The 72,089-nt window shown below is 42.9% G+C and overlaps 1 protein-coding gene across 1 annotated transcript; it reads right to left on the reverse strand.

Annotated features, from left to right (window-relative positions):
- Positions 1 to 24,872: 24,872 nt before the first annotated feature.
- Positions 24,873 to 25,458, reverse strand: LOC147422415 (uncharacterized). The gene is made up of 2 exons (XM_086503703.1): positions 25,296 to 25,458; positions 24,873 to 25,176 (listed from the first exon to the last, which is right to left on the reverse strand). The coding sequence occupies exons 1-2, from the start codon at positions 25,383 to 25,385 to the stop codon at positions 24,934 to 24,936; spliced, it is 333 nt and encodes a 110-aa protein (XP_086359829.1). The 5' UTR covers positions 25,386 to 25,458; the 3' UTR covers positions 24,873 to 24,933.
- Between the last annotated feature and the right edge of the window lie 46,631 nt (positions 25,459 to 72,089).

The raw sequence follows: 72,089 nt of genomic DNA on the forward strand, positions 1-72,089 counted from the left end.
TGTGGCTGTGTCCATCTTTTCACTGGGCACAGGCCAGGCTGCCTGTCCTCTACCCAAGAATTTTTTTTTCTGATTTGGTCGTTGAAATACGTGTCGATACAGGCATTGAAATACGCATCGAAAACAGGTTCGTTCGACGTAGATATCGACGCGTATTTCGATAGTTTCATAGGGATGAAATTTCGATGCAGTTTTCAACGGTTCGCTTAGAAATCTGCGTCGAAAGCACCTGTTTTTGTTGTAGTGCATCGCTCCCAAGCTTCCCCCCCCCCCCCCCCCCCCCCCCCCCCCCCTCTCTCTTCCCTCTCTCTCCTTCTCCAAGCTTCCCAAGTTCCGTCGAAGGGGCCGCCATCGTCTTTGGAAGCACAACATCGAAGGGGGTTTCGTCGAAGGGGGTTTTCCGCCATTGTCTTTGGAAGCTCAATCGCGCTACAAGGAAAGAGGTAAACACAAAACAAATCACCTCCCCCCTCTTTCCCTTTTGTTTTCTACTACACACACACATGCGCGCGAGCGTGTAAATTTAAAAAAAATGAAAAAAATTAGAGAATCCATAACATACCTCGTTCATTTGTAAATGGTTGCTTTGCTTGACTTGTTTGGAAATGGTTGCTTTGCTTGCTTGGAAATGATTTCTTTGCTCGGCTTGTTTGGATAGAATGTTAAATATAAATGTTAAGTTTGTTAGATAAAAATAGAGAGAGAGAGAGAGAGAGAGAGAGAGAGAGAGAGAGAGAGAGAGAGAGATAGATGGAGAAGGGAAATAGATAAAGAGGGAGATAGATAAAGAGAGTGAGAGAGAAAGAGAGAGATAATTAATGAGAGGGAGACAAATGGAGAGAGAGAGAGAGAGAGAGAGAGAGAGAGAGAGAGAGAGAGAGAGAGAGAGAGAGAGAGAGAGAGAGAGAGAGAGAGAGAGAATGAGGGATAGAGAGAGAGAGGGATAGAAGAGAGAGAGAGAGAGAGAGAGAGAGAGAGAGAGAGAGAGAGAGAGGGAGGGAGAGGGATAGATAGAGAGAGAAAGAGAAATAGAAAGAGAGAGAGAGAGAGAGGGAAAGAGGGAGAGAAATAGATAGAGAGGGATAGAAAGAGGGAGAGATAGATAGGGGTAGAAAAAGAGAGAGATAGGGAAAGATAGAAGAAGAGAGAGATAGGGATAGACAGAGAAAGAGAAAGAGAGAGAGAGAGAGAGAGAGAGAGAGAGAGAGAGAGAGAGAGAGAGAGGGAAAGAGGGGAAGAGGTAGAGAGAGAGAGAGAGAGTAAATAGAGGGAAAGAGAAAGAGAGAGATAGAAAGAGGGGGAGAGAGAGAGAGAGAGAGAGAGAGAGAGAGAGAGAGATAGATAGATAGTTCTATTATCGTCCTGGGAGGTCAAATATGACCTATGGGACCAAATGAACATGTCACGTGGTGTGAGTGGAGTTCATAAGTGACTCTCGATGCTCAAAAATGGCTGAAATGAGCGTCGCAATAGAGAGTCCACATCGTGGTTGGGAGAGGAAGGTATGTAGGGAGAGCTCATGGCTGAATATATGGGGAAAAGAGGACCTAATGTGGTCAAAAGCTGAGCACTCAAGTAGTGTGTGGTACTCACTCTCTCACACTTGACGAGGGCATAAGGTGCAAAGTCGATGACACTCCTCGCCAGTGCCCCAACGTCCTGTCTCGCAGCGTAGAGAATGGGAGCTAAGACGAATGGAGGCAATGGTGCGGATCGCACTCAACGGGATGGGCTCAAGGATGTAGGAATGGGTTCGGTTACCTCGTTCCGAGAAGAAGAGAGATTTGTAGTTTGGGAGAGAGAGAGAGAGAGAGAGAGATAGATAGATAGATTTTATTATTGTCCTCGAGTTCAAATATGACCTATGGGACCAAAGTTACCTGTGATGTAGTATGTGTATGGATGATGAGTGACTCTCGATGCTCCAAAATTGTGGTGATGAGAGTCGCAATGGAGAGCCCACACTTTGGCTGGGAGAGGAAAGTGTGTAGGTCTAAGTAATGGCTGAAAATGTGAGAGATGCAAGTTCGGATGTGACCAAAAGCTGAGCATTCTAGTAGTGTGTGGTACTCAGACTCTCGAACTTGCAGTGAGCATACTGTGCACAGTCAATTTGACTCTTCTCCATTGCCCCAATGCCCTATCTCGCATCGAAGGAAATGGGCGCTAAGCCAAATGGCTACGATAGTGTGTATCGCCGACAAGGGGATAGACTCAAGCATGTAGCTGTGAGTACGGTTTCCTCTTTCAATGAAGAACATGGTTTTGTAGTTGGGGGAAATATGGGTGGTGTAATGTATGAGGTGTGACCCACCAGATTTCTCTCAAGCCGTAATACATTGGCGTTGTAGAAAAGCTTCATTCACTTGGGAGTCAATTGAAGCATCATGGACCAAGTGTAATGCATCCCATCTCCCAAACCACTTCTTTATGTCTTGCACCATCCCATGCTCTAGATCTTGCTTTTATGCGTCTTTTGAAATTTTTTGCTTGCTTCCCATGCAATTGTAGGAAGTCGATGTGAGGGATTTTGACGCATCTTTATCATGTACATTACAACCCTTCCCATGCCCATAACCTCAATTGGAAGACATCCCGACTCAAGAAGTAGGAGCATATATGGTGTTTGTGTCTTCACTTCGAGAAAGATTGTGAGAAAACGCTTTTGGACATTCTCAAACTCTTTCCAAGTAGACTTTGAGATGCTCCCGCCCCACACTTCAACTCCATAAAGAAGAACCGGTGTCACCGATGCATCAAAAAAATACTTCTTGAGAACCCAACACTTGGTGTTTCCCGCATTACACATGTTCTCAAATGCATAATATGCTCTCTTTCTCACTTCCAAACGACGCATAGCACATTCATGTGACTTGTGACTAGACGGAACCTCAAGGCCAGGGTACTTAAAGCTCTCAACAACTCCAAGTGTCTCATATGTTGTACACAATGCATGGCTTCTCCTTATGGTTGGTTTTCACAAGCATAACCTTTGTCTTGGTTTTCACAAGCATAACCTTTGTCTTGGATTCATTCACAATCAGCTCACTATGCAAGCAAAAGTTCTCAAGGACAACCATAAGCTTTGTGCATCTTCTAAAATGTGTGCTAGAAGCACTACGTCATTTGCATACAACAAAAGCATGATTACCGCAATGCAAATAGTGACCTCTTCAATGCCTTCTTCTTGCATAAAGTCAAGTACCATTTATTCCAATTGCTCGATGCATAGACCAAAGCGAGTTGGTGACAACGGACATCCTTGTTTAACCCCAATAGTGCTTGCAAAAAATTCTAAAAATTTCTCTTTCCATGCGCAATTGACAAATCACCTTCTCATAGATTCGACAAACAGCAAGCATAAACTCCCTTGGCATTTGGAGTTCTTCATCCTTCTCCACAAATTGTTACGTGGAATTATATCAAAGGCTTTCTTAAAGTCCACAAAACAACAATACAATCGCTTGCCTTTCAACCGGCTTTCCTGCATGAGAACACGAAGAGCGACAAGATGATCAATAGTGCTATGGTTATGACAAAAATCCGCTTGTCCCTTTGCACGCTTGTCATTATCTTCAGCCCAATCACTCAATTTCATCTCCATTATGCACCCAAACAACTTTCCCATAAGAGACCCAATCATTATAGTCTAGTAGTTGTTTACATTCTTTACATCCCCTGCTTTATACAAAGGCTTAATCCAATTAGTACTCCAATCATAAGGAATACCATGTTGAAGTGCAAGGTTGAACATATCACACATCCACTCATGGGTAAAATCTCCCGTCCATTTGATCATCTCCGGCTTGATACCTTGAAGATCTCCCGCTTTGCGAGTGGCCAACTTTTCAAGCCCACCGCATACATCCTCAATAGTAAAAAAAGAATGGGAGTGAACCATAAAATTGCATTTTTTCAGCATTTGCTTGCTCATATAATTGCCTACAATGTGTGTACATATCCACAAGACTCAAGTTACCAAAATTCTGAACCCGCTTGCCCCTAAAGTTTTTCCAAAATCTTCCACATGCATGTGCCTTTTCTTGGATTTGAAAAAGTTGTTGCCTTACTTCCCATCTTCTTCTCTTCTTTTGAATCAATGCCTTGTATGTATGCAAATGATTTTGATAGTTGTCTTTGTCCATAGTTGCATCAAACTTTATCAAGGAATTTCGAGCATCTTGACATTCTTTATCAAACTACCTTTTGCATGATCTATCTTTGTTGATACCATGGAGATGCTTTATAGCAAAGCATTCTTCGGCACAAGAACAAATAACTTTCTTGAAAGCTTACCATTTAGTTTCCAATGGTGCATCATATTGAAGCTTCTTCATCCATAAATTTTGCTCAACCATTTCAATGTACATTGGTGCCCATTTGAAATCCATATATAGTGATAATTTCTCTTTCCTTTGGCTGAGATTATCATACTTAGTTGCTTCTCCACATGAAAGTTCAATACATAAGGTGCAATGATTGGATTCCGTGGTCCATTGGCCAAACATAAAACTCTTTATGTGATACATGATGGCTTTGGATGTCTCCTACATGTAAATCCATTGGTTCCACTCCACAAAGATACACCATTGGCAATGAACATACTTGTGCTATTACACATATGTAAAAGTAACTTTCAATAATGATACGGCTCTTTCTCATCCATTGAAGAACGATCATACAAGTGAACTTCCTCCAACTCTACAGAGAGAGAGAGAGAGAGAGAGAGAGAGAGAGGGGGGGGAGAGAGAAAGTAGATAGAGAGGGAGAGAAATAGAGAAAGAGAGAGATAGAAAGAGGGGGGGAGAGAGAGAGAGAGATTGGGAAAGAGGTAAAGAGGGAGAGAGAAATTAGATAGAGAGGGAGAGAAATAGAGAGAGAGAGAGAGAGAGAGAGAGAGAGAGAGTAAATAGAGAGAGAGAGAGAGAGAGAGAGAGAGGGAAAGAGGAAAAGAGGGAGAGAGAAAGTAGATAGAGAGAGAGAAAATAGAAATAGAGAAAGAGAGAGAGAGAGAGAGAGAGAGAGAGAGAGTAAATAGAGAGAGGAAAAGAGAGGAATAGAGAGAGATAGATAGATAGATAGGATTATCGTCCACGGAGGTCATATATGACCTATGGGACCAAAAACACAGACATTACAACGATTCATTCTCAGTGTGAGCTGATACATATCAGTTAAGGACTGAGGGTCCATCAAGAGCGTAGGGTAGGAAACAAGGAGAAAACAAACAAAAACCTAAGGGTTGGCTGTGGGGAGAGCTGGTTTGGGATTTCGGAATTCTTGGATGATCGCTTTCACACCTCGATAGACTGCCCATTTGCCTTGGTTATGCGCTTCATGCACCTTCTTAAGCTCACTCGCTTTACTCTTGAGTTGATTCATGGTCAATTCTTCTGCAATCCAAAGCTTGGTTTTTTTTAGAAGACGGGATTGACGTAGAAACTTTACCCGCTCCTCTTTGTCCTTGAAGGTAAGGACACAATGCTCGGGATGTACATAATGATGTGTGTCATTGATCCAAGCAACATTCTGTGACTTGATGTTGACTGGCTCAATAATATTGTTGAGTTTGATGATTGCCTCTTCAAGGGTGTCCTCGACAGTGCACCACTGCAAGGGGAGCCCACCGATGCGTACCTTGAGGACATTATCTTCTTGAGATTTTTGTTCGGAGATTTCCTTTGTTACACACGTCTTTACTTGGGCGATGGTTGTTGAGTGAACTTGGTTAACCTTTGCCTCTACCTCCTTTACCTTGTCGGTAGTGAGGTCAGCCATAGAGTTGAATTGTTCTTCTAATTTGCTCAGGCGAGATTTGAGTTCAAAGTTTTCCTCCAAGACTCGATCATTGCTTGCAACTGCGTGATGCGATCAAGTTTGCTAGGGGCTGCCAGCACTGTTGCAAAGCTCGGTCTTGCTTTGGCGGGGGTCTTTGGAGTAGCCATCCCTCTGCTTGAGGAGATCGAAGGGAACCGACCACTGACTCGCAAATTCTAGAGGGAAAAGCCTTTGAGAAAGCTCAAGGCTTTACCCTTTGAAGAATTTTTGAACTCCTGTCCCCGGCCGGCCGAGAGGGAAAGAGAGAGAGAGAGAGAGAGAGAGAGAGAGAGAGAGAGAGAGAGAGAGAGAGAGAGAGAGAGAGAGAGAGAGAGAGAGAGAGAGTTCTATTATCGTCCTGGGAGGTCAAATATGACCTATGGGACCAAATGAACATGTCACGTGGTGTGAGTGGAGTTCATAAGTGACTCTCGATGCTCAAAAATGGCTGAAATGAGCGTCGCAATAGAGAGTCCACATCGTGGTTGGGAGAGGAAGGTATGTAGGGAGAGATCATGGCTGAATATATGGGGAAAAGAGGACCTAATGTGGTCAAAAGCTGAGCACTCAAGTAGTGTGTGGTACTCACTCTCTCGACTTGACGAGGGCATAAGGTGCAAAGTCGATGACACTCCTCGCCAGTGCCCCAACGTCCTGTCTCGCAGCGTAGAGAATGGGAGCTAAGATGAATGGAGGCAATGGTGCGGATCGCACTCAACGGGATGGGCTCAAGCATGTAGGAATGGGTTCGGTTACCTCGTTCCGAGAAGAAGAGAGATTTGTAGTTTGGGGCAACGTGTGTGGTGTAATGGCTGAAGCGAGACCCTCTGGATTTCTCCCAAGCCGTGATACATTGGCGTTGTAAGAAGGCCTCATTAACTTGGGAGTCGATCGATGCATCCTTGACCAAGTGACATGCATCCCATCTTCCAAACCATTTCTTGATATCAAGCATCCACCCCGAACTTAGTATTTTGCTCTTGCATGTCTTTTGAACCATTTGACTTGCTTCATATGCGATTCTAGGAAGTCGATGCAAAGGGCTACGTTGTGTCTTACGCATGTACTCCACAACCCTTTGCATGCCCAAGACCTCAATGGGAAGCAATCCGGACTCAAGAAGTAAGAGCATGTAGGGTGTTTGTGTCTTGACTTGGAGAAAGTTGGTGAGAAAACGCTTTTGGACATTCTCAAACTCTTTCCAAGTAGACTTCCCGATGCTTCCACCCCACACCTCCACTCCATAAAGAAGCACCGGCGTCACCAATGTGTCAAAGAGGTACTTTTTGAGAGCCCAACACTTGATCTCTCCTGCATTGCACATGTTCTCAAATGCATAATAGGCCCTCTTTTCGGCTTCCAAGCGACGCATTGCACAATCCTTCCATTTATGATTGGATGGAACCTCAAGGCCAAGGTACTTGAAGTGATCTACCACTTCAAGTTTCTCATTGTTATATACAATGCATGGATTTTCATCATTGAGGGTCTTTACAAGCATAACCTTGGTTTTGGATCCATTCACGATCAGCCCGCTATGTAGGCAAAAGCGTTCCAAGACACTCATAAGCTTTTGTGCATCTTCTAAGGTATGTGCCAAGAGCACTACATCATCGGCATAAAGCAAAAGCATGATCACGGCATTTCCAATCTTAACCTCTTCTATGCCTTCTTGCTGCATAAAGTCAAGAACCATGCATTCCAATTCATCAATGAGTAGCCCAAAGAGGGTTGGGGAAAGTGGGCATCCTTGTTTGACACCAATAGTGCTTGCAAAAAATTCTGAAATTCCATCTCCCATAAGTAATCGACATATCACTTTTTGGTAGATGCGAAAGACTGCATGCATAAATTCTCTCGGCACTTGAAGACTTTGCATACGTCTCCAAAGATTTCCTCGCGGTACCATGTCAAAAGCTTTCTTGAAATCCACAAAGCAACAATACAACTTTTTTCCTTTCAATCGAGACGCTTCTATAAGAACTCGAAGAGTGACAAGGTGATCAATAGTGCTATGATGCTTTTGAAAACCTGCTTGGCCAAGTGCACGTTTGCCATTCTTTTCAGTCCATTCACTTATCTTCATCTCCATGATACATCCAAATAACTTTGCCATTAAAGAACCAACCATTATAGTGCGATATTTGTTCACATTGTTTACATCTCCTCCTTTGTGCAAAGGTTTGATCCAATTTGCACTCCAATCATGAGGCATGTCATACTGAAGTGCAAGGTTAAACATATCGCATATCCAATATCGTGTTTTCTTGCTTGTCCTTTTGATCATTTCAGCCTTGACACCTTGAAGGTCACCTGCCTTGCGAGTAGCAAGTTTCTCAAGCGCGCGGCATACATCTTCAATGGTAAAGAAGGGAGACATAAACGGAAGGGAGCTACAACACTCCATCTTATCAACATTGGGTTGCTCATAGAGGTTCTTACAATGCATATACATATCCTCAAGAGTCAAGTCACCAAAGCTCTCAACGCGCTTGCCTTTTAGATTTTGCCAAAACTTTCCACATGCATGTGCTTTCTCTTGTGCTAAAAGAAGTTGTTTTTCGACTTCCCACCTTCTCCTCTTCTTTTGAACAAGTGCTTTGTATGTGTGTGAACATTCCAAGTAAACTTCCTTGTCTTTGATTGCATCCAATCTTAGCAAGTGTTTTCGGGCTTGACTATATTCCATGTCAAACCATTTCTTCTTGGTGCTACCCTTCTTAGACCTTTTTCAAGACATGTGTTTCACCGAAAAGCATTCCTTCGCACAAGAGAAAATTACTTCTTTGAAAACTTTCCACTTGCATTCTAATGTTGGGCTCTCTTGATTCTCTATCATGCTTAACATTTGGTCCACCATATCAGCATATATAAGTGCTTGTTTGAAGTCTAGACGTAGGTACAAATGATTCACATCATGATTGGAGGCTACATACTCGGGCCGTTTACCACACTTGAGGTCAATACATAACATCCTATGATCCGATTCCGGATTCCATTCACCAAGTGTAAAGCTTTGTATGCATTCTAGAGTGGCTTCTGAGAACAACATATAGTCAATCACGCTAGCACCGTTGTGCTTTCTACATGTAAAGTCATTGGTGCCTTTCCATAGAGATACACCATTTGCAATGAGCATTCCGGTACTATTGCACATATGTAGAAGTGACTTTCCATAGTGATCCACTTCTTTTGCATCATTAGAACTATTAGGAAATAAGACGTAGCTAAATAGATTTTTGAGTAGATTACTTAATGGAGAGAGATAGATTTCACACACAAGAGATTATAGAGTAGAGAGAGAGAGAGTACACACGATATACGTGGTTCACCCAATGTGGGCTACGTCCACGGGAAAGCAGCCACTCAATGGCTTTAGTACTTCAAAACAAGAAGTAGTTTACAAAGGGATTATACCCTTAATGGAGCTCCCGCCTTGCTTCACTCTCACCACCTCACACTCACCTTGTTGCATCAACTTCACACTCTGAAATGTGTGTAGAAATGGCCTCCTTTTATAGGCCAAAAGGGCTACCCTCTCTTATGGGAGACAGCCGTGTGTAGCCGCCCTTGTGCGAATAAGTCCAAATCGGACCCTCCAATCCGCCCATGTGTGGCCGCCCTTGAGAAGACAAGTCCGCTTTTGAATTCGGCCACCGGCCACTGACTTCCGACCACCGGCCATCGGCCATTGAGTACCGGCCACCGGCCAACTGACCGGTTGTTTTCCGACCACTTTTCGGCCACCGTCCGGCCATAATATATCGGCGAAAAAGAATATTCCGGCGAAAAAAAAAGTCTCGGGGGCCTCCACCCCCAAGGCCTCTAAAGTTACCCCTGATTCTTGTCCGTGAAAATTTTTGGTTTCCGGTGAGTGATTTTCCTTTACGCACGATGGCTTCTCCTCATAATGGGGGCCTTACAAATGTGCGCTTTTACCACAGAAAATTACAAGGGTAAATAAGGCTCCATACTTAACAATCTCCCACTTGGAGACTGATCTCCAAACCAAACCTGTGACTGCTTTCCATTCTGGCTTCTTATCCTTGAATGCCGATTGAAGATGAGCAAAAGCTCAACTTCTCCTTGTTGACCACCTTTGTAAACATGTCTGCAGGATTTTCACTTGTATGCACCTTTCCTAGCTTTAGTTGTCCCTCTTCCAAAAGAGTGCGTATGAAGTGATATCTCACCTCAATGTGCTTTGTCCTTGAATGAAAGGTTGAGTTCTTCACAAGATGGATAGCGCTTTGGCTATCACTATACAAGACACAATTGTCTTGTTTGAATCCAAGCTCTTCTAAGAATCAGTGAAGCCACATAATTTCTTTGCTTGCCTCCGTCATTGCTACATACTCTGCTTTCGTGGTAGAAAGTGAAACCACTTTCTGCAGCTTTGAAGCCCAGCTTACTGCTGTGCCTCCAACCGTGAACACATAGCCAGTAGTGCTCCTTCGAGTATCTTTGTCACCTGCCATATCTGCATCAGTATACCCTTCTAGCAAAATATCAGTTCCTCCAAAATACAAAGCATTTGTTGTTGTCCCTTTTAGATACTTAAGTATCCACTTCACAGCTTACCAATGCTCTTTACCTGGGTTGTCCATGAACCTACTCACAACTCCCACTGCATGTGCAATGTCTGGCCTTGTCCAGACCATAGCATACATTAGAGAACCTACCGCTGCAGCATATGGAACTTTAGACATATAGGCTATCTCCTCTTGTGTCTTTGGACACATATCCTTCGTTAGTTTAAAATGACCAGCCAAAGGTGTAGAAACTGGTTTTGCATTTTGCATTGCAAACCTTTTTAGTACCTTCTTGATGTAATCTTCTTGAGATAAATTTATTGTCTTCTTCGTCCTGTCCCTTGATATTTTCATACCAAGTATCCTCTTTGCAGCACCTAAATCTTTCATTGAAAAAGATTTGGACAGCTCCTCTTTTAGATCTTTGATGTCCTGCATGTTAGCACTTGCAATCAACATGTCATCAACATACAACATTAAGATGATGAATTTCCCATCTCCCAAATTCTTCGTGTAGACGCAGTGATCCGAGTTGCATCTTGTGAATCCATGATCCAACATCCATCGATCAAAATTCAAGTACCATTGTCTTGATGCTTGCTTTAAACCATACAAGCTCTTCTTTAATCTGCAAACCATTTTCTCCTTACCTTTTACTTCATACCCCTTTGGTTGAAGCATGTAGATTTCCTCCTCTAAGTCACCGTGAGGGAATGCCGTATTTACATCCATTTGCTCGATATTTAAATCATGAGAAGCCACAAGGCTTAAGACAAGCTTAATTGAGTTCATTTTTACAACTGGAGAAAATATTTCATTGAAGTCAATACCTTTCTTTTGAGAAAACCCTTTTACCACAAGCCTAGACTTGTACCTTTTCTTCCCACCTTCTTCTTCCTTTAGCTTGTACACCCATTTGTTTTGAAGTGCCCGCTTACCTTTAGGCAACTCAACCAACTCCCATGTTTGGTTGCGATGTAGTGAGTCCATCTCCACTTGCATGGTCTTCGTCCCAACAATCCGGTAGAGATGATAGTATAAGGAGAGCTCGCACTTCGTCATCGAAATTAATTTTCACTGATTGAAGTTGACTTATATTTGTGTTAAAGTCATTTAGGTGTTCTGCAACGGAACCATTCTCTTCCATCTTTAGATTGAACAAGCGCTTCATAAGAAATACCTTATTGGATGCCGATGGTTTCTCGTAGAAGTCCTCAAGTGACTTCATCAATTCCTCCGTGGTCTTCATCTCCGAAACATTGAAGGCCTCTGTTGACGCCAAGCTTAACCGGATTGTTCCCAGTGCCTTTCGATCAAGGACAATCCATGCTTCATCTGCCATTGTTGCGGGCTTCTTCGCAAGACCGCCTAGTGGCAAATAGAGGTCCTTCTGGTAGAGATAGTCTTCAATCTGCATCTTCCAATGTTGGTATTTTTTGCCGTTGAACTTCTCAATCTTGAGCTTCCCTTCCTCTGCCATAACTCCCACTCAATTCAAAGATTCCTTTCCTTGAGATAATTTAGCTACGAGCAAACCTTGCTCTGATACCAGTTGTTAGGAAATAAGACATAGCTAAATAGATTTTTGAGTAGATTAGTTAATGGAGAGAGATAGATTTCACACACAAGAGATTATAGAGTAGAGAGAGAGAGAGAGTACACACGATATACGTGGTTCACCCAATGTGGGCTACGTCCACGAGAAAGCAGCCACTCAATGGCTTTAGTACTTCAAAACAAGAAGTAGTTTACAAAGGGATTATACCCTAAATGGAGCTCCCGCCTTGCTTCACTCTCACCACCTCACACTCACCTTGTTGCATCAACTTCACACTCTGAAATGTGTGTAGAAATGGCCTCCTTTTATAGGCCAAAAGGGCTGCCCTCTCTTATGAGAGACAGCCATGTGTAGCCGCCCTTGTGCGAATAAGTCCAAATCGGACCCTCCAATCTGCCCATGTGTGGCCGCCCTTGAGAAGACAAGTCCGCTTTTGAATTCGGTCACCGGCCATTGAATTCGGCCACCGGCCACCGGCCATTGACTTCCGACCACCGGCCATCGGCCATTGACTACCGGCCACTGGCCAACTGACCGGTTGTTTTCCGACCACTTTCCGATCGCCGTCCGGCCATAATATTCCGGCGAAAAGGAATATTCCGGCAAAAATAAAAGTCTCGGAGGCCTCTGCCCCCGAGGCCTCTAAAGTTGCCCCTGATTCTTGTCCGTGAAAATTTTTGGTTTCCAGTGAGATATTTTCCTTCACGCACGATGGCTTCTCCTCATAATGGGGGCCTTACAAATGTGCGCTTTTACCACAGAAAATTACAAGGGTAAATCAGGCTCCATACTTAACAAGAACTTCGATTATACATGTATGAGTCATCCATTCTTCTTGAGACATGCGGCATGTCTACTTGTGGTGTGTCGTGTTGTAACATATTTGTGCGAGCATTCATGTCTCCAAAAACAATGACTTCACCTTGATCCTTGTAATGAGCAATGTCTTCCTCTAGTTCAACAAAGGGCTGATCTCTATCCATATTCAAGCAAGCATAAAAGTTGGAGTCATAGTGAGGAATGTAGCAACCGGCCACAAACATGACTTGACCATTTGGTGGGCTGATTTTCAGCCATAAGTAGCGTTTATACTTATCTTCTTTGACAATGGAAACATCTTTCAAACCCTTTTTGGTCATACATGCTACGCCTCCTTGGCCTCTTCGTTGCTTTGCATTTTTGGCCCACATCAAAGAATGCACATCGTATTTGTCAAATCCAAGAATTCGTTGCGCATCATGCTCCCATGTTTCGACAAGAAGTATCACATGGGAGTCATTGGTAAGCTCATCAATGCCAATTCCCGCATTCCATGGATACCCGTTACAATTCCAAAAGCTTATTCGCAAGCGTGAGTTGGTCTCATAGATCATGTGTCCCTATTTGTTGGGTGGACTTGCATCCTCCTTAAGTGGCTTTTCTTCTTGAGGTGATACCTTAACCTTCTTGCTTCTTTCCTCATATGCTTTGCGACGTACATTTTGTTGCATAAGAGTGCGATCCTCATATACATTACAACCTGTTCCTTTGAGGTAGATCCAACCATTGTCAAGGATGATCTTTCTCTTTACCTCATCAGCCATGGTACATACAATAGGTCTTTCTCCCGAGCGAGGGACTCCTTGTTTTCCAACTCGATGTGCACCATAAGCCATGATTCCTGACATGCCAAAGTGTGTAGCAAAAAACTCTTCAATAGCAACTGCAAGAGATTGGGGTGTTTCCATGCTTTCCTCCTTGATTCCACGAATGACGATGTTCTTTGAGCGAGAGAGAGAGAGAGAGAGAGAGAGAGAGAGAGAGAGAGAGAGAGAGAGAGAGAGAAAACTAGAGAGAGAGAGAGAGAGAGAGAGTAAGAGAGGGAGAGAATGAAAGAGAGAGAAATAGAGAAAGATAGGGGGGAGAGAGAGAGAGAGAGAGAGAGAGAGAGAGAGAGAGAGAGAGGGATAGAAGAGGAAGAGAGAGAGAGCGAGAGAGAGAGAGAGAGAGAGAGAGAGTAAATAGAAATAGAGAGAGAGAAAGAGAGTAAATAGAGAGAGGGAAAGAGGAAAAGAGAGAGAGATAGGGAAAGCGGGAGAAAGAGAGGGAGAGAAATAGAGAGAGAAAGAGAGAAAGATAGGGAGACAGAAAGAGAAAGAGAGAGAGAGAGAGAGAGAGAGAGAGAAATAGGGATAGAGAGAGAGAGAGAGAGAGAAAGAGGGAGGGAGAGGAGAGAGAGAGAGAGAGAGAGAGAGAGAGAGAGAGAGAGATACGGAAAGAGGGAGGGAGAGGAAGAGAGAGAGAGAGAGAGAAATACAGATATCCATGGGGAGAAAGAGGGAGAGAGAGAGAAATAGAGATATCCATCGGCATAAAGAGATAGGTAGAGAGAGGAAGATAAACAAATAGGGAGATAAAGAGCAATGGTTGTAAGCAGAGCAACCATTTTGTGGTGTACATAGTGCGGGTATGCTCGTGCTTTTGTAGGGTGCTATGAAAAAGACCTTCTTTACGTGACGTCGACGGACCCTTGGAAATTACGTTCTATACTCTTCTCCTTAACTTCTCTATCTCTCTTCCTATCTCTTTCTCTCCACCAAATAGGCATTAGATTGGACATAACAATATCGTACCTCAGAATGGAGGCAAAGTAATCCCTTGAACACGGAGCTGCTGTGAAGAGATGTTGCGCAAGAAGAAAAAATAAAGAAGCTCTTTTTTATAGCACTCTACAGAAGCAAGAGCACTCTCGCACTGCACACAACACGAAACGATGGCTACATTTACAACCATAACTCTTTATCTCTACTCAAAACGATGGCTACATTACGTATATGTATATATATTTGTGTATACATATATATATTTGTTTATGCATGTATGTAGGCACTAAGTACGGGAGCATAGCACCCAAAGGGTAGACGCTTCCTCTTGGGTATAGTCCTTTTTTAATCGTCGCGCTGCGGTCATTGATCCACTCATGCATGGATTACCACAATATACCTTTGGTTTTACCACGGTTGAGACTGTGATGATATCTAAAGTGGTGCACTTGAACTTTGGCACTACTAGCCTCTACTTAGGTCTACTAGTATGTATATATATCTACGTGTTTGTGTGCTAATATACTTGTCTGTGTATTTATAGATGAGTGAGTAGGGTGAAAAGCTTAATCTTATATTGTTCTTTGTAATGTAGATGTCAGACGAGAGACCAACTGGTGGGGAGCAACCAGCTGGCTCTTCTTTTGGTTGGTTCACATCCCTTGGTGGGCTCCCACTAGGGGTAGACATCGCCTCCAATGGACCCGAGTCTTGAGTTAGTGAGAACAAGCAAAGAAATAAGGAATGTTTCTAGCTAGTTGACCCTAAACCATGAGTGTCATAGATTTATTTTTTTTATTTGCAGGCATGGCCATCCTACACTTACCCTTCTCAGGTTCCTCCACCATGCGTAGATCCAGACCCACAGTGGGATCTCTCTTTATGAGACTAGTACCTCCGAGAGACAGAAAATATGTTTGGTCGCTACACTCCACAACAGCTTGCGACCTACGGTATTTCTCCACAGACTACACCATGGGGGAGTCAGGGAGGGACTCCGTACCTACAGAGCCCCGCACCGGCGGCACCTCAGTCTACATCCCCTTCTTATTGTCCTACTCACATTCCATCGCAGGGTCCTACTCCCCTTGCATCGCAAGGTCCCACTCTTATGGCATCATAGGGTCCTACACCACTCCATTCCACTCCTGCTTTGTCAGAACACCATCGACGAACTTCCTCGCATCGACGCTCGTCTCAAGGCAGCGAGAGCGCTGTGAGAGACAAAGCGGTGGCGGATCTTGTGGTTTTGCATGTTTTGGTAGTGGCGAGGGAATGGAGTCCCCACTTTCAGAGCGTGCCCCCCCTAACGCAGAGAACAAGGATACTGACGCACCCATGCCAGACACGCATGGGTGCTACTACAGGGTTAAATATGGCGGGGAGGTGGACGTCAACACAGCATAGGACAGGGCATTTCAACGCCATCTACACTCTATTAACTAGATTTCTAAATGTCCCCGATCAACGTTTTTCACAACAGTGGTTGGAGGGCTACATAAAGACATTTTTGAAAAACAAGCAGTCTAGTGTGCGGCGTGCAGCAGTCAACCAGGTCAGAGATCCAGACAGGAGTTACCACGGTGGCAACATGACATACGCGGAGTGGGAGTGGACAATTCAAGAAAAGAGCAATCAAGCTGCAACGGGCTCATCATACATACAACAACGCGAGGCTCACGCAAGACAAACTCTCACACACTATGGTTCAAGAGACAAGGGAGCTTGGAAGGATAAATATGTAAGATTAACTAAATTATAACATTGATCGGTGATTATAAAGATTGTAGTTGATGATTTGGTATTGTTATTGCTAACTTAGAAAAATATCACTCTCTCTTGACCAACCAGAGAGATGGTCAAGTATCAAGAACCACATACAGAATTTGATACTTGGCGATGGTTGTTCTAAAACAACCACATCTCTCGCAAGCAATTCGACGCGGTGGTTGGATCACTACAAGCGGTAAGTTTAAACAAGTAATTTTATATCAATTGTTTTGAGTTGTTGATTATTGTTTAATTTGATTTGGGTTTATGTAGAGTCAAAGTGATCAAACATACGTGCCTCTGAACGACGACGAGATAGAGGAGGATTAGATAGAAAAATATTTTGTCCAAACTTTTGTAAGGTCCCAATGTGACACATGTATATACAACTATTTACTTTTTAATGTAACTTTTTTAAATAATTGATCTTTTGCATATTAAATTATCAAGGTAAAGTAAACTCAATTTCAATTCTTTGGTATTTTTTATACTCTTCCAAAAAACAATTAATGTTTCATTGTTTTATGCAGGTCAAAAATAAAGGTGCTCATTTGGGCCACCCAATTTATGAGCACCTTTATTTTTGAATTGGCGTGTAGCGGCAATAAGCGCGGTAATAGATGCGGTACCAGATGCGATAATAGTAGCGGATACATTGTCGTGACTATTACTGCGCTTATTGCTGAGAAACCACTACCGCGTCCATAGCCTCGGTTATTGCCACTCCCACAAATTTTTCTCTCTCCTTTTTTCTTTGTTTTTTCGCGGCAATGTTAGCGGTTATAGACAACTCCTCTTATAGTGTTTGTCTAGTCGTACGCTTTCAGGTTCTCGCCATGCATCTTATGCATCAGATTGTTATGCTTTGGTTGTGTCTAGATTACATGATGGCTTCCATGCAAACAAAATATGATGCACTTATCAAAAAATATCACATGGACTTTATGTGATTTGCCTCCTAGAAAAAAGGCCATTGGTACGAAGTGGGTTTATAAGTTGAAATGCAAGCCGGATGGTGAGATTGATCGCTATAAGGCTCGACTTGTTGCAAAGGGTTATGCATGAAAAATATGAACCCCAAAAGGGCCTTGTAAGAGCAACCAATTAGATTTAAGTCAACAATAGGACATAAAAGGAGGGGCATGGATAGACCATAACTACATACCTCAATACTTTATCATGTAACATATCTATGGAAAAGCTCGGCAATGCAATCCAAATGCACTATTGTACAAAAATTTTGAAGTTAAAATGCTCAAGTTTGTTGGAATTAGGGTTGTAGGAGAACACACACAGCTTGGAGAAGACGAAGGAACTCAAGGCACACAACCGAGAGTATATTACTTAGTGTGCAATGGAAAGATAAGTTAGCCCTAGAGTGATGGACGAATATACAATGCACGGGGGAAAAAACCTCCTAGTGAGGGGAAAAATGACCCGACAGTCCTAAGTGTGCTCACACACATCACTACCACATATATATGGTAACAAATACCCACTGGAGTGATGCGGTGAATGAGAGCTGGAACATAGATTAAAGGGAAGTGCCATGCCCTGAGGACATGATCAGTCCACAAAGGGGAGTAAGCCCAAAGATTTGCGGAAAGCTTCGAACTTCTCCATGAGACAATGCCTTTGTGAAAAGATCTGCAAGGTTGTCCCGTGTTGGTACATAAGCCAAGTTGATCTCTTCTGTTGAGAGCCTCTCCCTGAAATAGTGGTAATGCACCTCAATGTGTTCTGTGCGAGCATGGAAAACTCGGTTCCTCACAACTGCCAGTGCACTCTAAGTGTCAGTATAGATAGTATTGGCAGTGTTTTGTCCAACACCCAAATCAGCCATGAGGCATCTGAGCCATACACACTCAACCGTAGCTGTGAAGACTGCCCTGTACTCAGTCTCACAACTGGAAGTAGCCACAATAGGTTGCTTCTTGCTCAACCATGATATGCATGATCTGTTAAGCATGAAACAAAAACCACTTGTGGACACTCATGTGTCAAAACAACCAGCCCAATCTAAGTCCGAAAAAGCATGTAAATCTGGAGGCAATGATCCCCCCTTGGGATAAAACAAGCCAAGATGTAAAGTTCCACTCAAGTAGCAAAAATCCTCTTGACATCCTGCCAATGCTTAGACCTTGGGCTATGCATAAATTTGCTGACCTATGAGACTGCAAACTGAATATATGGCCTCCTGTTGCATATATAAATGAGGCATCCAACAACAATTTGGTAAAGAGTGACATCTGCAGAATCACCAACATCATGCAGACTCAATTTCAAACTCATTTCTATGGGAGTGACAATAGGTTTGCAATCCTCAAGTCCAAACTTACATAGCAATGTCTCTGTGTAACTTTTCTGACACAAGGCAGTACCACCATCACACTGCTTAAACTGCGTACCCAAGTAATGATGCAACAATTCCAAATCTTTCATCTTGAAAGTACCATTCAAATCAGCTCTAAATTCAGTAATATGTGTCTCATTTGGTCCAGTGATTAGCAAATCATCTACATAAAGTACCACAATGAGAAGTACATCACCCTCACACTTTACATACAATGTGCTTTCTGTTGGAGTGTTTACGAAAGCCTTGTTTGACCAAATGAGTGTCAGCCTTCTCATACCAAGCACAAAGAGATTGCTTCAACCCATACAAAGCTTTGTTACATTTGCACACTTTATCCTCTTGTCCTTTCTTGACAAAACCGTGAGGCTGGGTTACATAAACTTTGTCAAATATGTCACCATTCAAGAAAGCATTAACAATGTATGATTGATGTACATCCCAACCAAAATGAGTTTCCAATGCACATAGAAAATGCACAACAGTCATATGACTAGTGGGAGCAAAAGTCTCTTCATAATCTATGCCTGTACCAAAATGGATAGTATGTGCATAGCAATCATTCCATACATTACCAAGAGAACAAAAAAAGTCCTAGGGTATTCCCCTTTATAGTATGCGACCCCATGTGGAGTTCCGAATTTGGTAGTCTTCTATATGGGAGAGGGTTCTCTACATATGTTTTCTAGTCCCTATTGATACCCTGTATAGTACCCAAGCATGCAACTGAGCACCAAATTTGAAGCTCAATTGAATAGCAAGAGTCGCATACATTACCAAAAGTGCAAAAACTTGTACCAAAGTCTCTATGCAATCCCAAATTTGACATTGTTTTTCCTAGCAAGGATTCTATACATTACTAAAAGAATGAAGGACTAGTGGTCAATCAAATGTATGATGCCATTTTTGATACTTTCCAACATGAAAATGGAACTTTAGGGTACCAAAATGTTTTGCAAAGAGTACATATTGAAAACCCTGTATGGTACCAATTCTGAAATATTGCAACAAGTTTGGTGCTTTATTGTACGAGCTATAGTACCCAAGACTATGATTAACATTTTGACAGATAGATGTGCATCATGTGTGCGAGAATGTTGGGTGCGTAAGAGAGTTATAATATACTTTTCTTCCCACAAAGGGGGTGAACAATTTTATGATTTTCCAAATTCCATAACTCCTACATATGATCTTCAATTTGAGCGGACATTATAGATTTGTGATCTATGTGCTGATCTCTTTCCATAGATATGCTACATGATATGGTTTTACCTGCTAGATTTTAAATTTTATTTTTGAGAAAAATTTGAATTCAAATAAACTAGCCATTTTGCATGTTTTAATTCAAAAGCTATCCTTTTGATTGCTTTCTTAATATTAACGGTTTGACTCCTTTAAACTTCCAAATAAAGAGGCCCTCCTAGACCCCATTCTCTTTCTAATGTCTAGTACTCTCTACCACCGATTTTGGTACTGTCCTGAATGCATGATTTTTAAATCAAAAAGTTAGGAATGTTTTAATGTGAAAGGTTGAGCTCTAACTTGGACTATTTTGATGTGATAGGTTGAGCTCTACAAAAGATGCAAGAGTACTCATCCTTCAGTGCTGCTATCACTAAGATACTTTAAGGCACTAAAAGCATACTTTGTTCGGAAGTTGAAAGAACGTTATCCTCCATACTGTTGATATTATGTCCAGATGATATATTTCAAAGAGGCCTTCAATCAAATGTGCCAAATCAAGTTTGGGCATCATGAAAAAGGTAATCAGTGCACATGCTCCATTTGTTGTGATTCAGGTCATTGTCTTACAAACCAAGAAGTATGTAAGCACATCAATAATATGTGGAAATCCATTGTGCCCAAAGCCTTTCGATAGTGAGTACCATGCAAATAAATGATTGTTTGAATATTTTCTCGGAATGTGGTGTAGCCAAGATGACATTTTTTTTGGATGAGATTTCAATGGATAGTAGAGAGGTGATTGTGAAGTTTTTTGAGGATGTTGGATTTGGATAGATTGATTGTCACTAGCAGTGAGAAGAAGAGAAAGGGTTTGATTGCAGAAAGAATGTAAAGTGATGCTTTTCTGCACCTCTTTCAGATCATCTCAAAAGCTTCATCAAGCATTACTTTGTCTTTAGATAGTAGACACAATAGTTCAAAGATTGCTTTCTTCCCTAGTGATGTTGTTGTCTCGGATGCTAATGTTGTAGAGAATTATTCATTTTAAAATGAAAATTGAAACTCAATCCATGCATTGGTGGTCAACCCAAGTAACCATATTGGTGCACATCACTTATATGAGAACTCAGTAGGTGTTGTTAAGAAGACACTACATTTTTACATTTTAGACAACAAGCTCCATGACACATTGTTTCTTCATCATTGTTTTTGGCTTCATGATAAGTGGTTCAAACAAGAGGGACATCACTTGTGATGTCATTGGGTGTGGTCAGATGGTGCTGCTTCAAAAATTTAAGGTACTATCAATTGGTAGGCTTACATATGATGCACGATTTCTTTGCTTTGAGACATGGAAAAGAAAAGTATGATGGTGGAAGTGTTGTCATCAAGAAAACCCTCACTCAAGAGGTGTTGAAACCAAATGGTGGACCTATGAAGTGTGCATCTCACGTGGTTAATTTTCTTGGTGCAACTTTTGAGCCCATAAGAGAAGCCCAATAGGTGGAGGACTCGGAGAGTTTTCTATATGGTTTCAAAGGATGATGTGCAACACAATCTTATGTGGGGCTGTCAACCCATTCCAAGCTCTACTTGTGCCATTGTGTTGATATTCAACGAACCCATGCATTGTCTGCCTTTGAATGTTCTCATGCTTTTGTAATCCATGTGTGATTGGGATTTGCAGGAGATGCAAGAATAGACACTACATAGAAGAATGGAAATATGTCTCCATTGCGCCGTTGTAAGAGATGGTAGCTTTGCTTCACCCGATGCACATGGTATGTGCCCTCCACATTAGTCCCTCCCTTTATGTCCTTGGTTGTGTTTGAATCCTCCAACCCTTGCTCACACCCTTTGCCTTCCACCACACTATTCTTCAAGTTCCATAGGACATCATGTACTTATTGGGAAACATCCTCCTGTGCAAACAAATTACAAGCAAGTGACTTGGTAGGACCTTGTGCCTCCTTCAATTCCGTGGCAAACTTTTTGCTTTTGATAGCTTGGATTAGTCAGCACTCTACTTTGGGCACTGTTTCTGCATGGAATCTTTCCTGCTAATTGCGTCATTTGATCAAAACATTCTCCACTTTATCCTCCACTACACGTGCAAGGTGTGACCATGGCAATTAAGGGGTTGTCTGCCTATTTCAAAAAAAGGGAAAGTTTGTTTGATTATCATGTGCGTGTGCACACAATGAGCACGAGTTTTTCCCCCTTTTTTTGGGAAAGGGGGGGGGGGGGGGGGGGGGGGAGGCCTCGTTGATAACTGACACGGGCACGACTCGCGAGATCAACGGCAAGGGCAAGATCAGCCGTTGATCGCATGCCCAGTTAAATAAGAAAACAACGTTCCTTGCTGCGCGTCCGCCCATTTGAACCCACGACCGCCCGTTCCGCAGCCCACAACCTTAACCACCTGCCCTATCGCGTGTTGCTGACAGCCATGCAACTTTGCGCAATCAAAAGCCTGCCAGCCCCTGTTGCGTCAATCCGACCGCCCAAATCGCGCGCCCGGCCGTTGATCCCGCGAGTTGGACCCCGTGTTATATATAAACGGGGGGGGGGGGGGGGGGGGAGGGGGGGGTTGGATAGCGATGTGTGCCTAGTACCCCCCGGTTGAAGGACTAGCAAGGCCCGTTAATAACTATGACGTGCAGTTCAATAGACGTTCAATCGAGCTTGGGTAATTGATGGCTTCCTTGGCTCGAAGTGCTGCAAGTACCGTTTGATCTGAGATCAAGCCTTCATGGCAACTTGTCCCAATTTACCCCCGGGGGGAGGGGGGGCTGGCTTGGTTCACCCATGCCATTTTGTAACACTACGTTTCGGAAAACCTGCACACATTCCTTGCATCCTTCGTCAAAGTGAGTTGTGCCATCCCTACTGATTGCCAAAGGTCCCAGCTCTCGATCGCGCACCTGAAGGCATGAAAAGGGTCAGCACTGGCTTTGATGATTCACTGTCCTTAAGTTGGGGGTTTTCCCCTAAAGATTATGGGCTACAAGGTAGGAGCTGGAGAAAAATTTGAAAATATGTGGAGAATCTTTAAAAATGCTCCCCCTCCCCCCCCCGCCCGATTGGCAGGTGAGCGCACAGGTCCAAGGTGAGGTACGGTGAGATTAGTGAACACGCTTGATTCAAGGCATGCCAGGATGAGGGATGAGGAAGAGCGAGGCTGAGTCTGTTGCATGCGGCGATGAGGGATGAGCAATGAGCGAGGCCTAACCGCTCAGAGAGTTGATGCGCCCACTACATAATTTGAAGTCCAGATTTCATTCTTTCTTGTGTCGTACGTTTTTGCTTTGAAGAAAATGTGCCTATCAAATTTGCTCAACAGGAAGGACATTAAACCTACAAAAATTTACAAGAACATATTTACAAATTCTGAGAAAAATAAGTAAATTCAGAAGGACAGGAATTTGTTACTCCTTTAAGAATTCGTAAATAGAGGGCGTAAGAAAAAAGTCTTTGGAATGCACATGATATACAAGATGTACATCCCCAATGGCTCCTCGAGCCCAATTCATCCTGACAGTGGGTCCTCTCTCTCTCTCTCTCTCTCTCTCTCTCTCACAGAGAGTCCGTTGCAAATTTTAATCTTGTTTCTATTGGTAGAGACCTTGAGGTGTGTATGTATATGTTATTATGTCATGATCAACAACATAACTTCACCCCCGACCAGAATGCAAACATGCAAACACTCGTCTACCCAAGTACACGTTTAACACCATGGGCTTCACTGAAGGTCCTTAGGCAGAGAAACTTGCTACAACAAGGAGGGAACAAATAAGTCCGCTTCTTCACGCAAGATGCCATCAAGAACTCAACAGCGGTGAAAATCTTTGTAGCCAGTACTATCAGAGCTATTGATAGCATTATGACACAAGACCATACCTCATTGCAATCTTGTAGATCTATATATACCTTCATAAGTTCAGAATAGTCTGAACTCACCAATCAAAAGAGGGAATAAAGCACTCATAAAACTATAAAAGCAAGGGACACAAAAAAGAAAAGAAAAGAAAAACAAACTAACTAACTAAATCACTGCATTTGCTACGAAACAAAACTAGATAAAACAAAACATTATTAACTTCAAAATGTTTTTAGAAAAGGCATGCGTAAAATAAGTCTTGTATATATGTCTATGACACTGTTCTTTTGGAGAATGGGGACATAGATGGTGTAGGGAATGGTCCTTCAGTGACCATTCCCCGAAATAATTGTGACCGCATGGCCGCTCGCCATGGCGAGAGCAATTATTTCGTGGAATGGTCACTGAAGAACCATTCCCGGCTGTCACAGTCGAGGGGAGAGGGGCCAAGCAAGTGTGAGGTCTGCACTGTGCAGATCCGTCAGTTTTTGACACATCAGCAGGCGTAATTCTGGCTGCTGAGTTGGAGCGCTCTCACTGCAGCATGGCACAAATATTCCAGGTGATGAGGTGGGTGGCTGCGTGCAGAAATTCCATCTGCTGAGTCGCAACGATGCTACTGGAGGAGGCTTAATCCCATGACGACTGCTGACATGTCCAAAATCCGTCGGCTGCATCCATAAATTCTGTTGTGGAAGCTGCTATCAATGGACGGCTCAGATGCCATGCCATGCCCCCTGACCCTCAACTGTGACGGAGAATGGGGACATGGATTCAACAGCTTTGCCACAGTCTTACTTGATGACAATATGACCAAATATTCTCCAGCTTGGAAAAGATGAGAATATAAGGACATTGGTGTCTCATAGGCCAAGGGAACAACCTTAGGATGCCAGAACAAAAACCTTTACTGTTAGCCTCGTTTATTTGGAACAAATCTTGCGCCCCCCTCCCCCCCAAGCCCACTGTCTCCAGCTGCACCTAGCTATCTATGTGGTGCCACTTGAGCTGAAGCTCATAATCTTGAAAAATATAGGGAAAGACAACAGGAGTAAAGCCTCTTTTTCCACATGTCCAAATATCAAAAACTTCGTGTCTATGCACCATATACCAACCTTAGAGGACTATACAGCTAAGAAACTTTTAGAAGCGAGAACTCAGTACATGTCAGATACATCAAGTGCTGTCTTGAGTCTACATATAGTGATAACTCTTTGTTCGATCTGGATTCATCATTCAGCATCTGTCATATTAAATCACAATCCATACCTCCATCCACTCCGTTTATTACCACCTGCATTAAGTTTATCCAGCTCACCCAACCAGCGAGGTCCTAGTAGCTCTACTAACTTTGACTTGGCTAAATCACCAGCTCTCACAGCTCTAAAACCAGGTATCGCTTCCACCAAAGCAACTGTCGTTAAGACCGCCTCTTCATCATCACCCGCAACAAAGGTACAATGAGGATCCTTTGGATCTGGGAGTTCTTCAAGGAGTTTCTGCTAAAAAGTAAAAGGAGTTAAAATGAGCAGCATGGATATGCTCCAAATGTGATGAGCCTTTCAAGTACATAGATAACCGTGCTCCTCAAGATAATCAAGAGGAAAGATGACTTTACATGGTTGATAGACTTGAAAGCCGTAGTCCATCTGGCCGGCACCCCCAACGCCTTTTGATTCAATAAGATAGAAGAGGTTTGGCCCCACATCGATTCATCCACATGATAGAAGACATTGGTAACGTCAATGAGAATTTTATTTTCAAGCTAAGGAGCTAAGGACTTGAGCAGAGCCTCACGATCTTCCAGCGTTCCCTGCCAGAAGACAGAAACGACCACCACATTAGTGAACTGCATGATTGGTTTCAAGGACAGCAAAGATGAAGATCTAGACATAAAACTGTTGTAGAACAGGGTAGAGTTTAATATAGAAATATCTCGTGAAACGTTCTCGACCATCGAGTCCACCTGACACTGTACGCTACATGTGACTGAGATCCTTTCAGTCACATGTAGTAAGCAGATAGGCTATCTTATCTGCTTGGATCAGTGGTAAGATTGAGCAGAGGGCTCTAGCCAAACGAGGTAGAAAATGTTAGGAAATAAAACGTAGCTAAATAGAGAATTGAGTAGATTACTTAATAGAGAGACACAGATTTACATACAAGTGATTATAGAGTAAAGAGAGAGAGAGAGAGTACACATGATATACGTGGTTCACCCAATGTGGACTACGTCCACGGAAAAGTAGCCACTCAATGGCTTTAGTACTTCAAAACAAAAAGTAGTTTACAAAGGGATTATACCCTTAATGGAGCTCCCGCCTTGCTTCACTCTCACCACCTCACACTCACCTTGTTGCATCAACTTCACACTATGAAATGTGTGTAGAAATGGCCTCCTTTTATAGGCCAAAAGGGTTGCCCTCTCTTATGAGAGACAGCCATGTGTAGCCGCCCTTGTGCGAATAAGTCCAAATCGGACCCTCCAATCCGCCCATGTATGGCCGCCCTTGAGAAGACAAGTCCGCTTTTGAATTCGGTCACCGGCCATTGAATTCGGCCACCGGCCACCGGCCATTGACTTCCGACCACCGGCCATCGGCCATTGACTACCGGCCACCGGCCAACCGACATGTTGTTTTCCGACCACTTTCCGGCCGCCGTCCGGCCATAATATTCCGACAGAAAAAAAAAGTCTTGAGGGCCTCCGCCCCCGAGGCCTTTAAAGTTGCCCCTGATTCTTGTCCGTGAAAATTTTGGTTTCCGGTGAGTGATTTTCCTTCACGCACGATGGCTTCTCCTCATAATGGGGGCCTTACAAATGTGCGCTTTTACCACAGAAAATTACAAGGGTAAATCAGGCTCCATACTTAACAATCTCCCACTTGGAGACTGATCTCAAAACCAAACCTGTGACTGCTTTCCATTCTGGCTTCTTATCCTTGAATGCCGATTGAAGATGAGCAAACGCTCAACTTCTCCTTGTTGACCACCTTTGTAAACATGTCTGCAGGATTTTCACTTGTATGCACCTTTCCTAGCTTTAGTTGTCCCTCTTCCAAAAGAGTGCGTATGAAGTGATATCTCACCTCAATGTGCTTTGTCCTTGAATGAAAGGCTGAGTTCTTCGCAAGATACAACATGCTGGTATGGGGAGATGACATCATGGTTTCAGGCACATGGGTTCAGCATAGACCGGCTGCCACCATTCCATTACTCATTGGATGCACCATCTCTCACCCTTACACAGTCAGAGATCACCAAGCTCATACGCCAAGACCTGACCCAGCTAGACACCAGAAGGACATGGATACAACCAGCACAGGAATTGGGCACGAAGATGGCTTTTTACAAAGACCACCTTCTCCAGCTTACAGAAGATGGTTTTGTGGCGAGACCCAGATACATGGATACCCACTTGTCTCATGGGATACGATGTGCTATTGGCCAGTTATGCACATCTTCTCACCAGTTGCGGATTGAGACTAGGAGATACAGCGGAGTACAAGCAGAGGACAGGACATGCCCCTTGTGTAACATGGAACCTGAGACAGAGCTACACTATACATGTCACTGCCCCGTCTACTACGAGATACGAGGCCGCTTCCCTTGCTTGTTCAGAGAAGGTTTTGGACCACTCTCAAGAGTCATGGGATACGAAGATCAGAGATGTCTGGGTTTGTTCTTGCTCGAGCTGCGTAGACACAGAGATAGCCTGATGAATGGCGAGGCTAGCCAGCCTTAAAGACGGATCACAGACTTCTTCAAAACAGACACGGAACAACCGCAAGAGCCACTCCCACAGCGGAGCTCCACCTTGTCTCACACCAGAGGCACACTGATTATCCGAGCGATTGAACTAGGGAAATCCAGACGCCCGCGACTGCGAAGAACTACACAGCATCGACGGAGGCTACGACAGAAAATTCGGAGCACGCTGGCCAGGCATGCACGACGCCCGATCAGACTACTAACCATGGAGGAAATTGATGAGATTCGCCAACCACCGATGCTAGATCTCTTGTGATTCAGGTATCCCAACAAGCCGCCCATTATTTGCTTAGTCTTTTGCTTGGTTCACATCGATCAACTTAGGACCCCATAGTATATATCTTTGTTTTGTACTGTTGTTAGGTTATTTTGTTACTGTATCAGATCCACCACTTTGTAACTTTTGGGTCTCATAGGTCATTATGGCCTTTTGAAGACGTTAATATAACATTTCATTTCATTTCATTTCTCTCTCTCTCTCTCTCTCTCTCTCTCTCTCTCTCTCTCTCTCTCTCTCTCTCTCTCTCTCTCCCCCCCTCCCTCTTGGTCTCTAAGCTTCTGCATCGTCAACTTTGATAAATTGGTGCCTCCATTGGCGAGGGTCGCCCCCATAGTTGAGAGCATGTCTGGGAAGATGGTGTGACTGGATTTGCATTTAGCGCCTCTCCTCGTTGGGGCATGTGAGCGCAATTACATTTCTTCTGTCCTCGTGTGACACAAGCCTGAAGTCTGAAAAAAAATGTGGCGGGGGGGGGGGGGGGGTGTGTGTGTGTGGAGTCCTCCTATCATTCGCATGGGTGGTCGATAGGGGGGCTCCAGCCCCCAACGCCCCCCCCCCCCCCTTTTTTTTTCCCCTTTAGACGTACCCTCCCTCTGCTTTGATACTGCTTCTTGCCACCACCTCCTTGTTTTCGCATGCAACATTAAAGGGAAACGGCCTATGGCCACTAAGAGTCGAGTCCCGCTAGTGCTTTAATATATTAGTAGTATTACGGGTTGAATAAATAATCCAGGTGGTCCTGCACAAAGTGTGAAAAGAAAAGTTTGAACTCTCACTTACCAAGTTTGTTAAAGAGGTGAGCGTGCACGTTCGCGAGGAAGAGGGTGTGATTTTTGATTGGTTAGTATGCTTTCTAGGCTCTTAATACAAACAAATTCCAATGGATCTGAAGCTCTACTATTTTAATGGGAGTTGTCTCCCTCGTACCACTAAAGTGATTGACATGGGTAGATCTCACAAAAATTGCTAGTGCACAGTGAGACCCGGCTCTAATGAGCTCTAAAACTTGAAGGCCGGTCAAAGAATTGAGTGCCTAGAAGGATCGATGAGGGGCACATGATAATTTTACATGTTCCCACACAAGCAATGATGGGCAAGGGGGTCAAGTTAGAGCATTTCGTGCTCTGAGCTCTCACAGACGTTGCAACCTGCTAATGTGCTTTTGCCACTTTAGTTGTACACACATCCGCCGAGAGCCTGGAGGCCTAATTTTTGAAACAAGAGGAAAACAAGTGATAAAATCACGAGGCCTGCCGCAAGAATTAAGGGCAACAACAAGTAGTGAGTAATTAACTTACATTAAAACGGACAAGGCTTACAGAGATCTAGTAAAGTCTTATAGAAAAGTTGTTTGATCTTGCATTGCATAAAACCCCTAAGGAAAAGTCGTTTGATCTTGCAGAAGTTGCCCTCAATTTCAAGCTTGACCCCACGTCGCCAATGGCCTCATGGGCCTAATGCCTACAGAGCTCATTGTTACAGATGCGCTATCACCACCAAAGACTGTTGATGGGAGCTCTTTCTCTGTGCATCTAGAACCGATTGGTGATGGTACTGTTGGCCATTGATTTCTAAACTCACAAGTCTTCGCTACCCTCCACACCAAAAAAAATTGGCAAGCAGCCACTGTGCCACATAGAAAGAATCGACCGATGTGACGGGCGGGGAGGCTACTATTTTTGCGCAGCCTTCCTTTGGTATGTGACCGACCGAACAACCAACGTCCATAACTTGCTTATTAAGGAGTGTATCAGATCAGTCGATTGCTTGCAGGCATTTCTCAGCTCGTCCAGTTGCAGGAACTCGTGATTTGAGAGAGAGGCGCTATCCCTACGGCACTACGTGCATGTGCAGATGAGGGAGAGGACTGAGAGCGAAGGTAAGAGAAACCCGACAGTAGTCACCATTCACACGATTGAAGCGATTTGCTAACCTACTATAGCCAGCTTCTAAAATCTCTGTTCCCTGTCCTTTTTTAACCCTGCCTTCCCAGCCAGCAACCCTCTTTCCTCCTGGCTGGAGCTGGGCGCTCTCTCTCTCTCTCTCTCTCTCTCTCTCTCTCTCTCTCTATAGACAACCCTCTCTCCTTGTGTGAATGTGTGTGCACATATGTTGCTGGCTATTTTGAGTGTGGTTGTCTGCTCCAACATTGTTTTCCACTCGAAACATCTCTGCAACAAAAGCGCACAGGCAAGCTTGAGTGAGATCTCCTCAAATGGTTGCAAGGCAAGTTTAGCCATTTTGCCTGTTCCCAAAATTAGCTTTATATTGCTATATAGTTATGTGCCAAAACTAATAATACTGATTAGTAGGTCCTTGCAATGATACGCTCTCAACAACCAAATTCAACTGTTAATTTGTTAATTACAGATGCCTGATGACCTTGATTTGCTTGCAAAGGATCCATAATCAAAGGCTCTAAGGTGTGGATTGCCTGCTATGCTGGAAGGAATTGACCAGCTTGTGTGAGGGCTCAAAGTGCAGTGCATTTGATGCGCTCAAGCGAGCACGACAAGAGATCTACAAATCCTCATACCTTTGTAGATACTCACCATGTAGAGAACAATGAAGGCATGTTTGCTTGGACTCTAATGAGAAATCAAGCAACAAAAGTGGATAATAATTCAACAGCCAGCAGTTCTAATGACGCTCAAATCAATAGAAAAGCAAGCAATGCCAAACACACATATGAAAAGCTCTTTCTCTCTCTCCCTCTCTCTCCACACACTCACAAACACCCACAGGAGCCAGCCCTTCCTCTCTCTGTCAACCCATACCTCGCCGCGTATAGAGCCATTATGGAGAATGTAGAAAGATGTGCCATTACCGTAGCCACAACAACACTCAAGAATGGATGCGGATGGCTTTCAAGCAAGAGCACCTTGTGATGTCGAACACTCATCAAAGGGACCGTGAAGCTGCTACTCTCTCTCTCTCTCTCTCTCTCTCTCTCTCTCTCTCTCTCTCTCTCTCTCTCTCTCGCACAAGCTTGTGAGCTTCCATGGAGCGTGATAATGTGACCTCCTTGCTCCTCTCTCTCTCTCTCTCTCTCTCTCTCTCTCTCTCTCTCTCTCTCTCTCTCTCGCTCTCTCGCTTGTGAGCTTCCATGGAGCATGTTAATATGACGTCCTCTGTGTGTGTGTGTGTGTGTGTGTGTGTGTGTGTGTGTGCGCGTGCGCGCATTGAAGTCAGGACGACACGAGTGAAGTTTGGGTAGGCTTTCCATGATTCAATGCAGACGTGAATATATTGGCTGTCCCCGTAACGAGTATCTTGTATCTCTTCTAGCCAATCAAAAAATTGTGCATTCTTTTAAAAATTAACCTCTTTTTTCGTTAGCAACTAGGGTTTCATTATACCTAAACCTAATGAGATCTCCCTCCACGGAGCTCATGGAGTCTCCACTCCAAAAGAGGGAAGAATAATCCACTCATTATACGGTCTCCCACCAACCTCACTTAAGGCTTCCAGGTTGCAAAAACGCCTCTTAACCAGCCACCTAACCTTTAATCTCTAGAACCACTCAAAAGACACCCAATCCGATGAACCTATCCTCTCAAGAGCCACTTATTTTTTATTTCTTACTTTTATTTTTAAAATACATGTGACATTTTTCACTAAGAGAAAAGGGAAACCACCACTATGGCCTTAGGGGGGTGTCACATTCGGGCAGGCAAAAGTTGGCCACACCGATGTGGCGACCAACCATTCGAAGGCGAAAAAGGAAACGTTGGCCTTCAGAACTTGTCATAGGGACGGCCTCGCAGCGTCGGCCAAGTTCACCTAGCAGCGGCCATCTGCGAAAAGTACACGCGGGAAGCAACATCGTAGGCTTTGAACCCTGGCTAGCAACGTGAAGGGCGGGCGACCAACCACTTGCGTTGCTCTGATTTGTTGTGAGCTGAGCGCAACTTTCTTGTTTAGCCTTAGTGTGACTGTGAAGCCAAAGGCCAACTTCAAAAAAAGGGTGGGGCGGGCGTCCCAGTGTGACAGGGGCCTTAGCCCTTTGGGCAGGGCAAAAAGGAGAGAGGGGGGGGATGATGTGGGGGCTCCACTAGAGTCCCGCCCCCTTATTTTTTTCAAAATTTCGGCAAGTAGAAGCTCCACATTGTTTTCAGCAAGACGCTCTGCACTATTTTTAGCATGACGGGGACGAGCTGTTTGGGTGAGCCATGAGAGGGGACCGCCGTATGGAGACTAGAAGTTCTAGGTCGTTTTTATCAGGAGACAAGGAGATGCCTCTCTCAATTAGTACAATCACCTATGCTACTACTGTGCGGAACAAGAGGGAGGGGATGTGCTTGTCGAGGCGGTCCAGCTGGTAGCGATCCTCAGGCAAGTGGGCAGGCTCGTTGACAACGCGTCAACGCCCCTCATGCCACTGCACGCTCCCTTCTTTCCACCGGACTCCTTATGCTCCTGTTCATTACAAGAGCTTATGCCCCTCCCTACTAATTACAATAGCTTGGCTCCCAGGTCCGACTTTCCTTCCAAGTTCCCACCCTTGCTGGCTATGCTCGACGATGGTTTGTGCGAAGCTTCATCAGAGCCTCGGGCCATGGCAACACGCAGTCTCGTACAAGTGTATTGCTGCAACAAAGGGAAGCTTGTGAAGCCTCTTTGATTTCGTGTATCATTGCAGAATGTGGAGGAGTTTGTGAAGCAGGTGTTGAGGGCATGGCCGACTTGAAGGTTGTGGGAGAAGGCAATCATATTATTCTAGCTCTAGTACGATCCTATCAGCCTTTGAGCAGCCGGAGCTTATTATATATAATACCCTCTGGCATTAGGCAAGATGTTCATATGGGCATAACAATTCAAGATGACATAGTTAGTTAGGGCTATGAGACGAAGCAGCTATGGGCCACTTTGCTAGACACTTTCAATGAATGCAAAGCGCGGGCATCTCTCCAAATGTAATCATTGATATTTCCTTGATAATTTTGACCAAGAAATGCATAGAAGGATGGGATGAGGGGCAGATGATACGATGGATGATCAGGACCCCTGGTGGTTGAAAATCAGAGATCACTGACTCCATTTCACAACTTCTCTCATCATCATGTTCTCCTTGTCCTTGAACATAGCTCCCCTAGCGATCACTTTTTTGATGGCAGAGATTCTCTCGCTCAAACCCTTGTGGAGTGAAAATCAGTCTGATGTCTTCGATTATCCACACGCTTGATATGTGGAGTGCCCGGTTGCCATTTTCATCTGTTGTCTTTTGTTATTCACATGGTTGATATGCAGACATTGCTTGCTTGTTTCAGCTCAATCATGTGTTTGTTTGTTTTCTCCATTGTGGCCAAGTGGCTCAGAATACTGTGAATTTCATATTAAAAATCCGTTGGGTGTCTCCCATAATTTTTAGGCATATGATTGACGAGCTCCTTGTGCTCTGTTTCAGCTATAAGTACGAAATGGTTAGCTTGCTGCCATGCCAATGCATCAGCTCCATAGCTACTGTTAGCATTTAACCTGGAAGAGCTACACAAAGCTTGTTTTCAAGCGCCTTGATCACCTTGAGAGTGTGGCGATCAAGTGTAGGACAATTTACCAATAGAGACATAATACCTTGTGTACCAAGGGATGTTTCAAACCACAAGCATGTTTACCCTGATAATCATAGATTCCTACTCGACGTAGTGAAGATGGCACTGAATCCATTTGATATGGAGGTGTTGGAGCCAAGCCAGGTAAGACTTGGGTACTCACGGGAGTAGACCGGGGTATTCCATAGTGTTCAAGACTCTAGGGGAATGGCTTTCTCAAGAGGAGTAACTCTTTGACCACCTTAGTGGTGCTGATAACATCCACATGACGCATCCCATTAGCATCTTCTTCATAAAGGTTTGCATGAAGCTATTGAGATCAGACACCATTAATCTCATACACATACCTCTAATCTAGCAAGGAGCTACCATCCTCCCCCTCAAACTGCGCATCAGCCACCTCAACCTCAATAAGTGCTGAAGAGAAAAAAGAGCCAAAGTCGAGAAGCTGTTCCACCAAAATACCTAACCTTGTTGTGCTCTTCCATCATGTTCTATAAGTCATATATGAAGAGACAGAAACAAGGGTCTCTAAGTTGTCATCTAGGAGCTGATATCTCAAGCCGAAGGGGAAACCATAAAATTGACATGCCATTTCTACTAGTTAATGTTATCACTGCCACAACTTGGTAATCTTGCCAGTCGCCACATCCCATTAATCTTGCGAGCCTCCATAACGTGCAAGACAAAAAACACACACACACACACACAGAGCTCTCCATCTCCTATGCCACCAAGCGTCCCTTCCCACACACAGCTCCACCCTTCATTTGGGCATTCCAAGCACCTAGAGCAAGGATGTAGCACGACGTAAAGCCTATGCTCACACAAAGGTGTCTCCTATTACCAATTTGAGGTGGGTTTCAATACGTGGAGGTATTATGGCTTGCTAAAAAATCCTTTCTCCAGTCTCTATGTAGGGACTACTGATCATGTGACATAATGCCTCCTCAACATGTAGGGACTACGCAAGGCCAAGATTTGCAGCTTTATCTCCCACCCAAAGCTCTATCCCAAGCTCTCATTAGTTTTGCAAGCGGTGTCCTACTTCAAAGAAATAGGAGATAGGAGATACCCTTTTTCAAAATAGTTATGCACCCACCCTCCTGGCATTGCCTCACTGAATGCCAAACTACATGGCCTGTGATGTGTGCTTACACACACACACACACACACACACACACACACACACACACACACACAACTTCTATGTGGGAGAAGTAATTGTAGACACGTATCCCCCATTCCACCTGCCTTGAAGAAGTTATAGATTATTGGGAGATTATTAAAGAGACACTTAGGGAGAGAGTAGAAGCTAGGTGAGACGAGCCACAATCATATTCACTTTATACACTCAATATTTGTCAATCAATGACTAAAATCTTTTCAACCAATGGCATATGTTTGACATATATAAAGTATTTATTGACTTTTAGCAAACAAAAAAGAGAAGTCATCTCTATTGCCTTTGCCCTTTAGGTGGGCTAGAGAGAGACATAGAGGGGGGGGGGGGGGGGGGGGGATGTTGTGCTTGTTCAACTTCTCTTTTGTACGTTGAGGTTTCCAATGAGGAAGACATCTATATGGTCACCTACGACAATCCATGATACATGTTCTCTCTACGTCGATATCTATATGATCACCTACCTACTACGACAATCCACAGTACATATGCTCTCTACGTAGACATCTATACGGTCACCTATGACAATCCATAATACATATGCTCTCTCTAGATATGTCATTTTGAGTTTAGATTTTCGTGTTTTGTGTACATGGCGACCATATGACTTGGACATGGCATTATGGTGTCCATGTGACTTGATTATGTGATTGGAGGTTTGCTAGGTGGGATGATATGTATATCATATTGCTACTTGGAATCTAGTTTGATTTTGAGGCTTCTTGAATTGATTTTCTAAGCTACATTAAAACTATGGCAGATATGTTGTTTGGTATTCTTCAAAATATGATGTTCAATCGAAACTATTTAGAAACGGTTCTTTTTGAAAAGTTACATTTCAGGCTAATAGGAGATGTGCATGAGCATACATTCCCATAGGCAAAGACTTGCATGCATGCTACATTTAATTGTTTGGTGATTGAGCAATTGTGCAATCTAATCTCAAATCTAATGTATACTTTTCTCATGCCACACTAATATGTGAAGATATCATTAGTGGTAATGTGAGCATTAAAAAGCTCAAAAATAATGTTTCAAATCCAAAATCTCAAAACCGAAAGCTCGCAAATATAAAATCCCCTTATCAACGTGGGTTTACTTTTTCCTATTGGAAATTGCTTTACCAAGGCTCATATTTTCCCTGGTTTAAGGTTGCTCGTTGACAAGGTCTACTTGACTTTGGAGCGAGTTTGCATCTCAATGTGATGTCTGCCAAACGAATTGAGAAGCTAGTTCATAAGGAAAGATTACCATTGAATTCGATTTTTCCACTTCAACCATTTCAAAAATGGGATTTGGACTTTATAGGTTCGATCAAAGCGGCAACAAAACGATCTCAATGCATATATATTTTGACTTGTACAAATTATTGTACAAAGTGGATTGAAGCTTGGGCATGTAAGAAAGATAATGCATTTTTAGTCGACTCGTCAAATGTCTGTGTCGGGATGTGTCTCCATGATTTGATTTATCAATGGAATTAGTTAGAGACAAAGGTACGCTTTTCCTGAATAAGGTGATACGGGAGCTATTGTGGACTATTTAGATCATTTATACGAAGATTACTCCTCATTATTTGCAAGCTAATGGATTGGCAGAAAGTAGTAACAAGGTTATTATGTAAATGGTGACCAAGTTGTTATTTAAAGAGCATGATGATTGGGATTTGAAGCTTTTGGCTACATTGTGGGAGTTTCATACCTCATTCAAAGTTATTATGTAAATGTTGACCAAGTTGGTATTTGAAGAGCATGATGATTCGGATATGAAGCTTTCGGCGGCATTGTGGGAGTATCGTACCTCATTCAAAGTGGCTATGGGGTTTACTCTTGTCAAGATGAAATTTGGAATTGAAGCCATTTCTCTGTTGAAATTTATGGTACCCAATATGCATATTGTGGTGTTGGAGATGTTGTTGTCCAAGTATTTGATAGTTTACCGGATAGATCAATTATTGCAATTAGAAGAAGAAGACCAATGTACCAGCTTTATCACGATGAGAGAGTTTTACAGTTGGAAAAAAAAACAAATGGATCAGAGAATGCGATTTACGATATCTAAACTAGGCAATTTGGTGTTGATGTTAAATTCACGGCAAGGGAAGCTCAAATTGCGGTGGATGAACGCATATCGTGTTCATGAAAGTGTCGGTGCCAATGCATTTTTCTTGCATAATTTGGATGGAACCTTGGTGCCAAGTCCGGTAAATGGATTCAAGCTACAACATTACATTGGGATGATGCCTAGTAGTCATGAGGAGCAAATTACGGCGATTGATCAGAATGTTGTTGTAATCATGTTGGTAAGTGACTTTGATTGTGACACGAGATGGTGTTTCACCATCACACGTGTAAGCCCAAGAAACAATGTATGCCAAGCAGTGTTATACATGCAAAAATAAGTTTATTTAAGTGCGACAAATTTGTCAGGATCACTTTACTTGCCCTTTTGCTCTCTACTTTCCCTGTGTGCATGCTACTTGTCTTTGAGTCACTCTACGCCATGGAGGCCATAGCCCTCTCCCCATTTCCCATTCAATCCTGCGCGTAAAACAGCTTGATGTCTCCATCTGTAGGGTTGGCAAGCATGAAGGCCTTGACTCCAATAAAAAATTATATGGATTGAGGCGATGAAGATTTTACTAGAGCATAGGGGACTGCTTGAGTACAGATTGATCGACTAGGCACATTACAGCATCATCCACACACTCTTTGATTGTGCAAGAATTGACAACAAACGACAACCAAGACATTGTTCACGTGTATGGTGACTCACCAATTGTCGGCGCAACTGGTGCAAGATAAGTGTTGTCTTTCTGCTACTACAGATTTCATTATCCCTACGAGAAGACAACCATGCAGGTGATGATCATGGCCTATGGGAATCTGACAAGTAATGTCTTTGGAATACATGGATGTCATGACTTAGAAATCAGAGAATGTCTCAAATGGGTGTTGGAAGGAGTCTCGTTCATAGATAAAGTGTACAATATCTTGCGAGCTTCCCATGGTATGATTTTGCAGCAAAACTATCAAGGAGAGTAAATTGGGCAAAAATTATGATCCACCAGTTGTTCATAGAAGCTAGGTGGGTAGTTGGCACAATGGACAGAGGTCAAGCAGTAAACACAAAAGTGGGCTAGGTATTGTAGCTTCTTTTCCCAAAGGAGGGATATGAAGCCCCTATCCTTTGAGTTTTCACCCCTGTTCCGACATATGTAGTTGTACTTGTGGTGGATATCCCAATGACATCAATGCTCGGTACTTCCGAACTGGGGGAGTTCAGTGGGTTGAGTACATCAAGAATTTGTGCTACCTCTTGGATCTACATATGTTGTGTCCACCAGTAACATTGTTACTATTCTTGCAACATCAGGGAATCAACAACTTCTTCAATGAAAGTGTTAGTACAATAGCCACTTACCAAGAAGTGGAAGCAAGAGATGATGGAGAGGTGGCTATAGGTAGTGTCTACATCCCAATAAACAACGATAGCAATAGGGAAAACTATGAATGTTGGTAAGTTTGTGCAATTATCAGCTCTGATTTCAATCTCTTCAACTCTTGTGCCAGTGCCAATTACTTTGATGTCAATAATGTCTATGGTTGTCACCACTCAAGTTGCATCAACAACTGTTGGGGTAACCCAAGAACAAGTAAAGAAGATAGGGACAACCCAATTTCCTACGGGGCTACAACAACTCCAATCTAGATCTACTAACAAATGTGGCTACCCTTGATCTCAGCCTGGTTATTAACTGCAAATAGAGCATGTCACAGACAGTTTATAGTTCATGTACCAATTACCAAGCAAGCAAACACTCGTAGAGTCAATAAAAACAACTACAAAAGATACTCGCACAAAAGCAGCAGACTGCAAAGCTTACTGCCCAAAACCAATCCCTTACTGAATGTCTGGTGGAGAGAGAGAGAGAGAGAGAGAGAGAGAGAGAGAGAGAGAGAGAGAGAGAGAGAGAGAAAGAGAGAGAGAGAGAGAGAGATGTTGGAACCATAACCCCCTGGTCCTGCCATCACCTCCCACCTCTTCTCGAGAGTGGCCTGTTTCAAAAGTTAGAAACGCATTTAAAAACAAAGAAATATATGGTCCCTCCCCAATTCCAATTAAAAGGTCCTCTATTTTTACACACTCAAAACACCAAGCCTATGTTGTGTCAAGGATAGTCCTTTTTGTACCACCAAACCATGCTTTCAACATGTGCCATGGTGGTGCAATAGGTGCAGAGTTTTGCAAAAAGAGACGAGACAGCCTTGCCTATGTATTCTTTCCGGCATGCAACTCGTGGATGTAACTCCACCATGTTATTTCACCATGCTAACAGATGAGTTTAATCTGCTAGAATCAACAAATGCAGTTGTCAATTTTGAGGTCAAAATTAATTCAAGGCAATAAACTACACAAGCAATTCTCTATCAATCAATACAATGATCAAAATCTTTCCACATCATCAGTTAGACTCGTGCTACATTATTAATTAACAATAAACAATGATAGTCTTATCATTCTTCAATAAACTCATGTCAATCAAATTATATTTTCAAGCGCTGAATTACTTCATCACTTCAAACAAAACATTTCAATCACAATGCTCACATTGTACTATATCGATTCATCTAAAGTGCAAGCTTTTGGCTTTCACACATTACGATAATTGATAATCTTAATCACTTATTTAAAACAATACAAATAAATCTCATCATCACGTTGCACTATATTGATTTATCTAAAATGCAAGCTTACAGCTTTCACACATTACGATAATCAATAACATTATTCAAATATTGCAATTGATTCTCATTGGAACATGAGTATTAATTGCAAACCTTGACGATTGTTATATCTATCTGAAGTACAAACATGAAGTTCTCACACTCCACAGTAGATCTTTGAGAGCTTATCCATATTGTGCAGTTGTGGCACGTGTATGATCACACAGTATGATAGACGTAGCAATCCAAATAAAGATAATTTAATATCAATATATTTGGACATGAGATTCCTAAATTTTAATTCCACTGAGAGCATAGTGTGATGGCTGTACACAGGACAAAAAAATTACTATCTATGTTCACTTTGAGGTGAGAAAATATCTGCACGTCAAAATTGAACCTACTTAAATAAAACTGACCTCTATTCTATTATATTTTGCAGACAGATAACCTCATGTGAGAGTACACTCTGCACACAACGGCAATCTCTAAATTTTATCACTAATTCACTTCCACATGTCAGTAAACTGAGCACATAGCAAGTGACCCCTAAAAAATAAACACCTTGTACGAGTGAGAGTTTGAGATCTACACAACAGACAAAGCTTACATAATTTGAACCTATTAAAAAAATCAATCAAATTGATTTTAAAACTATTTTAAATTTTAATAATTTTTGAATTATAAATAATTTCATTTTTTTAATTTACTATTGACATAGAATACCTTTTGTGATGAATACTAGTCTCAACAAGGCGTGTTGTCGCTGTATATAATTTTTTTTCGATCAATGTATTCTTCAATCAAAAAATACTTCGCACTTTTTCGACTAAATTTTTTTTCGATCGAAAGAAACTTCAATTGAAAACCTAGGAAAAAAATTGATTGCCCGTTTTTGTTGGCATGGCACCGTATAATATGCTCGTATAATTTCAGGTCATATAAAATACACCCTTATATGACGTATTATATGTATCTCATATAACATATATGCAACTTAGGTTTTCGCTAGAGAGAGTACCTAAAATTCTTGCAGATGGAGCTAGTTTTCCCCTTTTGGCTTTACTTGACTTTTAAGTTGGATTCCTTCCTCATGGCCAATTTAAATGCTTCCGCATATTGAAGAGGAGGGGACTCCAAGAAGAGGGTTATTTTAACTTCTATTGCTACCCACACCTGGAGTGTTGATGATGATGTTGGTGAGCCTTTAGGTTTTTATAGAATTGGGAATGACTTTTTAACCCATTTGAGTGATGAAGTTGATGAAGATGAGGGAATTGTCCTTGAGGTCATTGGTTCAAGCAAAGAGTGTAGGGAGAATAAAACTCTTGACGAGAGTGTTTGGGATGGAATTTTGGCCAATTTAGTTGATGATTCCACTTTTGACCAATGTCTTCTTGAGGAGGAGAATGTTGCCCTACCTCATGTTCTTTCCCACCAACCCACCCTTGTTCACGAGGTGCAATATGAAGCGGGGTTCACCCCTTATTTTGACCATATTGATGATGAGATGCATCCTTTAGAAAGGTTAGTGTTTGTACCAGGAGATAAGCCATTAGTTGCATCCAAGACTTTTGAAGATGGCATTATTATTGAAGATGTTCTTGATGCTTTGACTTTTAGCTCATTTGATGTTTTGGATGAGGATGAGCCTTTCATTGGCGAGGTCCTTATGGAGGAGAAACTTGATCCTATAATTGTTGCTTCTCATGTTATTGAGTCACCAGATGTTCCCCAAGCTAGGGAGAGCCCTATAGATCAATGGATTGTCAAGTTGACACCCTATGATGGAGTTGGGGCTGATGCAATTGATTCCCATTTATTACAGTTTGTGCAAGATTGTTTGTTTGAGGTTTATGACAATCTTGAAGACCTCATGCGGTTCTTTCCTGCCTTTTTGACTGGTGTACTATGCAATGATATCTTAGTATGCAGCAGAATTCTCCACATTTGATGCAAACCTGGGATGTATTGGGCCGAGATTTTGTTGCTAGATTTTATCTTATTTTACTTTCTAATTTAGCCTTTGGGAACCTACTAGACTTCTTTCAATGGGAGAGTGAATCAATTGTTGAGTATGTTGGTCGTTTTCAAGGTTTCAAGAGGAATCATTGTGACCCTATTGTTTTGATAAAAGGGTTGTGTTGGAATGTTTTCTTAAGGGTATTTTGAGAGATATTCAACTCCATGTGAGGTTGTCAGATCCAAAAACATGCAAGAATGCATATGCATGAGCTAAGGTTATGGGGGAGGCCTTTGTAGCCATCACACTAGCAACCCAATCTAGACTTACCTTTGAGCTAAGAGATACAAGAGAGTGGCTTATCCAATTTCTATGCCATATTGTGCTCCTATGGTTCCTATTCCACCGTTTCTTACCCCAAGACCAGCTTGTTCTTTTGGACTTTTGCAAGATAATGAGTCACCTTCTTTTAAGGATATCACTTTGCCTATACCACACGGGATACCACATGTGCCAAAGAGTGAGTTTGGTTCCCATCCAAAGGGAATAAATATGGATACAAGAAAGAGAGAAAGGAGAAAGAGAAGCCCAATGGATAAGGCATAGGTCTTCACCGGAGTTTTGGGTTTGACACTAGGAGGCTAGTTCTCCCCGTAGGACGCCACAGTTGGATTTTTTTTTGCAAAGAGCATGGGGATTTTGACCGAGAAAGAGAGAATCTACATGAGAGATTGAGAATTTTAGCGATTTTGCAATGCTCGTTTTATTATGAATTCTGATGAAGTTCTCACTTGATCTGCCTTGAGGAGTTGTTTTGGCAAGGTATGATGTGCTCAAAAATGCTGGATGAAGTCCTCGACTAGAGCTGGAGATCGACCATTGCTAGAGGTGTACCATGGCCACTGGATGAAGAGGATGGTCTAATGTTTCTTTTAAAACATGGTTTCCAAAATAAATGTGAAGAGTTATGCCTATCACCACGCATGCCCAATGGGATCTTCCCACTCAATTACTTTTTTCCTCCTCACACATCATGAGCTCTTCCTCACGACATAGTCAATACAATTATCCCCCACATACCCAAAGATTTTAGTTGCCACTATTGGCCGCTTATTGTTGTTGCATGTCATGTGCGATTTTATTATACTACGCATGCGCATACAGTGCAATTGTGTGTGTGTATGTGTGTGTGTGTGTGTGTGTGTGTGTGTGTGTGTGTGTGTGGACCTGACTACGTATTCAATACCGATATCCGTCATAGCAGACTCGATAATCACGCAGACCTAGGCACCACCATCAAGATACGCTTGCACATGTTTCTTCTTCTCAAGAAAAACCTCCACGATTGGAAGCACATCGGTTGGACTCCCCACCCTCAAGGCTAGATTTTGTACAACATGCACATCACTTGTTACTCGGGGAAGCCTCGTGCTGACATTGGTTGACCACTTTCTCCTTAATTTAGGGTTTAATGCAAGCAACTACCCAACAATGATGTTAGCTTTATGATTTTGAACATCTCTTACCAGGTCGTATTCAGGATTACCGCGCTCCAACTAAAAGTCCGTTTATGTAATCTTTTTTCTTCATCTTCTCTTGCTGCTCTCGACCTTCGTTCATCTTCTCTTTACCTTTCCTTGTTCTAGTTTCTCTTCCTATCTTGGTCTCTCTTTCGCCTCTTGCTCTTTTGTTGGCCATAATATCAACCTCCTGCTTGTCAATGCCAATAATATTAACCCTTTGCACTTCATCATTACCTGATGGAGCCGGTGGTGATTTATTTTCAATGGCTTGCTACTTTTTTTCACCATAAATTGTGCTTGCCCCCTACCTCAACCAAACATATGATACATGCCGCCCCTTTCCCTCGGTGGATGAGGGCAATCAGGAGCATAGTGTTCCTCCTCTCTGTAATTATAACACCTGTCCGTGGGGAGTTGCCTAGCCTTGCCTCTTCCTGCCCTTGCCTGACCTTTATCCATAACACTTAAATGCAATTCTTGCATTTTCTCTGATAAATCTTGAACCGTACGTACCCATTGATGAGGAATGGTTGCCACCCCCCGATTTGGCTGGTTCTCCACTAGAACTTCTTCCCTCAGACTTGGAGTAGGATTGGGATCATCGCCTCATATCCCAAAGCACCTTGCTCAATCTGCTTTCATATTTTCCGGCTCTTTGCCCGTGCAATAGAGACCGCTTCGTTGTAATTCTCTGGGCTCTCAAAATCCACCTTCGTACAAACTTTGGAATGCAAAATTCCAACTTAAAGTACTCATCACCATTAGCCAAGTGCATGGCGACTACAAAGTCCCCTCTAGCATTCCTCGAAGCAATTGAGGAAAACCCCAAACTCCTCATTCACATCCTACTGTATCCAAATCGATAGGGGACACCTCCTTACAAAAATCATGCAAAAAACGGGATCGCAAAGCTGGTCACATAAGTCTGGACTCCCCTTCCAAAGCATAGAACCATGTTTTTGCTCTTCCCCACATCAACAGCGGAATCGTCTACATCTTGCTATCTTCATTTGGAATATGCAATGATAGCATATACAGCTCTAAATCGGCCATCCAATCCTCTGGGTCTTCTTCTTCGGTGAAAATTGGACCATAACTTTGTGCTGCTATCTCCCCTTGATGGAAAAAAACTCTTTGATCAAAATCGATGAGCAATCAGCTGCCCCTCAGTGGGGGCACCAGAAGATGGAGAGGGGCAATGAGGAACAAACCCAGTGCAGTATGCAATGCCTCCCTATAGCTCAGGGAATCCACAACACCCCTAACCTCTTAGATAACACCTTTAAATGGGCTAATTTTCACTAATGGAACAACCCTTACACACAAAACAATAATCTCCTGCTCTACAAAACCACTACTAAACACTAACGCACCCCAATGGCTCAACTCACCTTTCTTGACTCACACAACACCCCAATTATACCCTCTCTGCACCACACTATACTCCGTAGGCACACACCTCGGCAGGCACCAACATGCACGCAAAGAGCGAGAGAAAAGGAAGGGGAGGGGGAGAAATGACATAAGGAAGTGGAACAATGGCTAAGTATTATTTAGCAGAGAGATAGTACAACCACTCCATAGCTTCAATGTCAAGCTTCAACACAAAACCACTCCACAATGGGAGTCTACAGGCCTTCACTGTGCAAAAAAATCCCTTCAATTGGCCAAAAAGCCCAAAAAATGGCGTGAGATCCTCCTTTTATGGAAATGGATAATCCCCCAAAAAAGAAAATAATTGGAGATTCTCAACTCGTGCAGTTCAACTTGAGCCCTCTTTGGTATGTTTGTGCATTGCACCCACTTGGCATGCTCTTTTTAGTATTATCCCTACATGGTGGACACCTCACTTAGCTCTTTGTCCAGCTTGAATTGCCCTCTTGGCCCCTTGTTCAACTGGGTTTGGACACCCTTTGAACTCTCCCTCTCTCTTCCATTCCCTTTTGTTCCTTCTGCTCCCTTTGCCCAACTTGGATTGGTTCCTTGATTTGGAATGCCCACTTAAGTGCCTTTTGGATTCTCTCTCTCTCTCTCTCTCTCTCTCTCTCTCTCTCTCTCTCTCTCTCTCTCTCTCTCTCTCTCTCTCTCTCTCTCTCTCTCTCTCTCTCTCTCTCTCTCACACACACACACACACACACACACACACACACACACACACACACACACACACACACACACACACACAAGAACCACCCCTACCCCTAGAACTAGCGAGGTCGCTAGTGGGGGGGGGGGGGGGGGGGGGGTCGCTTTAATTTCACTTCAAAAGGGGTCCCAACAGGCATGAGATTAGACCCCTGTGGGTGCCACATCATCAACACCACCCACCTCAATGCCGCCACCAAACCTCCACTATCAATCAACATTGGGCGCCATCGACGCCAACCATCGGGCAAAAACCCCCACAACACCTCCTCGCATAGCGCACAGAGGGCTCGCCATAGCTCAACTCACAAGGAGCTCCACTACACGCCTTGATGCTCTACTAGGCACTCACGTCCCTGGGGATAAATACCCTCCAAAATTGGGTCCAAGCTTGACTTAAGGGATAATAGCCCCACCACGTGGCAACTTGGGAAAACTTGCCCCATACTCTATCGTTGGAAATTTAAATTTAAAAAGAAAACCTCATTTTGTCATTTTCTCCCGACTTCCAATTGATCCCATTGTCTGCTCAAATATAGAATGTTTGATCCGTAAGTTCTCATCATAAGCAACCATCTCGAACTCCAAACTCATTGATCCCCGTTGTATTCCAAGATCTGTAAGGTCATAAATAGAGGCGGCGAAAGCGGGAAAAAACTTTTGAGACTGCTCTGTCATCAACCACTGCCAAATTTCTAATGAAAATATCTCCGTCACGGTAGGTTTGATTGTCGAGCCATCAATTCCAGTTGACTTCATTTGATACATACCACCTTTTAGAACCCTGTCGAGGCCAAAGAAATGCCAAGTGGCACGCTTTCCCAAGCAATTGAACTGCCACAAATCTGGCCCCCGGTGACAAGTTCTAAGCTCCCTATCTTGATATGCGTGACTCAAATTGCCGATTTGAAATTACTAGCAAACTCCATAAATCAAGCACTACACATTTATCCACTGAAACCGGCTCAAACTATCTGGCATCACGTGCCTTGTCCGTCTCCAATCTGCAATCCATTGCACCTTCAAACTCAAATATCTTGGGCTCTGTAACTTTGTTTGATGAGGCCTCTGAACCTACTCCTTTAGCACTTCAAGCTCTACATTTCTTCACAAAGAGATTGCACCTTGAACCTTTTTCATATAGCACCCAAATTAGCCCTTCTCGGAGCTCTCCTTGGCCTATAAACCGCATCAGCCATACACATCTGCTGCTACCTATCTGCCTAAGATCTTTGTAGTTGCTCATGTCCTTTGCAATGATTCTCCTATCCTGCACATACTTGCCCATGCCATCTTGTATGGTCGACCAACTTTGGTTGCACTAACGTACTCAAGTTGATGTCACCTAACAAGACCCCTATCTTTGATGAAGTGGTAGTGCACCTCAGTGTGCTTCCTCCTTGCATGAAAGATTTGATTTTGATCCAACTGCATGTTGCTAAGGTTGCCATAGCAAATGACAACCGACCTATGTACATGTACTCCAAAGTCGTGAAATAGCAATCCTAGCCATCATGCTACTTCACATGTTTCCATTGCAACACCCCTGTACCCTACCTTTGTAGTTGATAGAGCAACCGTAGGTTGCTTCTCCATGTAATAGCAACACTCCCAAGTGAAAATATGAATCTGTTGGTAGATCTGCAATCATATGTGCTACCAAACCAATCCACATATATGTAACCATAGAGCTGCAATTCAATATTAGCCCTTCAAAAAAGTGCATAATCCAAAGTAGCTCTCACATAGTTCAATGTGTGTCTCACTGTATCATCCAAGTGTGGTTTTCTAGTGGCAGACTGCATAAATTGACTCACTAATCCAATTGCGTAGCTCAAGTCTGGACATGAGATAAGTAGATCAAGCTACCAACGATCTTCTTGTACATGGTAGCTTTCTTCAGTATTTGATTTGCATCATTATCGAGCTTCAAATTCTGATCTAAGGACATTGCAATTCAATCCTACCATATTTTTCGTGCATATTCAAGGCATATTTTCTTTGTGACACCATACACCCGTTTCTCTGCAAAAAAAATTAAAGCCCAAGAAGTATTGCAAGTCTCCCAAGTATTTCATCTCAAAATCTTGCATAAGTAGACCATGTACACTCTCTACTTCAACCACATTATAACCTCCAACAATCAAATAAATGCATATCACAATAATTCTTGCTTTATTTTTTCATACATACAATGAATGATGTGCATCGAACATCTCAAAACCCAAAGAAACAAGGAATGCCACAATCCTTTCATACCAAGATCTAAGTGATTGCTTCAACCCATACAGGGTCACATAGCCTCATAGTCACATAACCCTTTGGCCACAACATATACACAACTTCCTCCACGTCTCTATTCACGAAAGCATTCTTTACATCCATCTATTTCCAAAAGCTCCATCCACTACAATAAACACATGAATGGTAGTCATTGTGGCTATAGAGTTGAATGTCTCCTTATAATAAATCTCATATGTTTGTGCATAACCCTTGACCACAAGCCTTGCTTTGTACCTAATTACACCACCATCGGAATTATGCTTTATCGTATAAACCCATTTGCATCCAGTTTCCTTTTTGACCTTTGGTAATGTCACCAACTCCCATGTTCCTTTTGCATCAAGAGTAGCCATCTCCCCATCCATAGCTTTCCATCATTTCTCATCTTTGACAACATCTTCAAAACGAGTGGATTCCATTTCTTGTGTGATATTTTCCATATATGCACAATGACAAACCACACAATTGTCATAAATTAACCTTTGCAAAGGATTTCTTACTCTCTCAGACCTAACTCATTTTGGATCACTTTGAGGTACCTTATTCTCTACTTTCATCTTTCTTGCATTCGAAACTTTCACAGAGGGTATGCCAAACTCTTCATCCAAACTCTGCTCAAAATCATTGTTGTCACACCATCATGGCAAGCACATAGATTTGGCAGCTTAAGGGAATCATGAAATTTTTTCTTTTCTTTTCTTGATACATTGATGAGCTAGCAAGGCTCAATCCTTCTATCACCTAACCTACCACTCCATGACTTCTCACCATAACTTACACTAGGTGACCTTTGCGGCTCACTCATAAACTGTAATTGTGCACTTGTACTTTTTGATGTCACATTTTCTCTTACACCAATCCCCGAATCATCCTTCACATCAGCATACCAACTAGTTATTTCACCAAAAATAACATCTTTGCTTACCATAACTTTACCTATAATAGGATTGTAGCATTTATACCATTTTTGCTCAAGGAAATATCCTTTTTTTTTCTTTTATTGTATATATTTTATGTACTTGGTTCTATACTTTTAGGTATCCGCATACAGTAACATGTGGACCTATGGACAATATCTTCGAGTCGACAAAAATGATCAACAACACGTTACTCAAGATTCTTGCATTATTTTATATTTTAGGCAGCAATCATGTGCAGAGATATAGATGACGAGATTGGCTATGTGGCAATGTAGAGGGTATTTTATGAACTGAATAAATAGGTAATAAGAATTTATAGATTTACAAAAATGTTTGATAATGTTCACTTCGAAGTTTTTTCTAAGGTATTTTTTATATCTTATGTTAAAATATATTGTATTAAAGATTACTTCGTTCTCTATAAAGAGTCTAGAACCCTAATGAGACAAGAGCAATTTGGTTTTCATCAGTCAATTCTTTAAAAAAATCTATAGGCAACACAAGAATCATATATTTTGCACACACATTGTGAGCAGACTTTCTTCTACACTTCCCTAGATTGTCTTAGTCCATGGAGGTAAATTGTGTTTGTCAATCCTCAAGGATGTTGGATATTTAACACCACCAACAAATCTTGGATCTCAAAAAAGGTAAGCGAAGATAATCTTTTTGAGAACATCATTTCTATACATTCCCATCCCTTCACCGTATTAAAACATGACGACTACTTTAAAAAAGAAGAAAGTGACACTGATGCAATGGATGATACAATGAAAGATCATGCCATAGAGTTGGACATTGAGCCTTTGCAAGAGCCTAAACCATCAATTGGTTTTCTAGACACTCTCTCTCTCAATGCAAAAATTGAAGAGCAATGAATGACAGCCTCGATATCGATAAGAACAGGTCTTCTCAGTCTCTTCATCAAGTACCAAGCAATAGATCAGAATTATGTTTTTATGATGCTTCAGTCTCTTCAAGTGCAAAGTATTTGTAATTTCTATGATTTTTCTAAAGATTCTATGATTCTAAATATGGTTATATGTTCCATTTTTTGTTCATGTGATATAGCTAATTCTTGCTTGTTTGTCCATATTTTTACTTTCCATTACATATCACATTGCTTGATACATAGGGACAATATGCAATTGATTTCATTCTTTCTTTTCAGAATTACATAGCATCCATGTAAGAGATATTGTATATAGTTTCATTCCAACTTCATTTCATTTCAACACTTAATTTTTGTCATAGATAGATGTATCACTTAAATGATGGATGTATACATTTGGCATTTCATCATGGGCCATTTTTGGTATTTTGTAGACACAAAAAGTACATTTCATGTCATTCATTTCATGTCATTCATTTCTCTCTCCCCCTCTCTCTTTGAGATATATATACATATATATATCACACACACACACCGAAAGAAGTTGAGTTTCCTCTAGGATAAAAACACTCCCTTAAAATGACAAAGGGAGCTTTAAAAATAAGGACTCATGAGAAAACATATCAAATACAAATCCGGACTCACAAAAGATGCTCAATTTAATAAAGGGAGCTTGAGGGATATGAACGAGCTCACCAATCCCCCCCTCTTGCCAAGTGGTCCCTATCACCTTTCTTATAACCTCCAACTACTTGTCTTGAAAGAAAACCCTAAGAGGACTCAACCTATATGTACATGTGAGATGATGTGAGTCCAAGATCAAGTGACACAAGAGGACACCCCCTAAAGGTTGCAGGAAGAAAAGCTTTACATATCCACCATTTCATGGATCCTTCTACTTGAGTCTTATTATTTTTAAGTATTTGTATTAAGCGGACAATGATAATAAGTAGGCTATTCCCATTAACACCTGTCTTCCGCCACAATGCTCTAACATTTTCATGTTCTTGTGTTTGGTGATTGTTATTGCCTGACATGTTCGTATTTACCGTTTACTTACTTTTTGGTTGTTACTAAGGTTGAAGCTTTGAACCTTAAGATCATATTTACATAAGTACCTAAGTAGTTTTTTTTTACCTGAAGAGTCTTGTGGAAAGAGGGGGTAGTTGTTCATGAGACAGTCATGCAATTTTTAGTTATCTAGCAATTATACCGCCTTTGGGTGTGTGTATCCTGACATTGATGATGAATACATACCCCAAAGAGTCTTATGGAAAGAGGGGGTAGTTGTTCATGAGACAGTTGTGATGAGACAGTCGTGCAAGTTTTAGTTATCTAGAAATTGTACTGCCTTTGGGCATGTGTATCTTGACATTGATGATGAATACATACCATGCAATACTCTTTCTTTGTCAGTCATGGTGTTTTTAGTGCTTCCACTTTACAATTCTATAGTGTACTATGAAATAATCGATCGTCTTTATTCCTGCACTACATGTTCTTTTTACTGCACATCTATTAGCTGATGAAGTTGAAAGTAACAATGAGTCCAAGTATCTCACGCTTTTCCTTGGGTTGAAGCAGTGTGTTGAGTTTGGATTGAAGAGGGTCATTGCAAAAGGGGATGCATTGTTAGTCATGAATCAGTTGCTTGGTTTGTGGAATGTTAAGAAAGACAATTTGAAGAAGTGGTTCTATGGCATCAAGAAGCTTTTGCATGAGTTTGAGAAGATATAGTTTAAGCATGTTCCTCATGAGCAGAATAAAGAAGATGATGAGGTGGCTAGGGACAAGTTGCATGCCTTGGTAGCTCCTTTAAAGGTCAAGGAAGCCTTGTATACAGGAAGGGAATCATTGCAAGATGTAGAAGTATTTCTTGGTAAAGGGAAATGTCCAGAGGGCATGTCAAAGGTTCGGCATAAGAGAATAGTTGCAAAAGAAAGAAACTACACATTGATAGGTGATGATATCATGCTTTATGGTGGCAAGGATAGCATTTTGAGAAAAGTGTCGTACAAAGAAGAGATAGGCTTGATTTTGGAGCACTGCCATGAAGAAGCAGGCCATCAAGGCAAGGATCAGGTTGCCTTTCGTGTTTTGTGAGCAGGTTACTGTTGGCCCTCTATGATGAGAGATGCTTATTTTGGTGCAAGTCATGCCATGAATGCCAAGTGTTTGCAAATCGGAAGCTTTTGGCTGAGCCTCAAAAAGCTATAATGTCTTTTGATGCATTTGCAAAATAGGGAATAGATGTTGTAGGTCCAATGCCAAAGACCAGCAATGGAAAAAGGTATATCCTTGTGGTTGTGGACTATTTGACAAAATGGGTGGAGGCAAGAGCAATAAAAGATGTAACAGCAAGAAGAATGGCCTCTTTTTTATATGAACAGGTGCGTTGCACATTAGGAAAAAAATGGACTCTCCATGGGCCTTGTAAGAATCCCTAATTTCAAGGAAGCCTGCCAAGATTAAGGGGGACAAAGGCTTTGAATGGGGCTATTTTGGTAGGGTCTCCTCCACCTTTGACCCCTAAAAAGGTAGGGGGAAAGGGGGGGGTGGGGGGGGGGGGGGGGGGGGGGGGGGGGGGTAACCATTTAAAAAGTAGGGAAGGGGGGGGTAAACCATTTGAAAAGTAGGGGGGTAGGGGGTCTTCTCTCTCTAGCTTTTTGGCCAACTTGTAAGTGGCCTCTTAACTCTCCCATGCCACCTAAGCAAATCCGTGGGTCAAAGAGGTCAAAAAAATGACTTTTTTTCAAAAACTTTCAAAAAAACTCTATTCCCCCCTAAAAAGTACCCCCAACGTATATACATATTAAAAAAAAGCTTTGTAAGTTAAATTACTCATAATTCAACATTTTTTGACTCCCTCCAAAACTTTTAGGAAATTCCCCCCAAAATTGAAAACTTTCCCTCCTAATCTAAGCTCCTCTCCTACACCCATCCCCCTTGCACATGCACCTGCTGCTGCACCTACACACCCATCTCTCCATCCTTCAAGCTCCATCTCTCCATCCTACAATGCCTCTTGACGACGTGACCAATGTCCCAGCAAGCGGTTCACGTGGTAGGTCTCCACGGCTTTTCCTATGCCTACCTCAAGAGTATGTTCCGACAAAGAAAACATGCTTGGGTACATTAGCTTCAGCCAACGAACGCCACGCTCAAGGGGAGAAGAATGTGGATCTCTGGACAGACGAATGCTTGTATTCAAAGGATCCTTCTCTCAATGTTCATCCGTCTTTTACAAACATTCCATCACTGTTGCAATACGTTGAAAATGGAGAGCAAGGTTTGTTGGGCTACTGCAAGATACTCAACAAACACGAGATTGTGCGGTCCGAGATCTACTTGCGTCATTGGCAGTTGCTGGTGAATGGGAGTTTCCACAATCTTCAAGATCAGATGCAAACAGCTACTAGTGCGCTTGAGGAGGCAAAGAGCACCATCACAACCAAGGAAAATGTAATTAAAAATCTTGAGGATACTCTTTCACACATGAAGAGTACTCCCATCGGAGGTAGGGTGAGGAAACGAGAGTTGTCCGAAATTCAGACTCTTGCACCACGTGGAGGTGCAAGAAAACGAAGGGTGATAGCTATGAGGTAAGATGTTCTGTCCCTCATGTTGTTTAAGTCTAATACCGCTCATCATTGTTGTTTTGGGTAATAGGAACTTCGTCCAAGAAACGTGCGGCGGCGAGAATGCGTTAGCTAGGGCTTCTTTACTTCGTTCTTGTTTCAACAAAGAGGATTTTATTGGGATGCTTGATGCTCCAGAGGCAAAACACTTGAAAGACGCAATCACTAAGAGAGTTCTTAGTGATTTTTTTAATATTGTCACTGATCTAGATGTTTAGGATATTTGTGATGCTGTTGGGATTTGTACGAAGGGCTATCAAGCAATACATCAAGTGTTAAAAGATGCATTAAGAAGTCGAGGAGTCACGGAAAACCTATTCCCACTTCCTCACAGAGTGGCGATTGCCAAGAAGGTGTCAAATGAAGATGTTGTTCACCGATTAGGGGACTACTTGTATATTGAAGACAAGATGCCTCTTCAGCCGCTCCGTAGCAAATCACAAGGAAGGAAGGGCCGCGGGAAGGAAAGCGGTGTTGTTTCTAACAGTGTGTTGCGGAACGAAGGGTTTGTTTACACCAAATTCAACAATATCTTTGTGGACTTGATACGATTGCAGCAGTCCATGGCTGTTTTCTACAATTTGAGTGATGCAGGTTAGTTTAGGGTTGCCTACATGCTCTATGATGTGTCATAACATGCATTCTGAGGCTTTATATTGTTGGCATTTCTTGAAGGCAAGCTTGTGTTCGTGCTGAAGTTGGATGAGTGTGTAATTGTTAAAGGGAGAAAGTTGGAGAGAATGAGCATCACGCTTATGAATGAAGCCCTAGCTTATGCCAAGCAATCTTGCAGTTCGAGTGAAACGACAAAGCCCTCTTTTAGTGTGCAATCAGAGAAGGATATATGGTGGCTTGGTGCAATTGAAGTTCCGAAAGAGACACATGAAGTCCTTGCATGGATTTTCAGTAGAATCCCATGGGTCACAGAGGTCATTAAAGCTCAAATAAATGGTGAGAAGCTCATGGTTCCAGGACGTAGGGAGTTTGATGTTGAATGGCATTTAGGTGGTGATCTAAAGACCATAAAGTGCATGCTTGGATGCAAACAAGGTGCAAATTCTTTACTTCCCTGTCCATTTTGTGTGAAAGGGCACAAGACAAGTCGAGAAACTCAAGTGGAAGGTCAGGACGAAGATAATGATGACCATATAAATAGGGAGTGGCAAACTTCGGTTCTTTCATGTGATATGCTACAGGTGCTCAATAGGGATAGCAAAGATCCTGGGTGGAACCCCATAATTCCCTTCTCCCTCAACAATGTTCACTTTTGTACATTGCATGCGTTTATGCGAATATTTGATATGATCCTAAAGCATCACATTGATTATGCTTTCACAATGAATCCCCTTCAACGATCAAAAGACTCCTTGCAGGGGGTGGAGACGCTCCTTAATGAGATTGGATGTCACTAATCCAGGGTGAACATTGTAGCAGAGACTTGTAGGGAGAAGACATATGAGGTGGCACAAAAGGTTTCCATGAATGGAGCCAAGGCACGTCGATTTTTCAAGACGATGTCAAAGTCTCCAATGCAAGTATCCAAGGCAAGTGTCGATCTAGCAAGTGAGAAGCGGTGGGAGTTGTGGAAAGATTTGTGTTCATGCACGACGGACAAAGATCCCAATGTGGAGGTTGCTAACCAACGCAAGCTAGTATGGTCATCCTTTCAAAAGGTTGTGCAATTGATGAATCTTTCAAGCACCACCGTTGAGCAGTGAGAGGAGTTCAAGAAGGCGCTTTATGAATTCACAAAGGCCGCTAAGGACGGATGGTCTGAAAGAAAGATTACACACTACATGGTTTGTTTTAAAGGACTTAATACAATGTTTGAAAATGCAACTTTTCTATTGGCTTATCTTCTTTTGGTTGTTTTAGCACATTCTCTATGCGCATGGTGCATACTTCATGGACCGCTATGGTTCGCTTGATATATGGAGTACACAAGGCATGGAGAAGTCCCACTATCGAGCAAAAGGAGTGTACGCCAAGAATACTTGGCATGGTGGTGGTAGTTCACACTCCAACTACCTCCAAGAGATGTTTAACTGGTTTTCTAGGCACACCTTTGGGAGAACTCGCACTATTGAGAAAGCAAGAGAGTCGATGTTAGCAAAGCAGTTACGCAACGCCTCCCATACTGCAGCATCCGAGAAGTGGAAACGCTCGCGAGCGTCCCTGGGCCATGACGCTTGGCGTGCAACTAAGTATCGAAAAGGCAGCGTTTGGGCGTCGCGTCAGCCGTCCGCATGATCCAGGTTTAGTTGTTAAATTCAATTGGTTTATTTGAGTTTAACTCAATTGGCCGCATAGTGTGAAAGGGCCCAAATCTCAAAAAAACCTATTTAAAGGTTGAAGGCGCTCATTTTGTCATTTTCCCTACTAGGTGCTACCATGGCAAGAACAAAACAAACGGCAAGGATTGCATATCCAGCGGGGCCGGATGGCCAACGACTCAGGCCAACGACTCAAAGGTACAGCAACAGAAGCTGGAACTTCACAAGCTCAAGGTGAAGTCCACACAGAAGAAGCTGGAGCTTCAAATCAGCATGGCCAGTCCTCTACAGCAACAAAAGAGAGAAGGTAGCATCACCTTGTTGTCTATTCATCGGACTCCAACGATTCTGTTGGCAATAGGGAGGATGAGAGCGACCAAGGCAAAGAAACAAACAACCAAAAGCAGCCGTCAGAAGGCTCCGAAGAGACGCAAATGGATGAAGATGCCCCATGGGTTGGCGTCAAAATACAAACTTATCAGGCTCACATGTCTATTGGGAGTAAGACACTTCCTAAAGGGAGTGGACCTACACCATCACATCCGCTCAATAGTGAAGAGCACGAATCAGATGGAGAGTGGGTGGAATCAGATTATGAGGTGTTGGAAGTGCCTGTGCAGAAAAAAAAGAGGAAGAGCATTGTCTATAAGAAGAGGAAGCAAGCTGCCCCAACTCGTGTAAAAAATGCACCTCCACATCGACCTCAGAAGGTACGAAAGTGTAGCCGTGCTTTTGCGGAGATTCGACACTATCAAAAGAGCACCGAGCTCTTGATTCGGAGGGCCCCTTTTGCAAGGCTATGCAGGGAGGTTTTGCAATTGTACAACACTCAGTTTCGGATGGGCGCTGTGGCCATAGAGGCAGTCCAAGAGGAAGCAGAGCAATATTTAACTAGCATATTTGAGGATTCTAACCTATGTGCCATCCATGCAAAGCGTGTAACCATTATGCCCAAGGATATGCAGCTTGCTCGCCGTTTGCTCCATGAGGAGTAGCTTGTAATTAGGCATCAAACCTTTTTGTATTTACGAAACTTCCAAGATTGGTAAGAATTTGAATATAAGCGTCTTTTGATTGTATACCCCACTCTGTGCATTGTATTGGGAAGAATTTGAATATAAGCGTCTTTTATTGTATACCCCACTACGCATTGTAATGTTTTAATTCTGTACCATGCGATGTAGCACTGGTCCAAGTTTTGTCTACCTTCTATTGTATGTATGTAGCCATTAGCTTGTTATTGTGAAAACTTGCCTATGTTTAGCACCTTGGCTAAGTGGGGCATGCACTTCCTGATGCATCCATGCTATGTGACTCACTATTGCATGGCAAAAGCATCTACAAAGTGTTGAAAATGGCTTGGAATGCCCCCAAACTGGTTGCCACAAGGGTGCGCATTTGGGGCATCCAGAGGCATATGGATGGACACAATGCGCGTCCTTGTGGCAGCATTTTCTAGTGCATTCCAAACACTTTCCAATGGTTTCCAGATAATTTTCACAAGCAATAAGTATGTTTTGTTTGATTCAATGCTTCAATTAGCATAGATGCTTCTGGCAATCATCCCCCTTAGTCCATGTAGCATAGAAATTTTGAAGGATGGTTGTTGCATCTGTGAAGTCAGTCCTAGACTCCAAAATGGGCTTGATATTGCCACATAGTTTTCTCTTGGGGTTTGTTAATACAACTTTAAGTATCTAGGGCAAGATGGGCTTAAGGTTACCTGGGTATGCTTGTCTTTCTGTTTTGCAACTGGGTATTAATGTCTTGTCTCTCTGTTTTGCACCTGAGTATGCTCCTATATGGGTCCAAAATCATCTGCCACAAGGGCACGCATTTGCCCATTTCATTTGCTTATGGAAGGCACCAATGTGCTCCCTTGTGGCAGCCCATTTTAGGGACTTCCAATCCCTTCAGTAGGCACATCCATAACTTTGGAAGCCTAGATATAACAAAGTATGCATTTTATTAGTTTTAATGCCTGCCAAACCCTTTAGTAGTCATATCAGAAATCATGGTGCTTCTCATACACAATGGAAGCCCAACATATAAGAAATTCAAAACCTTGCAAGTAAGAGAGTCGTAGACACCAAAAAGTAGTTTCATTAAAGAAATCAATGCTTTACATGATATCCGGCTTTTGCTTTAGGATCTTTCGAATTACAATTTTTTTGCGCTTGGCCTTTTGGGGTGGCTCCTTGTTAAGTAAAGTGGTTGTGATTTCTTGGGTGTCATTAACCCCTACAGCTTGGTTCATGCCGACATGGGCAATAAGGCGCCCGCGAAAGTTAACACCGAAAGTGAATATTGCAAAATCTTTCTTTACAAGCACTACAAGATTGGCCGTTTGGGCAAGTGTTGTTAAACACAACGCCTTGGAGAGTGAACGGAGAGAAAAAATGTTGTAGCGAACATTGGGAGAGTAGTCAGCATGGACAAACACCACGACACTAGTTGGAAGTGTTCCGGGGTAGTGAGCAAGTGCCGCTTGAGGTCCGAACGGCATCCTTCTCCCCCCTGATCGTTGCGCCCAGGCGTCAACCTCCAGAACATCTTGCAAAACATAGTTTTTATTTGATATGGCACAGAATTATGATATAACATTAACAAAATCATTTGTAACAATCAAATGTCAGTGAGCATCTATACCTCTTGTCTACTATCCTCCTCATCGGCATCCGTGTTCAAGTAAAGATCCACACTTGACTTCCCCTTTGGATCAAGCATAACAGGTGTTGGAGCAAGTGGTGGTGAATCCACTCTTGCGCGTTTAGCCAAACACATGGCTTGCACAGCCACAAACTCCTCCTCAAAGACCTTGTCCTGCTTGGCCGCTGCCACCTCGGCTTGTGCGATCACCACTATGTCCGCCAAAGTATTCCCCATGGGCAGTAGGAGATCATCGTCATGGGAGGTGGTGGTATCAACCTCAAACTTTCCATGGGCATCGAGGATGGCAAAATACTCATCCATACAAATCTCAAAGGATTTCTCCAGATCGTGCATAAACACAAACTCCTCCCCACCCACCACAATGAAGGAGAAGCGGGTAATCTCTACCTCAGGGATGGCATCCCGAGTGGTGGTTCCTTCTGGCGGTCCCAAGGATGAACCGACAGATGGAGAGGCCTCCAAGAGGCCTTGAATCCCTAAAAGGTAGGTCAAGGCAAGCTTCCTCTCCTCTGCAGATGAGTCAATGGCCGCGGGCTTGGGGTCCTTCACATCAGCCACAGTACCCCGCCGATCTGCAAGTGTGGTAGCACTACGTCAGGGCATGGTGGGCACTCGTGAAGGAGGAAGATCATTATGGCCTGAACAGAGAAAAAAGTGTTTTTGATCCTTCCCTTACGCATTGCTCGCACATCACCAGCTTCAAGCCGCACATATTGTCCGGCGGGTTGTGCTATGGTGGCAAAGCGTGCAAGCCACTGATGAAATGGCCTGTCCCCTTGGTAGATGTGGTGGAGAAGGCCTTCAGAGACCCATTGCTCTGGCCGGTTTGGTAACTCAACAATGATTCTCCCCATGCACGTGGAAATGTATGAAGTAATGTGCTCAAGAGATTGAGAGTGGAGGGTCAAGGTGGTTTCCAAATCGGGTTGGGTTGTGAAAAATGCTTGAAGCTCAGGGCGATTTGCATGCACAAGCTCAGTAAGGAATGCATCTAAAGCACTAGTAGCAGCCATGTCTTCTCTTTGCGTGATTGGGTATGCTAGGTCTCTCTGCAATGCTGGGATGAAAATGGTGAAATGAGGAGGTGGTCCCCCTTATATAGACATATTCCATCTCGAAAAAAATAAAAAATAGACATTTTAAAAATAAATTTACACCACCTTAAAACTTTTCAAAATCTTTAATAAAATATGCAATATATAAACGATTAAAGTTACAAGCCAATTCACTTAGACAAGATAATTTCGTCTGTAGCCCAATCTTTGTAAACAAGCATAGTGGCCTCCATCCGCCTTCCAATCTATACAACCAAAAAATGGGCAATCAAAATAAAAATACCCACAAAAAATAAGAAAAGGTAGCTAAGCAAGCACAAAGCAGACCTTGCGTTGTTCCAGTTTGAAACTTACATTGCCGACATCCTCGAATCCCATTATGAAAAAGTGTTCTCGAAGATTGGCAAGAGTCCAATGCGGATTCATTGCAACCACCTCCACCTCATTATTGGGCATGCGGACATGAATTTCAAAGGATTGAACCTCTTCGGCTGTCAGCTGCAAGGGTATCCATTTTCCACGTTTGTGCATCCACCTCTCGTAGCTAAACCGTGCATACAAGGTGCACCTTGCTTTCAAATACCGAAGGCAAAGATGTGTGGGACACATTGCACTTATAACAGTCACCATCATGCAAACTGTCAACATAGCCCCAATTGACACCTAGAATGGTGTCCATTGCAGCTATGTCAACTTCTTTGCAAACAAACATTGTTGGTGTTTCTACAATCGGCAGAGAGCGGAATGCATGCACAAACAAATGAATGGGACAATGCCAACTGAGACCCACCGATCTGGTTGCCTTACCAAACTTTAGGGACCCTTGAAAATCTTCCAGCACCTTGCGCTTGAAAGAAAGCAAAGCCCAATGATCTGGAGTTGGCCATTCTGCACTCTGCAATGAGGGTGTCTCCACGGCTTCTAACCTACCATAGCTTTGGCTTGACTTCGGCACCATGTACTTGTGGGAGTACATGAATATTCGCTGCTCGGTAAGTTTTTTCGATGAGACATTAGGAAACATAAGCTCCCCAATGTGAGCATGCACAACCATGAACGTGCCTGAGAGGGACTCAAGCGGCTGCTCCTCAACTAAGCTGGATGGAAAAACATCTTTACAAATGCCCTTAGTTAAACATAATGATCGCATAAACGTAAACATGACATATGCATGGGATAGCTAAACCATGAAAACTTACAATGAGGTGCAAATTGAGTTGAAGCTCTCTTGAGGTGGATCTTAGCTACATTGTAGACGTGCTGCACGATGGCCACCATTCCTGACTTGGTTTCTTTGAATGCCAATAGCCGGCCCTTCCAATGACGTTCCAATACGCCTCGACACCGTACGCGATGAGGTCCAACACGTGACGGTTGCATGTAGACCCATGCACCCTTCTTGAATACTTGTGGGATCCATACCCCCTATGAATCTTTTGTGTTGTGCAACACAATCTCCTCTTTCTCTGGTTTGGGCCGTCTATGCGTGGACATGCTTAAGAAGTTGGGCTTATGAAGGGATTTGAAAGAGTTGGGTACTGTGGAGAGAGAATGAGGAGCTGAGGGGAGGGTGAGGTGAGCTGCCTATGGTGGCTATGGTGGCTTTGACAGTGGAGATAGAGAAAGAGGGGAGGAGTGAGAGGTAGAGAGGATAGTGGAGCTGTGGGCTATGGAGTGTGGGACTGTAGAGGGTTGATGGAGGTGTGAGAGAAGGGGGAGTTATGGAGAGAGAGGAGGAGAGTGGTGGAAAGCTTTTGGCTATGGCTGCCTTGATTGTAGAGAGAGAATGGGAGGAGGGAGAAGAGGGAGAGTGTGGGAGAGAAAAGTAGTGAGGGAAAGAGAAAAAAGTGGATTTTGGGAAGGAAAATTGACTTTTTTAAGTTAGTTTATGTTTTGGGGCAGTTTTGGAGGCAAATGGGTCAACTTTGGAACTTTAAAAAGAAAAAATCAATTTTTAGGGTTTTTAAGCATGCACGTTTTTTTTTTGGGGGTCCCTCCCTCTTTTATGACACCTCTCTCCTCCTATTTACCCCCCCCAGACTACCTCCCACCTATCTCTAAGAACCAAGAATTGAAGAGGGAGACAATTAGGCTGCACCCCTACCATTCCTCCCCCTCTGGGTGATATCCCAAGAGCCTTCTCATTGGTTCTCCCTTAAGCCTTCACTGATAAAAAAGGCCCAAGGAGAGTCCATATTTTTCCTAATGCAAGTTTGGAGCTCCTATTGTTATCATTTCTGATCGTGGACCAGGGTTTAGGGGAAAACTTGTTGCTGCTCTCATGGAGAAATTGAAAATTCAGCATAGGCATTCTTCTCCTTACTACCCACAATGCAATGGTTTGGTTGAGAACTGCAATGGTCATATTGTGAAGATGCTATCAAAGTATGCTAGAGAGAATCCTAAAGAGTGGGACTTGAACTTCGAAAAGTGTTTGTGGGCTTATAGAACTGCGTATAGACTGTCAACACAGTTTACCCCATATGAGCTTGTTTATGGAAGAGAAGCTCTTATGCCTATACAAGTGCAATTGGATGCCTTGAAATTGTTGTGCAGAATGCAAGGTGAGCATAATGACAAGCTGCAAGAAAGAATTCTTTCCCTAGAGTTGCTGCGAATGAATAGAGAGAAAGTCAGTGATTATTATCTTCAACAAGCAGAGACAGGGATGGAGAAAATGAATAAGAGACTGCCAGAGAAAGAGATCAAAGAGGGAGATCTGGTGATGAAGTATGATTCTCTCTTGGATTTTACTTTTCAAAAGAAGTTGAGGGACAAATGGTTGGGTCCATAGAGAGTGAAGCATGTATTTCCTAATGGCACCTATGAGTTGGAAAATTTTTCTGGTGAACGTTTGTGCTACAGAATAAATGGTTATCAATTGAAGAAATATTTTGCGAGGGATGTGGTTCTAGATGCAAATAGTCTCTTGGTTGAGCATAAATGCTCTACCTCGAGGGTGGGCAATGATGATAGACCGCTTTTGGCGTGTACAAAGCAGCATTTATATGCATGGTCATATGTACAAAAAGATGTAAATACATGAATTTGGGAGCTTTACAAAGTGGTTTCAAGTTTTAAAAAAGATGCAACGTGTACACAGTGTGAATAGGCAGGTTTGCGTGCTAGCAGTCGGACACATGTACATGCTCGGATAGGGTATCGGGGCCTTGGATATGGTTCTAGGTGGCTTATTTTGGCTCTAGAGAATTTTTTTGAGCTTTCTAGAATGTAAATAATGCAAGCGACAAGTATGGGTACTCTCATCTCGCTTGAGAAGTTTGAGACATGCAGCAACTGTCTATTTACGGTGCCTGATCTGCGGTGATGCGTGCACCACCCTATAATTGGTAAAAACTAGAATGTGGGGATGTGGAAAAGTGATTTGGGTATCGAGGATCAAGTGTACAAAATATGGTGAATTTTGGAGTCCGTTTCGGATTTTGTCCCACGAAAAATGCACGTCAGGGGTCAAAATTGGCCAAAATTGGGTCAAAAAAGGTCAAAAAATGACCAAAAACGGTGTGAAAAGGCTTCAATTTTCCACAGCAATAATGGTTCCGTGAGTGCTTGAGCTGTAGGAGCATTTTGGAAGCCAATTCTTGGCACTTTCACGTCTTTGTGATGGTTTTTCTTGTATATTGTGGTCATTATCAAGTGTTGATCAACTCGACTCACCTTGTAGTGTATGAGGGCAGGCAAGGGCTTGTAGGTCGAGGCGTTTGGATTTTGAATTGAGCTTGTGGGTAGTATTTTTATTGATCTCTTGAGTGGTGGTGTGTGTGGGTTTGAATTTGAGCAAATTCCTTGTGGTGTGTTGAGTTGTCTGGGTGTGTGAGTGTGTGCACGGCGTCTTTTGCTCCATCAACGTGTTCCATGCACCAACACCCATCATTGCTTGAATATATCTCTCACTATCAGGATGTCATCCTCAAGTTAGAAGGGCTAGCCACCTTTCAGCAAGTACATGGGTTTATCCGTGGTCTTATCTGTGCTCTGACACTAGAGCTTAAGAAGCACGTCAAGACTCAGGACCCTAAAACACTTGAGGAGGCCATAGTGAAAGCACACATTCATGATGATTCAGATGAAAATAAATCACATAATAATCACGTGCCTGCTAGTACACATGGTAATACACACACACACTATGGGCACAATAAAAGGAAATTTCTAGTAGCCAATTCTGAAGTAGCTAAAAAATCCAAGGGGTCTCGTGGTCCTCTCTCTCCTAAGGAATTTGAGAAGGCTAAAAAAGAGAAGTTATGCTTTCAATGCTTGGGAAGCGGTCATGGCAAAAAGGATTGTCCCAAGGGAAAATCTGCTGCAAGGAGAAAGCAGTGCACATGGTGCAGCTGCTGCCTCTTGAGTCTTCCTCACGTTTCTCCACGGTGGAGGTAACACACACCGAGGTGATGCATGAATGTTGTATTACAGCTTGCATGTGGCAAAAAACCTTTGGTCCACATGAGTTAGTGCGTTTGCACGGATCTCTTCAAGGGCACAAGGTGTGTATCTTGGTAGATGACGGTGCTACTCACAATTTCGTTAACTATGGATTAGTGAAAAAACTCAAATTGCTTCAAACTCCGAGTTTCCACCACTATAAGGTAGCAATGATTAATGGTTCTGATGCCTAAATATGGGATACTCAAGTCAGAGCTATACCGTTGGAACTACAAGGCTATTCCACATCCTTGGATTCCTAGGTTATGGATATGGAGAGGGCAGATGTAATACTTGGTAGGGAATGGTTGCATAGACTAGGACCATCACTGAAGCATAGCTACAAGCACAACAGCCTGATGTTTGAATCCCATGGCGCACATGTGTTGTTGTTAGGAGAGAAGGATGTACCTTCCTCACCACTGATATGTACAGCAGAGCTTATGAAGCTCGTTTCTGATAATGAAATAGATGAAGTTTTCTTGTATTATTGATTTTGTCATTTTTTCCAATGTTGAATCTATTGAACATTCCTCAGTGCCACATGCTTCTCTCTCATCTCTTCCACCAATGGCTACTTCTCAATAAGCAAAGGTTGTTAGTGAATTAAAAAAATTATTAGAGGAATTTCACGATGCATTTCCTAGTGATTTGCCATCAGGATTACCGCCGGCACAATCTATGCAACATGGCATCGACGTGGTTGTAGGCAGTAAACCAATCAGTAAACCACCCTACATAATGAGTTATTTTGAAGCTGCTGAGGTGGAACGTCAGCTTGCTGTCTATCTTAGCATAGGGTTTGTTCAACCCAGTTCTTCACCATGGGCTTCTCCTATCCTATTAGTGAAGAAAAAGGATGGTAGTATGTGCATGTGCATAGACTACCGTGGATTAAATGCAGTTACTGTTAAGAAAAAGCACCCATTACTACATGTGGATGAGTTGTTCAACAAGCTCACTCATGCTGGTATTTTTACGAAGATAGATTTGCGGTCGGGTTATCACCAAGTACATATTCAACTTGGTGATATACCCAAAACTATATTCCAAACAAGGTTTGGACATTACAAGTTTTTGGTTATGCCTTTTGGGTTAACCGATGCACCTGCAACATTTATGACACTCATGGATAGTGTCTTGAGACCGTACTTGGGCAAATTTGTTATCATTTTTCTTGATGACATTCTTGTATACAATGCTTCTGAGAAAGAACACTTGTAACACCTGAGGCAGGTGTTTGAATTGTTATGAAAAAATCAATTATATGACAAAGAATCTAAGTATGATTTTCTCAAGGAGGAAATTCACTACCTTGGGCATGTTATCTCAGCTCCACTAGGCTGCACATGGATCAATCCAAAGTGGATGCCATTCGGAGGTGGCCTTCTCCTCAAAATCTGGAAGAGTTACAGATTTTCTTGGGATTTTTGTTGAGATGTCGAGCTCTACACCTTGAGCTGGCATCCACTACGGGTCTTGGCCGCTTACGGCATTTACTCACTGGCGCGTTAGGTGACCGACATGGAGGATCTCTACCAGTGATTCTACAGCTGGACTACACATATAGTGCCAGCCTAGTACGCTTCTAGCGAGTTCACACTCAGTGACCGCATGTACATATGTGCTACTTTTCAACTTTAGCAATTAGTCATTTTTGTACTCTCTTTTCTGAGAAGAAGAAGAAGAAGCTTTCCATCTCTGTGTGCTTTGTGCTTGTCTTGTGTAGCTCTCTTGCATCCTCATTCTTTACATGGTATCAGAGCCTGGTGTAGGCAAGAGAGGCTAAGAGAGCAAGAGCATCACAATCCCTTCGTTCGCAATCCACGACCAGATGCCAAGTTTTTCACACAAGTTTCTGAACAGGTCTCCAAAGTGTAGTATACAGAGATTTATTGTACAAGTATAGTGGTTGTATGTATGCTTGATTGTGGACACTCGTTGAGTGTAGAAAGCGTTACAGGTACCACGATAGCAGGTCCAGTAGATTTGCAGGTTTTTGCAGATTGCAACTATTTTGTCTTAGTGCTTCAAGATGTCTGACGGTTTCATTCAGATTGTTACTGAGAAGCTTGAGAAAAATAACTACCCTGCATGGAAGTTCAGAATAACAAATTTCCTAAAAGGAAAAGGTTATTGGGACTATGTAGAAGGAGACAATGAAAAGGAACCAGAGATTCCCGAGGCAAATGCTACAGCAGAACAAAGGAAAGCTTTGAGGGACTGGCAACAAGGCCAGAGAAAAGTGATGTATTGGCTTTCTATGAGCATCACAGATGGCATGATGGGCTATCTACAGGATGCTGAAACCCCCGCCATTGCATGGAGAAACTTAGGCAGAGTGTTCGAGGTGAACACCAAGGCCAGGAAGCTTCAACTAAAGTCGGAGCTAAATCAGGTTAAGAGGAACAACCTCTCAATCAATGATTATGCCTTGAAGATCAAGAGTATCATTGAGGCTCTTGGATCTATTAAAGTCTCAGTGGAAGACGATGACATTGTCCGTGCATGCTTGGATGGTCTAGGAGATGAGTATGTACATTTTAGGTCTTCCATGAATACAAGAGACGACATCCCCGTATTCCAAGATTTGATTTCTATGCTTATTCTTGAGGAGAAGAACCTTGACACATCTTCTTCTCATGGCAGAAATAATTCTGAACAGGCCTTCTATTCTAACTCCAACAGAGGTAGAGGTAGAGGTCGTGGTCGAGGCCCAAGGGGTTGCAGGGGCCAATTTCTGGAAGTTCAATCAAATAAAAACAATATAGGTGGTAGGGGAAACCAGTCTCAAGGCAGGGGGAGTCAAAGAGGTCGTGGTGCAGGATCAAGCAGGCAGCAACATACTCCAGATAGAGAATGTTGGACTTGTGGTGAAAGAGGTCACATGTCACGTGACTGTCCAAAGGGAAAAGCAAGTGGAAAGAGAGAACAGGGCAACTATGCATCTACTAGCAGAGATGCAAATGACAGCAAAAACGAGCGCATGTTTGTTATGCAGCATGTAATGAATACAATGACTGCAGAGAATTCCACCCAAGATGATGTTTGGTATGTGGATTAAGGTGCCTCTAATCACATGACGTCTCGTGGAGAGTGGTTTAGAGATATGGGCAAACCAGATGTGTCAGGCTATGTGCAGACAGGAGATGACACAGCTCACCCCATTGCTCATGTAGGGGACATACCTCTAAATACGAAGAGTGGGAAATCAAAGTACTTAGCAGATGTACTTCATGTCCCAAACATTACAAAGAATCTTGTTTCTGTTGGACAAATGGTTGAGTAGGGTTTGCAGGTTCGCTTCAATCCAAATGGCTATTATGTAGAAGATTTCCAGAATGGCTGTAAGCTGATCACAGAGGGCAAATGTGTGGGCAAAATGTTTACGCTGAATGTAGACATGCCTGAGGTAAAAGCTGCATTATTTGCACAGGGCATAGGTGTTGTGGCTGATGTTGACATTTGGCACAAACGCATTGGCCATGTCAATGAGCAGAGATTGCGCAGCATGCAATCAAAACAGATTGTAAAAGGTTTGCCCAAATTCAAGGTGGATGGTATGCATAAAGTGTGTGCAGCATGCCAGTTCGCAAAACAGTCAAAGGGCTCATTTCCACATGAGCGCAATGTATGTAAAAAGCCACTTGAGGTGGTGCACACAGATGTTTGGGGTCCAACCGATACTGCAAGTATACATGGTTGCAGGTATTATGTCTCTTTCATTGATGACCATACAAGGAAAGTATGGGTCTACTTCATGCGTAACAAAAGTGAAGTGTTTGGTCACTTTCAAGACTTCAAAGTCATGATTGAGAAGGAGACAGATATGCAAATCAAGACATTGAGGTCAGATGGAGGGGGAGAGTACTTCTCCAATGATTTTTTAGATTTTTTGCAAATGCATGGTATACGCAGGCAGTTTACATGCAGATATACTCCACAACAGAATGGGGTCGCAGAAAGGAAAAACAGGCACATTGCAGAGGTTTCACGTGCATTGATGAATGAGAAGAACATGCCTCATCATTTCTGGGCTGAAGCCGTAAATACAGTTGTGTACATTATGAACAGGCAACCTATAGCTGCGGTGCATGATGTAACACCTGAGGAAAAGTTTACAGGTACAAAGCCTGATTTGGCACACTTGAAAGTGTTTGGCTGCATAGCTTATGTGCATGTACTAGATGAGTTGCGTAGGAAATTGGATCCTAAAGCAGAGAAATGTATTCTTGTGGGATATTCCCTTGAACAAAAGGGGTACAGGTGCTACAATCCTACTACACGAGAATTACGAGTGAGCAGAGATGTAGTCTTTGATGAGATGAGCAGCTGGTACAGTAATGCACATGGCACTATTGGGGCTGATGTAAAAGATGATGTGGTTGTACAAAATGTGAGGCCACAGTCACAGGTTTTGAGTGGACCACAAGAGTCCTCTTTCGTGGCTCTGTTGAGAAACCATGGAATGGTAGACTACGTACGCAAGTTACTCCACCAGCAGGTACAGGGAATGTATCACGAAAAGGAAAGGAAAAGGTTGATGAACCTCCCTTTATGGCTGATGCATCATCAGGTTTTTCACATGTAGACATGGATTCAGATGGTTCTGAACAAAGTCTTGATGAGGAATTTGGAATTCCGGCTGTCAGGACACCTGGTGTAAGGAAAGTACAAGAAGATGCTAGAGGGCAAAGGAGTGACCCAGGACCGCGCAGATCTAATAGAGTCAAAAATCCAGTTCAGAAATTGACTTATGATGGGTATCTAGCGCATCACCAAGCCTACATGGCTAAGGTGATACAGGATGTGGAGCCCACATGTTTTGAGGATGCAGTTGGAAATGTGCATTGGGATGATGCAATGAATGAAGAGATGGCTGCATTGGAAGCAAACGACACATGGAAGTTGGTGCCATTGCCAAGTGGCAAGAAAGCTATTGGCTGTAAATGGGTGTATAAAACCAAGCATAAGGCTGATGGTAACATTGAGCGTCACAAGGCAAGTCTGGTTGCAAAGGGTTATGCACAGACGTATGGCATAGACTATGAGGAGACCTTTGCTCCAGTGGCAAAGATGAGGACTGTGAGAGCTGTCATAGCAGTGGCTGCATCTAGAGGATGGATTATGCATCAAATGGATGTAAAGAATGCCTTCTTGAATGGTGAGTTGCAAGAGGAAGTGTATATGGATCAGCCACCTGGTTATGTCGATCCAGGTTACTCAGATTATGTATGCAGACTTCTCAAAGCTTTGTATGGTTTGAAGCAGGGCTCTAGAGCATGGTATGACAGGATTGCCAAGTATCTTGTTAGTATTGGTTTTAGGAGAGCTCATGCTGATCATTCACTCTATGTACATGAGAGTGATGTGGGGATTTTGGTCATTACCATATATGTAGATGACCTTATTATTGTTGGTGACAATGCTATGGAGATTGACCATGTGAAGGGTCTTCTCAAAGAGGAGTTTGAAATGAAATATTTAGGCGAGTTGCGCTACCTTCTTGGCATTGAGGTGATCAGGACTCTAGAGGGTGTATGGCTATCACAGAGACAATATGATTTGGACATGTTGTCAAAGTATGGTATGGCTGATTGTAAGCCAATTTCTATTCCCTTGGATGTGAATGCAAAGCTCAGTGCAGAGAAGGGTGATGTTGTTGAGGATGTCAACATGTACAGGAAGATTGTGGGTAGTCTAATCTACTTGACTATCACGAGGCCAGACTTGAGCTACACAGTAGGCTTGGAGAGTCATTTCATGCAGCTTCCGAGGAAGCCACATTTGGATGGAGTACGATGCACACTTAGGTATGTGCAAGGTACTCTTGACTACACATTGTTCTATGCAGCAGATGCACCATTAGCATTGTATGGGTATACAGATGCAGATTGGGCGGGTAGCATTGTTGATAGGAGATCTACGAGTGGCTTCATGTTCTCTTTTGTGAGCGCTGTTGTTACTTGGAGCAGCAAAAAGCAGCCTACGATCCCCCTACGGTTGCTTTATCGAGCACAGAGGCTGAGTACAGAGGTGCAGCAGTTGCGGCGTGCGAGGTAGCTTGGCTACGCATATTACTTGAGGACTTGGGAGTGTAGGTGGACCAGCAGATTTTCATCCATTGTGACAACCTCAGCAGCATGCAGTTGGCTAGGAACCCAGTGTTCCATGCAAGGAACAAACACATAGAGGTCCATTACCACTACGTTCAAGAGCGAGTGTTGGCGGGCGACATCGACTTGGTCTACGTCAGCACAGAGGAGCAGATAGCGGATATCTTTACCAAGGCCCTCGGAGCTGAGAAGCTTTGATGTTTTCGGACTATGCTTGGACTCTGTGACAGTAGAGCTCGAGGGGGAGTGTTGAGATGTCGAGCTCTACGCCTTGAGCTGGCATCCACTACGGGTCTTGGCCGCTTACGACATTTACTCACTGGCGCGTTAGGTGACCGACACCGAGGATCTCTGCCAGTGATTCTACAGCTGGACTACACATATAGTGCCAGCCTAGTACACTTCTAGCGAGTTCACACTTAGTGACCGCATGTACATAGGTGCTACTTTTCAGCTTTAGCACTTAGTCATTTTTGTACTCTCTTTTCTGAGAAGAAGAAGAAGAAGCTTTCCATCTCTGTGTGCTTTGTGCTTGTCTTGCGTAGCTCTCTTGCATCCTCATTCTTTACAATTTTTAGGTTTTTATCAAAGGTTTGTTAAAAAATATGCTAATATTGATGTTTCCATGACGGACCAACTGAAAGGCAAAGGCAAGACCTTCCAGTGGGGGGCCGTTGAAAAGCATAGTTTTGATACACTCAAGGATGCATTAGCTACAGGTCCTATTCTAGCTATTGTAGATCCTTTAAAACCATTCATTTTAGAAACGGATGCCAGTAACCGTGCTATTGGAGCAGTACTTCTACAATAAGGGAGGCCAATTGCATTTGAAAGCAAGAAGCTTGATTCAACACAGAAGAATTATTCTGATTATGAACGTGAACTTTACGCAATAGTGGCTGTCTTGAAGACATGGCAACATTATTTGTATGGAGCTCAGTTTGAGATTGGGTTTCACCATGAAAGCATTAAATGGTTTACACAACAAACTGACTTGAAGGGTCAAAAATTCAGGTGGCCTGAGATCGTTCAGGAGAATGATGCAAAGATCCGGTATCGTAAAGGACGATACAATGTGGTGGCTGATGCTCTTAGTTGTATGCCTAATATCAATTCCCTTTTGTTCACAGAACCTCACAGTGAACTTTTGGATTCTCTGAAGGACAAATATGAGCATCATGATGCATATTCCAAAGTGTGGAGCCATTTGCAAATGAGGGATCCTTCTCACTCCAATGATGGTAGTGTGTCGTTAACCTCCACACACAGTTCTCCTCTGTCGAGTGATAAACTGCAGGGATGGAAGAATTTTTCCATCGACAATGGGTACCTACTCCATAAGGGGAGAGTTTGTGTACCGATAGACATAGACATTCAACGCCAAATTCTTTATGAATGTCATGATAGTCCAAGTGCAGGGCACCCGGGTATTGAAAAGACTTATGCTCTTGTACGATGACAGTTTTCCAGGCCAGGTTTACATGGCTTTGTTCAAGATTATGTCTTGCATTGCCAAAAATGTCAAGTTAACAAAGCAGAGCGCCTAAAGGTAGGAGGACTCTTACATCTGTTGGAGATTCCCAATGGGAAATGGGAAAGTATATCTATGGATTTTTGTGAGTTTACCAACCACTGTACAAGGTCATGACTCAGTATGGGTGGTCATAGACCGGTTGACTAAACTATGCAAGTTTATTCCAACCAAGTCGACAGTTAAGACTCCAGAATTAGCTAAGTTAATTGTGGACAATTTGTGCAAGTTGTATGGCTTGCCAAGTACCATTGTGAGTGATCGTGATTCCAAATTTAACAATCACTTTTGGCAGGCTGTGATTAAATGATTGGGTACACAACTCAACCTCAGTATAACATATCATCCGAAAATGGATGGTCATACTGAATGAGTTAACCAAGTGCTAGAGGATATGCTACATGCATACATTAGCAACAAGAAACGAACAGACTGGGAAGAGTATCTACCTCTTCTTGAGTTTGCTTACAACAGTGTTAAACATGTCACGACTGGATTTCATCCTTTCATGCTCATGTATGGTTTTCAACCTAGGTCACCCGTTATGGTGGGGTTGGCAACCCAAAAACTCTAGCAGGTTAAGGATTTTCTCCAAGACCGTCTGGATATGGTGAAACTCGCTCGTCAGAATGTTCGGCAAGCACGGGATTGGTATAAGAAGTATGCTAATGAGAAATGTCAGCAAGTTACCTTTGAGAAAGGGGAAGAAGTATTTTTGCGTGTGCCAGAGCATTCAGAAAGTCTGAAGACTGGACCAACACCTAAATTATCTCCAAGATATTGTGGGCCTTTCAAAATGCTCATGCGAGTTGGTGATAGTACCTACATACTATCATTACCCACACACTCTCGTGTCCATCCAGTATTTCATGTAAGCTATTTACGTAAGGGATTACATGGAGACGACAATGTCATTGAACAATAGATTTGGTCGATTTCGTTGAACCTCCTACCCCATCTCATGAACGTGAGTGGATTCTTGACTATCATGATCTACATACACATCATCATGTACGTCGACAAGCTTTAATCAAGTGGAAAGATCAACCTCAAGAAGGAACCACTTGGGAAAACATTAGTGCTCTTAAGAAGAAGTTTCCCGCTTTTGTTTTCAAGGACGAAAACTCTTCCTTAAGGGGGAAGTAATGTCAGGACAAGGGTCCCGTAGGGTCAAGGCCAGGGGGTCATGGACCTAAGGTGCACGTCCCAAACCTAAGGACTAGGGAGGTCACGGTCTACGACCAAGCGGCCGGGCTAGACAGTGTGGACAGGGGATCCATCTAGGGCAAGGGGCAAGGAGCCCGCCGCCTATATAATGGGGGGTTGGGAGGAGGATCCGGCGAGTCTAGTTCCCTAGTTCTTATAACATGTCTATTTGCATCCAACGGGCAGTCCGTTTGGGGAGCCCATTGCATGCAAATAGACACGCCAAAACCCCTCT

This window comes from Adiantum capillus-veneris, chromosome 27 (genome assembly GCF_014529385.1).
Source record: "Adiantum capillus-veneris isolate H3 chromosome 27, ASM1452938v2, whole genome shotgun sequence".
Classification (NCBI taxonomy): Eukaryota; Viridiplantae; Streptophyta; class Polypodiopsida; order Polypodiales; family Pteridaceae; genus Adiantum; species Adiantum capillus-veneris.

Bases quoted from the DNA above. Each gene is read 5' to 3' on its own strand.
- LOC147422415 (XM_086503703.1), bottom strand. From the start codon at position 25,385: ATGTGGGGCCAAACCTCTTCTATCTTATTGAATCAAAAGGCGTTGGGG. The intron at 25,177-25,295 runs GTAAAGTCATCT...ACTTTTTAGCAG, and splicing joins CTTTCAAGTCTATCAACCAT to AAACTCCTTGAAGAACTCCC.